The 71,369-nt window shown below is 43.1% G+C and overlaps 4 protein-coding genes across 6 annotated transcripts; 2 read left to right on the top strand and 2 right to left on the bottom strand.

Annotated features, from left to right (window-relative positions):
* Window positions 1-22,465: 22,465 nt before the first annotated feature.
* On the top strand, window positions 22,466-26,978 carry nefma (neurofilament medium chain a). Of its 2 annotated transcripts, XM_079289838.1 has the most exons (4): window positions 22,466-23,690; window positions 24,622-24,746; window positions 24,876-25,243; window positions 25,340-26,978. In XM_079289838.1, the coding sequence occupies exons 1-4, from the start codon at window positions 22,632-22,634 to the stop codon at window positions 26,695-26,697; spliced, it is 2,910 nt and encodes a 969-aa protein (XP_079145964.1). In that variant the 5' UTR covers window positions 22,466-22,631; the 3' UTR covers window positions 26,698-26,978. The 2 variants fall into 2 exon arrangements, with proteins under 2 accessions (XP_079145964.1, XP_079145963.1); XM_079289837.1 differs by having other exon boundaries at window positions 24,876-26,978.
* A 3,648-nt stretch (window positions 26,979-30,626) lies between these two features.
* Window positions 30,627-33,497, bottom strand: nefla (neurofilament light chain a). The gene is made up of 4 exons (XM_079289449.1): window positions 32,351-33,497; window positions 32,076-32,200; window positions 31,348-31,790; window positions 30,627-31,247 (listed from the first exon to the last, which is right to left on the bottom strand). Exons 1-4 carry the CDS (start codon window positions 33,401-33,403, stop codon window positions 30,871-30,873), a joined length of 1,998 nt encoding a protein of 665 aa, XP_079145575.1. The 5' UTR covers window positions 33,404-33,497; the 3' UTR covers window positions 30,627-30,870.
* Window positions 33,498-37,842: 4,345 nt separating this feature from the next.
* On the top strand, window positions 37,843-39,836 carry pgam2 (phosphoglycerate mutase 2 (muscle)). The gene is made up of 3 exons (XM_079289574.1): window positions 37,843-38,368; window positions 38,530-38,710; window positions 39,336-39,836. The coding sequence occupies exons 1-3, from the start codon at window positions 37,952-37,954 to the stop codon at window positions 39,503-39,505; spliced, it is 768 nt and encodes a 255-aa protein (XP_079145700.1). The 5' UTR covers window positions 37,843-37,951; the 3' UTR covers window positions 39,506-39,836.
* Window positions 39,445-44,127, bottom strand: LOC306792448 (syntaxin-2-like). Of its 2 annotated transcripts, none has more exons than XM_079289572.1 (9): window positions 43,987-44,127; window positions 43,539-43,609; window positions 43,369-43,468; window positions 42,864-42,938; window positions 42,387-42,460; window positions 42,096-42,204; window positions 41,499-41,572; window positions 41,190-41,327; window positions 39,445-41,090 (listed from the first exon to the last, which is right to left on the bottom strand). In XM_079289572.1, exons 2-9 carry the CDS (start codon window positions 43,590-43,592, stop codon window positions 40,932-40,934), a joined length of 783 nt encoding a protein of 260 aa, XP_079145698.1. In that variant the 5' UTR covers window positions 43,593-43,609; window positions 43,987-44,127; the 3' UTR covers window positions 39,445-40,931. The 2 variants fall into 2 exon arrangements, with proteins under 2 accessions (XP_079145698.1, XP_079145699.1); XM_079289573.1 differs by having other exon boundaries at window positions 43,539-43,606; window positions 43,987-44,115.
* Between the last annotated feature and the right edge of the window lie 27,242 nt (window positions 44,128-71,369).

Raw genomic sequence — 71,369 nt, 5'->3', positions numbered from 1 at the left:
AGAAGTTATCGGCTTTTCTCTATTTTAGACACAATAAAAGCAAACTCTTTGTCTACTTTCAAATTTTTTGGCCAATTTTTCATCATATTCTGAATGAAATCTCTTCTCTAGAAGCATATTACTTTGTAGTGTGTGTAAATTATGTTATCTGTTTGTTTACCATATTTTATTGTACATTTTGATATTTTTCTATTTTGAAATGATGTCTCGATTATCGCACTGTGTTCACTGTTTATTGTTATGCACCAAGTCAAATTCCTTGTATGTGTAACTTGGTAATAAACGGTTCTGATTCAGATTCTGATGCTGCTTGCCTGTGTCCGCTTGGTGGTGCACAGCAGAACTGGCCCTACTGTACTTGTAGCTCAGGATCGACAAACCATATGCATGTATGCACGCGTTCAACCTGAACGTTCAGATTGTGAGTTGGGCCTGATATCCAGGGCCCCGACGAGCATCCCATTGGTTGATTTCAATGGTGCAAGGGTGTACACGTCTTACTAGCTAGCTAAAGAGGGAACGATATTGTATTTATGTCACCATTACAACAGTGGTGATGACTTGTGTGGATTATTTAACGACAGTACGATTTAGCACTTTACCCCTGGAGCAAAATAATTGAAACAAAACGTTTGGGACCACATCGACCAGATGACTTACTGATATCTGAAGAAGGAACGTACGTTGCCTCTCAGCTTGAAGGTGCGTACACACGAGGCATTCAACAATACAACCGTCAGACTGAAGAAAGCAGCTATGTTCTTGGCAGAATTATAACCTGTATAAAACTTTGTGGAAAGTGCGAAATTGATGGTGATTTGGTGTTGAGAGATCTTCAACATTGTCCTTTGGTTGTCCTGTATGATGGTATGATAAGATATATCGTCAGATCTTCATTGTGTGATTTTTAGATGTCATTTTTTCAGCTGGAATTTTGTCATCACTGCTGTTGGCTTTGTATGTACATCACAGCAATCGCAGTGTCTCCCCTCTCTAACTCGCACCATGGTGGTGAGAGTATGGTTCAATGTGATGTATGGTGTGTTTGAATTGCATCAGATTATCTTGTATGAATATTGTGTGGCCCCAAGAAATTCAAAGATTTGCACTATACTGAGGGCACCTTTCTAGTTTAACTAACTTGATATCCTTTTTGCATGGTTATGACTCTTCTAAAGACTGTATCATGGTGTCCTGATAGTTTCAGTTTCAGCGTGAGCAAAACCGTATCTGAAAATTGAATCACACCCATCAGGCGGAAAGTGCATGACTCATCTATTTGTTGTCATCTCAACAGTTACATTTTTATTCCGGTCATATGATGTATTTACTCTCTGTAGCCCACTTTTCCGCATCAGAGAGAAGATGCACTGACATCTCTCTCTCTCTCCATCTCATTTATTCCCCGCTCTCGCCCCTGCAATATCATCTTTCTGCAGAATGATGTTGTAATGTAACGTGCAGCAAAGCCTTCAAAGCATTTCTTAGGACTTGTTTTTTTTTTTTGCCAAACAGTATAATAGTGTTCGTGGGCCTCTGTACAATTGTGTGTTTGTGTGTGGGTTTAATAATGCATTTGAGTGACAGCTTTGTATTTTCTAGTGCCTGATGTTAATGGATCTATTAAGATGGAGGTATGCGTAACAAAAACGATGCCATAGCCTCGGCTACTCTCCAGATTTCCCTCAGCTGAAAAGGTCTGATGGAAGAGCTGTGAATGTACCCAGACTGATTCTCAGAATTCCACATAGAAATGATCCTCATGGTGACGCATGTGCACATTCATGGTTAAGTGCACATCATAAAGATGGCAAAAGGGTTCCCATCCACAAGACTTACTCTCCCATAATGGTTTATTCAGTAACATGTCAGCTGGTCTTTGGCGGGCCACGTTTTTCTATATGGCCAGTCACTCAGACACTTGAATGAATAAACCACAATGAAAGGATCGGTTCAGCGAGTCATTGACTGACTGGTATCCCTGGTGTTTGCTTCATGCTGTGTACTTATTTTGAAAATATGTATTGGTAGCCTAGTATGGAAGCATTTTCATGAGTAAGCTCTGCATGTATTTAAAAACATAAATAAATATATATATGTATATGAATACACGATGACTTGGAGCAGATGGTGCTGGGATCTATCATTGATGAAAACGTGACACTGGTTCTGGGTCGGGGATTGATTCCACCAGTCAAACTGTGACCTGATTAATACGGAAAATGATGAAGCAAATAAGTTCATTTTCTGTTACCTGAAGCAGAACCATGGGCTGAGTAGTGAAATAAGAAATTCCATGTGTTGTTTTCATTTTGTGGGTTTCTGTTTTTTTTTTTTTAATCTGTAGGACTTCAGCTTGAGTAGACTCACATTGGAAATGGAATATATATATTATCAATATAACCACATCAGTACTTTACTCCATAACAATCACCCAAAAATAAGGAAATACAGAGCAATACATTGACTGCTGGGAACTGGAAGATTTGTCAGAAGGATATATTTTTTAGTTTTAAAAGAAATTTCTGCTGTGTCATTCACTCTAATATCTTTGGGCAGGGTTTTACATATTTTATAAGAAAGACAGATACAGCCACTTCCAATTTGCTTCTGGGATTATTCCGCTTGCTGTAGTGGATGGCCAAGGATGTTGCATGGCCATGACTAAACAATTTTAGCACTAGTACAAAATACAATCGAAACGCAACTGGGAAGTAATGCAGTGGCTGCTGGAGTGAAGTAAATGTCGTGTCTTTTGTTGTTTGTTGTTGCCGCAGTCAAGTCTTGGTTCATTCCCGATATATGGTGTAGCATGAGAGTGTAATATGTATTGCCAGCATGTCACGCTCTACATTCCTGAGTAGATTAAACTCTCGGATGGTGATTCATGACTCTACAGAGTGCTCAGATTTACAAGTACCCCACTGCTATTTAAAGCCTCAAACTGCACTGCAACACCTTTGACTCATGTGCGCTGTGTTATACTGCCATCAGGTGGTAGCTGGGAGTTAGTACTACTGGTGGACTTTTTTTTTCTGTATCTCCTTTATTGCAACTTTAAGTCTTTACAAATGTGGGAGACAAATAGACTGCTGTGTGGGTTCTTACATGCAGTTTTCAGTCCCGCTATTGAGTCATGGAAATCTGGCCTTTTTTGTTTTCATAAAAAAAACAAAAAAAAATGAAACTTTTGATGTCACAGTAAATTCATTCACATGCTTTTTATGAGATGATAAAGATGGCATATATGATAGTGTTCATGGCATTTTTATGATGATGATGATTTGTTTTACAATATTATTTCTCAATTGAAATGTTCTGCATCAACAAATGTTTTTGGTGTGATTGTATCTGATGAAGTGCTGATTTCATTCTGTACTCGCTGTTCTTCTAAATTAGATCTACTCTGCGTATCATCATAAACGATGACAAAGCCAAAAATGTTTTGCTTTTTTAATAATGATCTCTCATATTGTTAGATTTTGCTCATTGTATTTGCACACATATTAATATTAAGTCAGGCATATGTTCTCTAAATGTCCCTGAAATGCCCTATAGCGTGTTGCAGTGTCTTTCCAGTTGTGTTACCTGCCATCTGGCCCAACTCCAAAGCAGACTTGGTATCCACTGGTCTGTGCCCTTGATGATGACTTGCACTTCCCTCAGCAAAAAAAAATAAATAATGAAAATATTCTGGGACTCAGCCAGTATACTGCTGTGTCCAACATAACGCCTATATAGCCATCTCTGCAATAAGAAGAGAGGTTGTGAGCGCCGTAAACAAAGGACAGGTCTTTCTTTTCACCTTGATGCGATGTTTATCCTGCATGTCGTCCTTGAATGGGCTGCATCAGCTGTTCCAGCTCATTGATTTACTCATTAATCAGGTGTTCTTCTGTGTGTGGTGTAAGTGTAGAGTGGTGGATATATTTGATTGAACTTTTGGGACCTAGATAAAAAAAAATACAAGATTACAATTGCAACTCGAACATATCGTCATTATATTAACCTTCATGATATGTAAATGTCAGCTTTTCATTGTTTTCTGTGGTGATATTCCATGAGAGGGAGTTTCTTTCCTTTCTGTTTCTTTACCAAAGCAACTAATGCCTCTACTACTGTCACCATCACTGCTGTAGTACCAGAACCGATACACAACTTAATGCACTTACACTCTTGAAACTCTGGGTGTCAGCAAAGTTTCAACATATGAATCTAGCACACTGGCCATTGTGGAGAAAGCTTTAAGTTGATGTAGGAGCACAGACTTTGAAGTATCTCCTAAAAAATTGCTGCCGGGACCAAAAATGCAAGGAAGAATACCTCTGCTTTTGTTTTCCACATTTTCTTCTGATTTCTGTTCCTTGTTTTATGTGCTCCGGGGTGTGTTAAAACGGCAATGTACGTAGCTACGCAGAAATATTGTGACGTTTGTGTCGCATAACATCTAATTAAGCAACCTCAGCATAACAATGAGCCACTGTATGAACCTTTTAAAGAACTGTACCATCAGCTCTGCAGGGTAGAAGTAATATCTTGTTGTGTAAGGACACCAATGCAGATAAACCATGACACAAAAAAAGGCAATGAGTTTGCTCAGCACTCCAGCTCCTGCACCAGTGGACAATGGGAAGGTGGGAGGTTCTTCTACATAATTACTACCGCGGTTAATCGAGGCAAAGGGAAAGAACGGACAAAAGAATAAAAAGGTTCTTAAAGGAGTTTGTGCCGTGATGCTGAAATGAAGGGTTGATGTATGTGAACCAATTCTGTTAATGCTATCAGCAGTCTTCTTGAAACGTCTGCGGCATTTCAAGTACTTGTACAATAGCAGTGACCAATTCCTTTTTGTACATGAATGGAAAGTACTTTTGAAGATGAGTTCAGTGTGCTTGTATGTGCTTCTCTTCTTTATGATAAGCTAAAAAATCTCCTGGCTATACAGCTTCATGTTAAAAGTGAGAGGGACATTCTCATAAGGTCATTTCCAAAATATCAAAAGATTCCTTTAAAGACAAACGTACTTGCTAAACCTAAAAAAACCAACATTTTAACGTATTCTTGGGATGACTGCACGTTTCTATGGATTATAACAATTAGACTGAGGCAATGGATTTATGCTGCCACAGAGCAAAAGGCTCAGAATCTCTGTATCCGTTTTTTGAATCTCATGCTGTGCGTGACCACTCCTCCATTAGCAACCATTGATCCTTGGAGCTGGGCATGCTGGACCCACTCTCTGTGAGACTCAAAGTGCTTGGGGGTGAAAAGCTCTTGGCATGTGTCCAGAAATTATCTCAGAGTCACCCCTGTGGAAGCCAAGACGTCACAATACTGCAGACCGGCTTCCTGTCAAGGAGAAGAGTAATGCAAACTTTCTCTGTTTCCATCTGAAATGCTGATGAGGAGACTAGCGCGCACAGGAATTCTGCATTGCTTAGAATACGGTCTCCTTTTTCATCGTCGAAGCCCCCCAGCTGATGATGCTGCAGCTTGCATATTTACCTTTTTTTAAACACAGTTACTGGATTTCTCTTAACATCTCCCAATGCAGCATCCACGTTTCAACGGAGCGCATTGAAAGGTGTTGATTAACTCTTTTAAACATCACTGTTGAATCCAGCGCCAGGTGTCTCTTTCCACTCTGGAGCTGCAGCCTGGCCTCCCTCATCCTGCCGGGAAACTCTGCAACCTCTGAGGATTGGATTACCTGGCAGGGCCTGAGTGAGCAGCTCAAGAGCACTCGAGGACGAGACCCGCGCTGCTCCAGATCAATACTCATCGACTGCGGCCTTTCTACAAGAGTTACATTACAGTAAATCTGTTTGCTTTGCAGTGGTTCTGCAAACTGCAATGGCAAACACCTTGTTCCATAGATTAGGAGGTGCAGCTGAGATGTAGAGGCCTGATCCTTCTTAATAAATTGGCTGCCCGGACTATGACAAAGCAAGTGCCTTTTGTTGATTGCAGCTGTAATCAGCGGTTCACGTCATGCTGCGGCGTGATGCGACGGGCCACAATGCGATGGGGACGGGACAGGGCGTGATGGAATGTGATGGGACATGATGGTATGAGATGGATATGATGAGGAGACAGGACACGCGGTATGTCATGATCTAACAAGAGGTCACATGACACGACCCCTTCACCATACCCACTAAACTGCAGAAGCAATGGGGCCCCTAACTCGAGCAGAGCTGGTGAAGCATATTCAGTGCGGTTTAGTTGACAGCAAAGCAAAACCCCTGACATGGGACAGTGTTGCCAACTCTTTTCAAGGAAAGTAGCTAGCAGAACTAGCTCCTAAAGTCGCTAAATCTAGCGAGAAAGTCAGCAAGTTGGCCTCCCTCCATAGCCACGCCCCTAAATGATCACTATATGAACATAAACAAGGAACATGGCTGTTACTCACAGCTGTCAAGAGGCCTGTGGAAGACTCGTATGACGGGCAGGCAGGTAGGTGGGCAGGCAGCACCAACAGTGACTCGTTCCACCGTTTTTACCTGACTCGGAAGTCACAGGTCCTCAACACCGATAACTTGATCGCTGACTCGCCCCTTCTACCTGCTACTACTGCTGCTGCTGTGAGAAAAAAGCAATCACGTTGGAGCTTATTTTCACTCAGCCGACTCGCTCGCCCTGCTCGGGCAGCAGGAATCACTCACCCACCCACAGGTTTCTTGCCACAGTCATTAAAAGTCCAGGAATGTCCTCGGCCACTAATTCTCGATTGACTGATTTAATTGGGGTTATTTACTTTATCTCAGAGTTGGTTTAAGTTGTTTAATGCTGCAGTGTGTGTTCTGCTGACTGACTTGGTGACTCAAGTGACTCGTACAATAGGACGTATGAAAGAATCAAAACTTCCATCTCTAGTAGCCACATTAAATGTTTGGCTTATGGCCGATCACAGTCCTGCGACAGCCACAGATTAAAATTTGCAAATTAAGCAGATACAAGTTTCTAAATATACACTAACCCCCTAGCTTAAAACCAAAACTTAAATCAAAAGATAAAACAAAAAATAAATCTAATGGCCTTCAATCAGTGGATTATGTCTAATTGTGCAAAGCAAACAGTTATGGAGTCTGGGGTATCCTCTACGAGTCCTATAGATTAAGGCCTCCTGTATTTTGAAGGAATATCTCTTCATTTATTAAATCCAGTTACATCTGCTCAACTCTTTGAGATGGCCGAATCCATCTCAGAAGATGCAATCTAAACCTTGTGTCTCCTCACTTTTCAATTGGTCCCAAAGGCCCAGCACTGCCTTGCACAACACTGTTTTTACCACATCGACACTTCTTCAGGAATAACAGCACTCAATGCCTGCACTTTAATTGTGTGTCATTAAAGTTATTAAAGTTATTAAAGTCTCACAGAAAAACTAATTAAACTCATTTCGATGATCTGCATGAGTCTGTTTTTGGGGCCATTAGGTTTTCCTGACAGCGGAGTGGGAGGGAGGCAGTGGTAATATAGATGCGTGTCTGCTGCAGTGTTTCTTTTTCATCTAGTGTTTCATATGAATTTTACAAACTAATAAATACCAGTTACAGCGGAGGGTGAGTCAGCAGGAGTCCTACGACATATTAACGACTGAACATTTGCTACAAACTGAAGGTATACACTGGTTTTCTTCTGTTTTCAGGGCACTTATGACCTGGTGGAGGGGGGGGCGCGTCACCGTCCCGTTCCCCTCTCTGTCTCACTGCAGAGAGACAGAGGCAAACGGGGTAGCGAGACACAGAGAGGCAAGGGTGTTGGGAACGGCAGAGGGAGGGGGCAGAGTCGTTTGGAAACGGGGCAGTGAGCTGCACTGCAGTAACTGGGCGTTGGCTCAGCCCAAGAAAGGAGGCAGAGAGAAGGCAGAGGAGAGAGGGAAACACAATGAGAGGTCCAGGGGAAGTCTACTAAATGTGCTGTGAGGAGAATTAAACACACGTCTTTTTATCGAGAAAATGTACTCCAACAAGTTGACAGAATGATTGGAGTGAATTGCGGGTGAGGGCTGGCACTGTGCTATAGAGTTAAGGTTACATGTGGGGTTATGAGTCCAATGGAAAGTAATGAAGTATATTGAAACTGTAGATTGACAGACAGATTTGAGAGCTAAAATGATTAGTTAATCTGCTGATTCAGATTTTCCATGCCAAACATAGGATCAGCTAACAAAAAATATGATACACATATGATCAATAAAACCACGCAAAGGTATACAAATATCAGTGATAACATAACACTGTGAAAGCAAGGGGCTATTTCGTACTTTACTCCTTTTTATGTTCACTTAGCTGATCATTTCCATGTATGTGTTACTTAGTTTGGGTTCTACATCCATACAATTAGTAAGTGCACGGTCAAACGTCGAAAACATCCTTTTATACTTTGGTGTGAAAATTGAAATAGTAAATTACTTGAATTCATGCACCGCTGTGTCATTGTTTCCCATTTTCACCTGTTGCAGCATCTCACACTGTATGTGCTCTATTTCTGTGTTCAATCAATAACATCACTGGACTTCAGATGTTCTACAACACGCTGTGCATAAGAGTGTATTTGCTCAGTCAAATGACACATTCCGATAGCACACACACACGGCGGGCCATCTCAGTTTGGCTGTCCCGTTGTAATAACGTCTATAGAGCTACAATGTGCAGGCAGCTATAATATTTATTGCCGTAACCCCCTCATATAGCATGCCTTCTATAGGCTCTCAATCTTTCTTGATCCATTCCTCCTCTTTCCTTTCTTCCTCCCTCTCTTCCTCTCTATAGGCCAGGGAAATGTGCTGTGTCTGCAGAGAGGTGGTTTGGTGCAGGAGACGGCGAGTTATTGATAACGGCGCGGCCTGTTTGCTATCAGGAGAGCTGTGTTTGCTTTTCAAAGAAACCAGGAAGAGACAGAAACACAGGGGATTGCTATTCAATAGTAGTTGCCAGGTATACAGGCAACTACTATTGAATAGCACATCAGGTATACTGCACTGTAGATGCATAAGCACACACACGTAGTGCACAAACATATACATTATGTTGACTAGCATTGTATTTCCTGGAGGCTCAAATATACTTAGTCATGACTGGAAACGTTCATATTTCTACATTTAACTATTTATTGCCGTGTTTCATTGTAGTTCAAACTTCTCTTTGACTTTGAAGCACTCACTCTGCAAAAAACAACATAATGTTGCGGGGACAAAGATAACAAAGCTGCAGCAAAGAAGAAAGAGTTTTGAGACTCCACGCCCGTCCTGCACAGGGGAACATTTGCCGCCACACCCAAAATGCGAAACACGAGCACCCCCTCATCTCCTACTCCCTCTTCAGGAAAACAATTAGAAATGCTGATGAAGCTGGCAGCACTCTCGTGGCTGAAGAAGTATCATTTCTGGCGCTTCTGAGGCATCAGAGTGAGTCAGACAACCCGAGGGGGGGAAGCCTGTGATATTCCATCGCTGTCAGTCTTTGGTGTTTGAACTGTGCTTGCCTCGCTCCTTCTCATAGAGTATATTCTCAAAAAACGTGTGCTGTGTCTCTGTTAGGTTCGTCCAACTCTTGTGCCTCCGATACTGCATCCCACTGTTTGTTGAGCCAATGTTGAGTTATTTGTGTGCTTGTCAGAACTTCTTGGAATGCTGTTTTTAATTGAATAAGTATAGGCGTAATGAGCAAACCTTCTGAATTCTTTGCAAACAATCTGCTGTCTGAGTGCTTTCAGGCTTTACTTTTACTTAAACTCTCTCTATACGGCAGACATGACTGCTATCGGCTGCACTGCTGAGAGACAAAACATGTTAAATAATAAAAAAGAAGGCAATAAATGGATGGCGGGGAAATAAATATCTAAATGAATCACAAGTAGATGAAACAACTTGTAAGTATGATGTAAAATAAAAATCTTCCTGGACTGAATTATCTTTCTGCATTCAATATTTGATTTATTTGGTCAGTCATGAAGTTTCTAACAAGCACTATTTCATGCAAGTTTTCCTGAAAGTTTGAATGTTTTTATTCTGTTAAAACATTTGTTCTTCCCCAGTTCCAGTTGTCTCGTAAACAGGATGGAGGACCGTACAAGTGTACACTCTTGCCTTACACCATATCCCCCCCCCCCCCCCCCCGGTGTGCAGTTCTTCCAGTTTCATGAAATATGCAGAGTCAAGCTCAGTCATTGCCATTCACCAGTCGGGGCTTGCGCGGTTTTGAGCTTCGTGACCCAAACCAAAGAGACGGCTTACTCAACCGTGACACTACTCTACCTCTGTTCAGCCTGACTGCCTTGCAGCACAGTTTGTAGAATGAAGAGGGAGGTTAGTGGATTAGAGAGAGAGAGAACAAAAACAGTCATGCTTTGAATTTCTTTGAGTGACACCAATAGGAGCTTGTGTGAATGCAGACATTTCTGCATGGGTCCCTACTGTTATATGCCAGACGATGCCCATTAACCTACTGCACATGAACTTGTGTTTAGGGTTTCATTATGTACCGTACCTTGATCTGCCATGGATTTAATGTATTGAATGTAACAAGACATTAAAGTACAAACTCTAAAAGTCTTACTTTGGAAAAACAAGTGACAACAAGGTGAGTGGAAACAAACTTCTTTCCATTGTCTCTCTCATTAAAAATGATTCTTATCGGCCCTGTTTCAAATTGACAGTTATTATTAATTCGGGTGCAGTGTCTATAATTATATTTTAGACTTTGTTGTCCCTGAAGGGAAATCTTGCTAACAGCAAAGCGGAGAGCAGTTGGAATTATCATAAAACATGTAGTTTGTATCAGCCATTTCAAGGTACGAATCACAATGGAGAGAGGACTGCTTGTGTGATTGGGCAAAGGCGGGGGGCGACTGCAGGAGTTTGCTTAAATTGTTAACACAAAATGGGAAGTTCTAACTTCAAGGATTTCAATGTTAGAGCAGAGCTGAGGCAACAAAGCTGATGGAAGGGTCCAACAACCATGACCCATCTCCATTAGGGCAGCACCCTTCCTCCCTTCTTCTATCCATCCACCATTCCTCCTCTCCTTCAATGTGTCTCCACACCGTATCTCATGATAGCTTTTCTTAGACTGAGAGTAGCTACAGTTAGTTCTGCTTTACCGAGCGAAGAAGTATTCATCTGTAATGCAGTGTCACATATAGCTTCAAGAGCAGACCTCGGGAAGTTGCTCGGTAGGGCTGCGGGTATATGAAGAATAAGAAGAAGAAAAATGTGTTTGCCATAAAAGGCTGTTAAAAAAGATTGTATTTGATGAGCATTCCTTTGAAGCAGCATAGCTTATTGATTTGCCAAACCCTGAATATTTAATACAAAATATTTAACAGCCAAAGTGTGAGTTTGTAATTTCCTGAGCCGCTATTAGTAGTACAAATACAGAAAGAAAGACTGGATTAACCTACCTGCAAATATCAAAGAAATATGAATGAATGAATGAATGAATGAATGAATTTTATTTATATAGCGCTTTTCACAGACAGTACTATCACAAAGTGCTTAACAGAGCAGACATTTAAAAGCATAAAAAACACAATGTGACCCTAGGGTCAATAAATTACATACACAGAGTGAATAAAAAATGTTAAAGAATAAAATTAAAATAAAATAAAAATGTAAAACAAATATTAAGAGCAGGTCTAGGACATGGAAATATGACGATATTAAAATGACAAGGACAGCAGGGAAAAGTAAAACAGAGATAAAGAGCACAGAAAGTACAGCATTGCACCTTCATCTCCTGCTTTTAGCGCAGTCACCATGCTGTCAGTCACTGGCATTAAATAAAATAAAAAACACCCACACAGACCTTTGTGCATGCTTGTCAGGATGCTCAGTGCTTTAACACGTTCCATTTCCTCAACCTTAACCATTAACCACAACCCTAAAGCCAAATCGTATCGCTCCAACACTTATTTGAAGAGGTCGAAAAGTGTCCTAAATGTCCTGAACGTAAAAAAATATTTAAAAGCAGAGAAAGGTATGATGTTATGGCACTAGTGGTATTGTCCAATATGGTATTTGACAATATGTCACAGTATTTGTCTCATATGTAACAGCAGAGCCGACACACAAGTGCACACACGCATATCTTTCTGGAGGCAGACACACTGACTTGAGGGATTACATCCTGTCTCAGAATACAAAATAGTACTTAGCAGGATTGGCTACAGGCTCCCCACAATGATGCCGTGTTAGTGAACCCATTACTGTCTGTAAATACATGTACCCTCATTCGCCTCTGGCCATTCTCTCAATCACAATTTAATGACAACTTTAATCCCACAGTCCGAAAACTGTCAATGAAATTCTTTTGATGATTTCGAGGTGCAGAGAAGCACTGACAACTTAGAGGGTCTCTCAAACATTTAGAAGGACCTTCATACACAAAGTGCACACTCAATGTAAGACAAGTAATCTATGAATGAAATAGTATGCCTCAAGCTATTTAGCTCTTCATTGTACAGAAATTCCAGTTCTTTCTTTTCAGGATTTGCACGAGAAATAGAAGATGTATTCTCCCATGTTGATTTAACTCCTTCATGCGACTCTACCGAGCTCTTAAGCGTCTTTGTGCTATTTGGGTTTTTGTGGCCAGCAAACTTACTGGTTCACTCTCAAGTCTCTCATTCGTGTTGTTTTCAGACACACAAAAAAAAGCTCTAAAAACCCACTGCTCTCTACCGGCCCAGCATCAACGACAGACTGACAAAGTTAGCAGCTAGCTGGTGAACACGGCGGAGCATTTAGCAGCTAAAGAATCTGATATGTTTTGGTTGGTGGAGACCAAAACAGAGCTTGAAGGATCGTGAGTACTGGACTTAGAGTCATCAGGTCGTCACAGACACGACCCATAATGAATGCTAATGTTGCTCTGTGTGTAAGCCTCCATCGCTAACACTCTAATGCTGATGTTTGCCATCAACTTCATGACGTAAGCAACATTTTTTTGTCTTCAAGTAATTTAAATAGTAACAATATAATATGTTGTAGAAGCTTTTACTTTCGAACCACAGTTCCAACCAGTTTTAATCGAGACAGCCTGACATTTTCTCACCTGCAAAAATCACCAACACCATTTATACTGTCCCTCATTGAATGTTTTGGGTGCACAAAGATACTTTGAGAGACTTTGACACCAGATACAGCAGTTTTTCAGGTTGTAGGCGATACCTGACCAAATAGTTTTAGTTGCTTAACCAGACAATTATCAATTATCAGAACATACAGTGTGCATTGGTAGCCCAATGGTTACAGTAAATACCAAGTAAGCACAACACCTAGGGTTTGATTCAAGCCGTGAGCTCTTTGTTTATGTCATAGCCCTCTCTCTTTTTGTCGTTTAGATATGAGGACTTGTCGAGGGCAACAGTTTGACAGTATAATCAGAGACCATCCCCTTCACTGCAACGAGGTTTTATTCCTAATGCAGCAACAGATACGTGATGAGTTTCAAATGAATAGTTAGCATCCCCACAGCACACACACACACACACACACACACACACACCAACCAACACCCACCTTTCTTAACCTCAGAGCCTCTGTTCTCACTCCCTTTCTCCATCTCTCTCTCTCACCCCCATCGTTGTCTCCCCTCCCCTCGCCTCTCTCCCTCCCTCATTCAGCTGTATCATGGTTCTGCAGCTCAACCTCTGCAGCATGACTCCACTTTCCTCTCTGCGCCTCAGTCTGCCTCTCGAGCAGCTCGCTGACAGGTCCAAGAGAAATACTGGACCGGCTTAAAATAACTGGAGGCAGACCTACACCATGGTGTGTTTTACCTCACACAAAAGACACACCGCACTTTTACATTAAGTGGTATTTCTAGTAGCACAGACAGTTTAATTGTTCCTTGCTGCAGCCATTAGAGCTTTGAGATGCCCTTGGATAAATCAGACAGATATGGATAAATCAGACAGATATAGCATACACCACATATATCTGTTGAGACCAGTTAATGTCCCACAGCACCATATAAACAACATTTTTACGCAGTCTCCATAAAATTGTTACCTCCCTCTGTTTCTGTGCTTCGTATCGGAGCAGCCTGTCACGACTCAAAGGAAAAGGGAGGAAGTAAAAACAAACTCCACTGATATGGAGCAAGCAAGCACAAAAGAGCTCATGAAAGGCAAGTTTTTTTTAAATAAAAGACACCAGGGCAATCATTTCACTGACTACCAACGACCACAACCCTGAGATTTTTCTTGAACATCTTGAATGGAATCGTCTACGCTTCACTGATGGTTTTGAACACTGTCCAGATACAGCATCCCCCTCATAAGTAACAAATCAAGTCCATTCTTTATTCCTCGAGCCAGATGTCTTCAAGGACACTTGCCATCACACTTCTCATCTTGGGGTTCAGATGTTGTATTCTGCCTGTAGCCCACTCTTCATTTCAAAGGTTTAAAAGAAGCTACACCTTTACTGTAATGTCAGCATTACATTGGGCCCTTTTAGAAGAAAACAAGCCTATAGAGTCAACAGCCATGAATATCAGCTTTAAACTAGATGCTAATGTCAGAATGCTAACATGCTCACCTTGAGAATCTGAACACGTCGATGATTAGCAGGCATACGTTTAACCATATCCACTGTCTTGGTTTAGCTTGTTAGCATGCTAACATTTGCTACTTAGCACTAAACACGAAGAACTGCTGAGGCTGATGTGAATGCCATTCGCTCTGCAGGTGGAAAAACTGAAGGGGTGATAAAGAGATGATGAGGAGTCAGGGGACAACTGACGTCGTCCTGGGGAGAACACGAATGTCCGAACAAAATTTCATGGCAATCCATCTAATAGTTGTGAGGAAATATACCCGGAAAACCGCAAATGTCAACCTCATGGCGGAGCTGGACGAAATGTCGGGGTGACGCAGCGTCATGAGCTTTAATGGTCTGGGAATGATACATGTTTGCAACAAAGTCCGTGCCATCTAGTAGATTGATGACTCATACAAATGTGACCTGCTGGCGGTGCTAGATGAAAAGCCAGGAGTCAACTCACTCAACAACTCACTCATCATGGGGACCAACAAAATTTCATGGCGTTCAATTTATTCGGGATTTCAGTCCGGAGTCCAAAGTGGTCCAAAACGACCAAAGTGATGGACTGACCAGTTGACATTGAGCTGTGCCGCTAGCATCTAGTCTGAGTTCATAGCACCACATCGAGTCACAAACAATCTCCTTCTTACAAGAGATGCTGATGAATCTTTGATATTTTACCTTTATTGCTATTAATCATAGCATCACCTAAAACACTACAGATACTACAGGTTTTTTGTGTGTGTTTTGCACATAGAGGAACAAACACAGGTATTGTACAACTGCTGACTCATATCAGTAGGATTCAGATGAGTCATCCACCTGAGCAGTTTGAACAGTTTCTTTCTACCTCGCAATGATATCAACCCAAAAACATTGTGTTTACCCGCAAACGGATTAATTGAACTAGTTGCTGACAGTATTCTACAAAACAATACAATTAGTTTACTACAATAAGTGATGTCAAATGTGATTCAACAAGCACTTTAAAAAGCATGATTCAGCATATGACAAGTGTTGAATGCAGCAGATTATTTGATGTAATGTGCCCCTCTGTCTTGTATTCTTCCAAGTCATTTGGATTCTCACACAGTCAGACAGACGATGACGACAAATGTCATTTCAGTTTATTTTAATTATTTTTCTGGTTCCTATACGCATAAAAAATACGCATTGAGGTAATTTCACGAAAAGACGCTTCACGGAGCGTTAAAATGTCAAAAAAATGATTGAGGATGGAGACACAAAGAGAGAGACGGTGAATGTGCGTCTGTGTAGGTGGGGACAGCAGAGGAGGGGAGGAGGGTTGCAGAGAAGGAGGATGATGAGACACACTGCAGATTAAAAACATGGTGTCAGACCACTGACGACGGTCCAGGATATTGAAGATAGATTGATAAAAAAAATCTGGAAATAAACCGTTACATTGGTAACTAAAATGCACAATATGATTATGAAATTAAACTTTTGAAAATAATTTTGCCGCTCGCGCAGGCGCGCTACTTGTACCTGCGTACAAGAAGTCGTTAAATAGCAAGGTTTTAGAGAAGATGCATGTGTTTGGGAAGTACTGAGGATGTGATTGGATAAATGAGACTTGGATTAAACTGCTTGAGTTGTGTGAGACTTTGTAAACGGATATTTTGATATCGATTTTCTGTTGTTAATTAAACACTTCTCGGTTTTTCGATTCTTTGTTTGCCGTGGAGGCATGCCAGAAAAACAATAGCTATTTAAGAATTCAAGGTAAGATGGAGTTTGGCTTCCGCTGATCGTTCACTTCCTCCCCCAGACCAGAACAGCTGCTGACTTCAGCATTAAATATGTTAAGGCCCAACGTGAAGCAAGACCTTGTCAGCATGTGTGTGTGTGTGTGTGTGTGTGTGTGTGTGTGCGCGTGTGTGAGTGTGTGAGTGTGAGAGAGAGAGAGCGATTAAAACATATTGATTTGATAAGTACTATGTGTGTTTATGACAGCGTTTGCATGTTCAACACGCAAGATCTTTCCTTTTGTTCTGAGTGACCCTGAATAACTGCATCCACAACAGCTTCCTGCAGCACAATGCAGGTAGACGGTGCTTTGCAAACACAGTACACAGTTAACATATGGTCTGAATATAGCAAAGCATTGTTGCTTATACGTAAAAGTAAACATTTAAACCGAATAATTGGTACACGCATGGAATTTGACCTCTGCTGCTGCAAAGCGCCCAGGGAGCAACTTGGTGTTCAGTGTCTTGCTCAGGAACACTTATACAGTACATGCTGTCCACATGTAGGAGCCAAGGATGTAACCGGCAACCTCGCCATTAAGGAACGACCCGCTCCACCCACTCCGCAATTGATTAGACAGCTTAAAGGTGTGTGTGTGTGTCTGTGTGTGTGTGGCGGGGGGGGGGGGGGGGGGGGGTGTCTGTGCTGTTGCTCGCTCTAGTTGCAGATTGACGACGGGTGGATACCATGATGTTATTCGTTGAAACTGGTAGTGCTAGTTTACCGAAGCACATTCCACTTTCCGTTTTACATGGAGAAAACACATGACCGGGAATGTGATCTTAAGAGGGTAACACAATTGATTTTGTGATTTCATCTATAAAGACAGACAATGAGACCCTCATGCAGTGCAATGATACTGGCAAAAATATTCGAGCGACATGTACAGTATTAGGAAACAATAAGTCAATAAGTAATCAGGTATACGTACTAAGAGTGTGTTTTAGGGCTCACGGATTAAATTCAAGGCCATGATAACCGTACTGCCAGCTGCTGTAGAGAACAGGAACACAGTAGAAAGCTCTCAGGGTAACTGATGGCCATGTGGCAAGGTGAGAACAAATATTAGCACAATACACAGCATGAATAAGCAGTCTGATTACCAGGCTGGACTCCAGTGTGTGTGCGTTTGTGTGTGCTATACATTGGTTCTGCATTCACTCAGGGAGCTGAACAGATTTGGTCTCCACTTGTTTTTGTCATATATTTTGTTGCGTAGGCTCATTAAAAGGTGAGATTGAAGCTAATATTGATATTTTAATGAGCATTCGATGTCTGTCCAGCTGAGGAAGTGCCTACTGAAAGTCAAAACGTATATATTTTTGCCTTTCAAAACTTAACAGAGGAGCAAATGATTTCTATATAGTTTACCCAGGTATTCCCATTACTCATTTGCGCACATGAATTATACAGGAGTGTTCAAATGACTAACTCTGCCGGGCTCCACAGAAGTCTAATCTGACAGCTTCTTTGTGTGTGTGTGTGTGTGTGTGTGTGTGTGTCCTAACTATTTCTTGTCTTTTTTTTGCCAGCCATACTCCCTGTGCGAGGAGAAGGTGGAACAGTATCGTTTCTGTGGCTACTTAGCCGTCCACAGAGAATCACCTACGAGAGAAGACACTGCATCTGAACCCGATCTACACATGCAGAGAGAAAGCTACTGATGCATTGCAGATAAACTGCAGATCCTAGTGTAACCCCTCCCTTTCTCCCCCCCCCTCCCCCTCCCTCCTCCATTCTTATTGCTCTTATTTGGCCTGCCACTACTCATGACATCATCACAGCCTTCCACCCCACCGGCTAACATCACCCCACACAGCTGTCTACAGCCCGTCACACCCTGCTCACTGTACCTCCCCATCTGCTCCTCTTCTCCTTACACCTCTCAGGAGCAAAATTATCTTTATCTTTGGAAATGTTTGGAAGTCGAACAATGTTTGGCGACACATACGTTTGTAATGACTCACGAGCAGATCAGTGAGGTTTAAACTGCACGGAGTCAATCCCGATTTACATACTCATGGGCAACATTTATACACACACACACACACACACACACACACACACACACACACACACACACACAATATAATCTTTAGTTTCTGCAGATTCAGTGTTATGGGTTTCACTAAATATATTCCTCGACACAAAGACAACCCGCACATAGATTTTCGCCGCCAACATCATCAGCAGAGCTGTGAAGACCTCTAGGGAAACAAATGTGAATCAATTTACAACGGACCTCCAGTGGAAGCTGAACACGCAATCATCAAAATCCTGAGGTGCACACACACACGTGCGAAATGACGCTACGGGGAAATAAAAGTATGTGATGAAGTAAAACCTTCCAAACGCATCTTAATGCAAAGTTATGTTAAATGCAATGTCAGCTTTATGCTGTTATTCTACAGCATTGTATGAGGAACCAGTAGCACATACTGCCTGAGGTGTATTGCTGCATCAGGACACAGTAACGGCCTTGGTGCCCAACATGTTTTATGTACCGTTTCCTGTGAAGGACGTCTCCATGGCAACTGCTTGTAATTAACTGAAGGTATGTGATGTCAGGTGCAGCAGATGGAGGCTAGCGTTGTGGAGGGCGGAAAAGCGATAATGTTATTACAGCCAACAAGAAAGGACAACCGTTATGTTGACTGGGAGCCAGACAGAGATGTATGGAGAGACACAGAGGCAGGAAGGAGACAGAGGGAGGGAGGAAGGAGACAGAGGGAGGGAAGAAGGAGACAGAGGGAGGGAAGAAGGAGACAGAGGGAGGGAGGAAGGAGACAGCGGGACGGACAATGGAGACAGAGGGAGGGAGGAAGGAGACAGAGGGAGGCAGGAAGTCAGAGGAGAGCTGGGAACCGATAGAAATAGGACACGATGGCAAAAAAAGATAAGGACTTAGCAGAAAGAAAGAAATTAAATGTATAAATGAAATGAGTGAACAACCCAGAACAACCCATGGCAAAGCCTTCACAGTCCTTAGACTCAGTATTCAGTGTGTGGTCGTTCAAGTTCATACATTCACAGCTCACTTCAATGAACTGTACAAATAAAAACACACACACAAAGAAAAGCTGCTGTCATTTCATCAGGGGAAGTTTTTCAGCCGATGAAACAACTGACAGATGTTTTGCTGGTCGCTGTCCGTGGTTCTGAAATGACGGGCCCAATTCAGCGAGGATTGTTTTATAAGATCAGTCATGTCACGTCTATTTAAATCAGACTCCCACGTAGCGCCTGCAGCAAACATGGTGACAAAGCCACCGGTGCACAAAGTAAAGTTCATTAAGAAATGGTTTTCTCTCGTCTCCATCCAATCATTTTGAGATGGACTGGAACAAAACGGGTGTATTCAGATCCTGAAGTCAGATAAGTTACAATACAGTTTACTCAAAATGCAAATAAAAGTTCTGCGTTCAAAACTTGACTTGATTAAATGCAAGAACAAAATGTGCTTCTTGTGTAAGAAGAAACATCAAACATGAGTCAGTCTGACTTCATTTAGCGTTTCTACGTGTGCTACTATATTTAGCATCACATAGTTACCACTTGTGGTCACTGGGGCTGCTGCTGAGCAAACGTTACAAAGTCTCGCTTTAAATAGGAGGAAATGCTATTTAGGTCCAAAGCTATTGAGGACACTGAGGTCATGGATTCCTTACTTTTTTTCTGGGAACTAAGAATGTCAGTATTTCTCAACCAGAATTTGCTTAAAAATGATATATCTAAAAGATTTTAAAAACGTGTTGTAGGTACTCATGACCTTAGTATTTCTGAAATCCAGGCTACGGCTCTGACCCTACTGACTGTTGTTAATATGTGCCTCATCTGTCATATGCTTTATTATACTGCTATTAACAAACATTGCAATGCTGCCACTTCTATGTGCCACTCAGCTGAACAAAAGGTCACGCTGTCCATGTATTCTCTGTATCAGCATATATAACAACACATCCCTGCACCATGTCACCTAAAGACGCTCCCTGACCTCATTCCAAGGGGAGTGCACTCCCGGCTGGACTGGTCTCTGAAGGTTAGAAGCTGGGACCGACTGGGATGGGCTCGTCTGCTTTCTGCTGCAGTGCCATTTGAAAACACTCCAAACCCTTCTGCAGTGCGCTGGAGCCCAGCACTGATGTTGAATGACTCCCCTGTTTTTGCCCAACCCACACATCCCTCACGCCACTGTGTACATCAAACCACCGCCTCGGCCCCTCGTAGGGCACCCAAAAGCACGTCTAAATTACTGAGCGAATTAAATATACGCGTCCAAAAACCCTGCAACCAGCAGGAGGGCCTGCGCAGAGAAACTCATGGAGCGGTGATCAAGGACACTGTAACGTGCAGCATGCCAGGAAACTGTGGGTGGGGCTGCTGGAGTATAAGCATTTACAATTCATATCAGGAGGAGCAAGTCATTGTGATCGTCTCTTCCTCCCTCTCTGTCTAGCTCCCTATAGTTTCCCCTCTCTCTCTCTCTCTCTCTCTCTCTCTCTCTCTCTCTCTCTCTCTCTCTCTCTCTGCCTTTCTGTCTCAGGAGCAATCTAAAATGGGCCATGCTTGATGCATTAGCTCTGCTTGACTAAAGCTAGCAGTGGAAAGCCAATGAGGGGGATAAGATAATGTAGCGAGGTCGTTGACGGCCAATGTCGAATTCAGTGTGAAAAAGCAGAATAAGTTCTCTACTCACATGCTACATCCATAACAAGCAGCCCTGTAAAGGTACACTTTATTTATTTTTGTCAGGTGTTAAATGTAAGATGTGGAAGAATTGCCACTTAATGAACAATCACCATTTGCATGACTCATAGTGCGGCCGCACCTGTGGAGGATGGATCATTTTGACAGGATTAAACATGTCATGAACCCGCGGATCCTGAAAAAGCACGAATGCAGCCGTTTTTGCTGCAAGCCTTCCAACAATTGGTAATCGTTTTCGCATTGACCGGAGTGACCCGAGATTAGCGCGAAGCATCAAGATTGACGGGAGATCAATAGCCTGCCGCTGAGGCTGAGCCACCAGTTGGGCAGCCCCTCAGAGGGGAGATGTCTCAGCAAATGGATGGAAAAGCCACGAATCCCACGTGGCGTTGCACCTCCGATAGTGAGGATCCCACAGAGAGCTGGAGGAAAAGTGTGTGCATGTGTGCCTGTATGGTATACAAATGTACAAACACTATGCAGTAAAGCTATATGCGGGAATGTAAGATAAGTACATCCCCCATACAAGAGAATAGTAAATGTCCCACGCCCTGCAGGTAAATGAAAATCCACATGTAGGCTGTACAAATGATTCTGTTAAAAGTTTTGATGAACATTTGTTGTTTTTTGTTTCACCGAGGTTCATCCAAAATGAATAAATGACTAAATTCGATTTAGTTTCAAGACATTAACGATGCAATCCATGAATCAATGAATGGATCTGAGTTCTATGAAAGAGAAATACATTCAACATTGAAGTTTTAAATGATCTCTATACGAAATTGGAATAATATTCTCCTTGCCAGCGTTACTCTTTTGTCACTTTAAATGTTAAAGCACAAATGAGTAACTATATTAATAGGTGTATCTATTAATATAACATGCTAACTCCTGCCACCACTTTCTCTGGATCACTTGGTGTAACCTCCTGGTTGTGAGAAATTACAGTGACAAGGCAAAGTCTTCACAGTCCTTAGACTTGATACAAGAAACAAACAAACAGGCATCTTGAGTTGAAGTTCATTCATTCATAGTTCACTGCATTAAGCTGTAAGAAAATACTGCTGTCATTTCGAGGGAAACAACTGGCCGATGTGCTGCTGGTCGCTGTCCGTGGTGCTGAAACGACGAGACCAATTCAGCAAATATTGTTTTCATGAGAACAGTCGTCATTTAAAATTGTCATTAGAAACGTAATGATGTTAACTAACTATCTCGCTATCTTGTCCTATATCTATCTCAATCGGACACCCACGTAGCGCCTGCAGCCCACGTGGTTCAGACGGAGCGGGACCCCGGACCATTAGCAGGCAGCCTGGAGGGCGGGGGGGGGGGGGGGGGGGGGGGGGGGGGCACTCCCCTCCCTTCCACCAGTGAACGAAATAAAACTGCTTGGACTTGCCTTGTTGGCGACAGAGCCTCAGATATATAAGGTGCAGGCAGAGGAGGTCTCATTCGCACCCCTCACCTGCACACACACACACACACACACATAACACACACACTCACCCACATACAAAACTCGCTCCACGCCTTCGTCCCCTGCACCGTCATCCCCCCCTCCTTCATTCCGGCGCACATCATATAGTCTGACCGGATGAGTTACCCGGTGGACACGGTAGGGAGCCCCTTCAGGAGAATTATGGATACCAGAACGACCGGCTACGGCTACAGCCGCTCCGGCGGCACCCCGTCCAGCGGCTTTCGCTCCCAGTCTTGGTCCCGGGCAAGCCCCGGCTCCACCATGACCTCGTCTTACAAGAGGAACGTGAACATGCCGGTGTCCCGAGTTTACAGCTCGGCGGTGCACGGCTCCGCCGACAGCGTTGATTACAGTCAAAGCTCCATGCTGGACGGAGACTACAAGCGCTCCAATGAGAAAGAGCAACTCCAGGGGCTCAACGACCGGTTTGTGGTTTACATCGACAAGGTGCACTACCTGGAGCAGCAGAACAAGCAGATCGAGGATGAGATCCAGGCACTGCGGCAGAAGCAGGTGTCGCGCTCCCAGCTGGGCGATCACTACGACCAGGAGCTGCAGGAGCTGCGCTCCATGCTGGAGCAGATCCACCACGACAAGACGCAGATCCAGCTCGACACCGACCACACGGAGGAGGACATCCAGCGGCTCAGGGACCGCTTCGACGAGGAGGCTCGCATCCGGGAGGAGACGGAGGCCATAATCCGCCTCCTGAAGAAGGACACGAGCGACTCCGAGTTGGCGAAGTCCGAGCTGGATAAGAAAGTTCAGTCGCTGCAGGACGAGATCGCATTCATCCGCAACAACCACGAGGAAGAGGTGAGCGACCTCTTCGCCCAGATCCAGGAGTCTCAGGTGACCGTGGAGAGGAGAGACCTCCAGAAGACGGACATCACCGAGGCTCTGCGGGAGATCCGCTCCGAGCTGGAGGGCCACTCCAACCAGAACCTGCAGCAGGTGGAGAGCTGGTTCATGTGCCGCTTCTCCAAGCTCACCGATGCGGCGGAGCAGAACAAGGACGCCATCAAGTCCGCCCGTGATGAGATATCCGACTACCGCCGCAAGCTGCAGTCCAAGACGGTGGAATTGGAGTCCATCCGCGGGACAAGAGAATCGCTGGAGAGGCAGCTGAATGACATCGAGGACCGCCACAACAGCGACCTGTCCAGCCTGCAGGTAGGAAACAGCCACAGAGCCGTGCGCAAAGAGCCGAAAACATCCTTTAAATACACTTTTAAATTGTTGCTGTGAGACTTCTTTGATGTTTCAGTTAATATTTTTGTGTGTTTAAAAATTATTAATCGGGGTTTGAGTTGCTGTGATGGCGATGGATAGATTGTTAATGCACTGGATATTTCATTTTTCGTAGCTTAGTTTGACGCAGTTTTTATCGGAGGGACATAAAAACAGCAAACTGATTTAATAAAAGCAAAAGTAATCATATTTTCTGTCCTAAATCACAGTTAACCTCCTGTGTTGAAACAGTTTCTGCTGCGTAATGACCGCTATGGGCGCATCATTGCGGTCCCAAAGTTACGAGCGCTGACTTCCTTTACAAATCACTCTCCCAAGTGTCAGGAAATGGTTAAAGGGAGACACTGCAGCAGCAGCAGACTCCCCCCTCCCTCCTCCACCCCCTTCCCGTATTGCTGAGTCAGAGGCACAGGTCGATGCTGATACCTTACATCACACCACTGAGATTTTAGGGTGGGTGTGGGGGTGCATTGACAAGAGTGGAGGCTGTCCTTGAGAGAGAGAGAGAGAGAGAGAGAGAGAGAGAGGCCTTCGACATGAATGCATACGTTGCATCATATTACATTAAAGCAACAGGGTTTGGTGCACATAGTCGACAGAGTTTATACAAAATATACACGGCAAATAAAAGAGCGACAAATTGACACAGGTTCAGTTTAATTTAAAAGGTAAATTCGTAAAAAAAAATGTTTTAGAATTCTTTCTAAAGCTGTTCCCACAAGTATTGGTAATCCATGAAGGTGATATTCAAAGCTGCATAAATTAATCTGCAAAAGAGGACGTGGCTTTTCTCTTTATGTCATCTTGTTGTACTTAATCAACCTTGTATCGCACTGCTCTGTTTTCTTCTCAGGAGACAATTCACCAGCTGGATAATGAGCTCAAGAGCACCAAATGGGAGATGGCTCGTCACCTGCGCGAGTACCAGGACCTGCTCAATGTCAAGATGGCTTTGGACATTGAGATCGCTGCATACAGGTAGCCTATCTGACATGCAATTGACATCTTATTAAGTAGCAGAAATAACATTTGCAGTCATTTCATAAAAACGGTAACCTTCTCTGTACCTAAAGGGATTACTAAATACATTACATTTGTTGCCCTCAGGAAACTCCTGGAGGGTGAGGAGACCCACTTCAACACTTTCCCTTATCGTCAGGCCACCCCCATCAAAATCTCTAAGCCTAAATCAGACCCTCCCAAGCTCAAGGTGCACCACAAGTTTGTGGAGGAGCTCACCGAAGAGACAACGATTGAGGATGAGAAGTTAGACATCGACGAGGCCCTGGCGGAAATAGCACAAGAGCTGTCTGCCACACTCGGAGGAGGGGGAGATGAGGGTGAGGAAGAGGAGGAAGCAGAGGCTGAGGGGGAAGAGGGCGAGGGAGAGGGCAAGGAGGAGGAACTTGTAGCCGCCACTGTAGCTAAGGTTAGCTCTAGCGAACCTGCTAAGGCGGAAGAAGAGGATGGAAAAGGTGACGATGAGGAAGAAGAGGGGGAAGGAGAAGGGGGTGACGAAGGAGAGAAGGAAGAAGAGGATGAGGGAGAAAAGGGGGAGGATGCAGAGGGAGGCGACGAAGGAGATGGAGAAGAGGGAGAGGAGGAAGTTGAGGAGACAGTCCTGTGCTCCAAAGCTCCAGAGTCTAAAGCCTCTCCTGACAAAGAGAAGGCCGGATACAAAGAAGGCAGCGGAGGTGAAGAGGAAGCTGGTGCTGAAGAGGAGGAAGGCGATCAGGATGAAGATGCAGCTAGTGACAAAGCATCCAAAAGCGGGGATGAGAAAGAGGAAAAAGAGGACGGGGACAAAGACAAAAAAAGCGAAAAAGACGAGAAGAAGTTAAAAGATGAAAAAGCAGAAGAAGCTGTAGCCAAGACAGAAGCTCCAAAGACAGAAGCTGCAAAGCCAGAGGTCAAGAAAGAAGAAGCTGCCAAAACCGAGGCTTCAAAACCAGATTCTCCAAAGGCTGAATCCCCAAAACCTGAATCCCCCAAGTCTGAATCCCCCAGACCTGGATCACCCAAGTCTGAATCACCAAAACCTGAGTCCCCTAAGTCTGAATCCCCTAAACCTGAGTCCCCTAAATCTGAATCCCCTAAACCTGAGTCCCCTAAATCTGAATCCCCTAAACCTGAGTCCCCTAAATCTGAATCCCCTAAACCTGTGTCCCCTAAATCTGAATTACCTAAACCTGAGTCCCCTAAATCTGAATCCCCTAAACCTGTGTCCCCTAAATCTGAATTACCTAAACCTGAGTCCCCTAAATCTGAATCCCCTAAACCTGTGTCCCCTAAATCTGAATTACCTAGACCTGAGACCCTTAAGCCTGCATCCCCTAAGTCTGAGTCCCCTAAATCTGAATTACCTAGACCTGAGACCCTTAAGCCTGCATCCCCTAAGTCTGAGACCCCCAAAGAAAGCTCACCAAAGGCTGGATCCCCAAAACCCAGCTCCCCAAAAACTGAGTCCCCGAAGTCAGACTCCCCAAAACCCGAATCACCAAAAGCTGAATCCCCAAAGACCGCCAAACCCGAGGCCCCTAAAGCTGCTGAAGAGAAATCAGAGAAAAAGAGCGACCCAACAAGCGACAAGAGCGCAGAAAAGAAAGACGTTGCCATGAATGGCGACGTAGACAAGAGCAGCCCCGAAGAGAAGGAGAAGAAGGACGAGGGAAAGGAAGACGACGTGATCTCTAACGGCGTGGACGAAAGTCCCGTCAAGGAAGACGGAAGCCAGAAAGTGGTGATCACCAAAACTGTGGAGACGATCACCACCGGAGAAGACGGCTCCAAGCGCGTCACCAAATCGGTCACCGTGACCGAGACGATGAAGGAAGAGGTGGAGGAGGAGAAGCTGGAGAAGCTGGTCTCCACCAAGAAGACGGAGAAGCACTCCACCCAGTCCATCAAGCAGGTGACAGAGGCCGAATGAGCGGACTCCAGGCGGGCTGATCCAACGGAGGTGGACCGGAGGATAAGCAATCAACCCAGAACTAACATTTAAAAAAAGAAAATCATACAGCTAGAGCGATGTAATAAAGACAGCCACTCACAAATCATAGAGAGAAGCCAAAACTTAAATGCTACAAATTTCAAAAATGCATGTTGAGTGACAACTTTAAGCGGGCTTTGCTGCAGACGCGAGGAGGAGCTTGCGACTGAGACATTTTATCCTCTTTTTCTTTCTTTCCGCAGTTCACGGGTGAGCTCACTGGAGGGAGGGAGGGAGGGATGGGGGGTCTCTGCATGCTAGCTCAGGAGAGGGGAGAACTTTCCTCTCATCTCTATGTGTGGTAGAAATACACTGTAAAAAGAGTACATATGTAAAAGGAATGCATATATATATATTGGGGATGGGAGAGTGAGAGAAATATTAAAGTTGAGAGGTTGTTCAGAGTTTAAGTAAAGTGGGTGAGGGAAGTCTACGAAGACACGTGCTCTACTGACGAAGCCTTACTTGACATGTGAAGATATCAACTGAGCCAAAAAGAAACTAACAGCAAATGCACCACATACAGAGAAGAAAGAGACGGGCAGCGATACGACACACACACACACACACACACACACACACACACGACCATGTACATCCAGTTAAAGCTTAACAAACCTGAAGAAACTCTTAGCCTTAAACATGCTTTTCATCAGTGTCTGTTATGTTCACCTGAGTGCAACTGAAAAATAAACCAACTGTAAATGCGCAGATTCACACATTCTTGTATGCATAGGATGGACTTGAATTTAAATACAGAAATAAATGAGGTGCTACTGTTTGCAATCCCATGACTTTACCCATCATGAACAATTTCCCAGCAGCATTTGCTCAATAAATGTCATAACGAAGTAAAAGAAAAACAGATTGTTTCTTGTCATTTATATTAATGTATTCACATGTTTGCTTTGTGTATACATACATCAAACATTTCTCATTACATTAGAGTAGTTACAATAAGTGGTTGAAAGTATTACGACTTGTCAGAAAAGAGCTTTTCGTAAGAGTTTCGTCATGAAATGAATAACTTTGAGGTCAAAAAAGTTATGATATCAAGATTCAAACTTCATTCACTGTCATTCTACAACACACACACACACACACACATTTATATATATCAACCAACAATATACATCAACCAAGAATGTAATTGATCAATTCTACCATAAAAAAGTCAGAGTGCGATAAGGTTCGTCTGACCATGTTGAAAGGGCAAGATTTATTTCTTGGCTTATGGTTATTTCTTCAGAATTAAATTGAGTTGATGTGCTGCTGAACTACTTTGCCGAAACGGTTTTAAATATGCGGCTTAGTTTTATTTATTTTTTTGTCAACAGCAAAATATACGACCGATGCCAAGTACTAAGAAATACCACTGCATCAGTTGTTTAAACCCACAACCGGGGCTGTTTGCACCGTACCTGATGCAGAGAGCTTGCTGTCTAAACTTAATATCTACCCAAGGGAGTAAAATAAACAGAGCAGCTGCTGCGTGGTGTCAGGTGTCAGAGGATAATGTGCATCAGTGGGTGTTTGTTTTCATCACACTCGAGAAGATTATAGATGTGCTTGTGAAAACAGATTGCAAGCTTTTACTACCAGTCTTTTGTCAAAGTAGCAATGTCAGGTAATTGCAAAAACAAGCTTATGGGTCATCTTGTATCCAGACATGATCAGTTTCAATGAGTGCCTATTTCGTATTTCCCATGTAAATGGAGATAATAAAATAGAGCAAGACTTTCACATCAGAGGCATCATTGTCATCATCATTTCTCTTGGTTGGTGTGCAAAAAGCATCCAATTACCGTAAATAATGGCATGCTTTTAGCTACTGTGTGCGTATGCGTGCCTTCAACTGGCAATCAGTCACTTTGTCTCAGCGTAAACACATTAAAACTGGGACTACCGGTATATGTAACTTTTGAAAGAAAACAACATTATTTGTCTTATATGTATGAAAAGTTAAAATAGAGACATGCTCAATTCAGCACTACTCAATGGGATTTAGCCTCTGCTGCTAGCCTTAATGACAGCTAATAGCTCAATTTAGCAATCGAAAGTTGAAGTCATTTCATTTCACTCTTCTGTGAACTGTCGCGCCATGTTTCAGCATTTACCATCGTCCTGTAATCACCACTTGTGGCCACAGTGGCCGCTGTTCACGCTCAGGTAACCAATCAAGTAACTGTGCAGCGGTCGCTAAACAGCGACCCCCTGTGGTCATTTGTGAAAATAACAGGATAATAAAGCGAATCATTTGCATCCACTTTCTCTTACCGAATGGACCGTATCGTTTCTGTAAAGACATCATCGCCGTAACTGGACATGTCGGTTCACGAGCATAAGTCACGAGCAGGAAGAACAAACTCACACAGAGGTATGGCGTCGCCTACTGTGTTTACTTCCTGTTTTGTTGCATTTGTGATAAAACCATTAACATGCTGGAATGCAATGGAACAGGAACACAAGTATATAAGAGTTGTAAAGGCAGTTGCGCAGCAGTTAAGTCAAACCCCCCTGGGTGTAATAATGGAGGGTTTAATTGTAGTTTGGCTGACTTACCAAGTTGCAGCAGCAGCTCACCTCATGGAAGCGATTGAGCAGTGGCGGCTGGCCAATAGAGGGCGCTAGGGCGCCACCCCTTGAGCCACAAGAAATAAAAATAAAAATTACACAAATTGTCAGTATTTGTGTTTTTGAAAAATGGAATGCACCCAGTAATATTTGTAAAATATGATAAATGCACAAAATATATGTTTTTCCTGCACGTCTCAGCTGGCTGGGTGTCTGGATGTCTGTGTGTTTTATATTATAGTGAATATTATTATATTATACTGAATTACTTGTGAGGGTGACAAAAATAAGATGTCCTGACGTGTTTGTTTAAGTGTTATTTACTGCTTTTTTCATGTTGGAATAACTGCTAAATATTTAACTGCAAAGTAGTAATGCATGTATGACATACCTTAACTTTATTTTGCATTAAATCATTCTAGGATGTTTGCTGAAATTGATTGGATGTGGCTCAGCCCCACCTGGAACATTTTCCAGGTGGGGCCGCCACTGCGATTGAGGTACGTCGAAACCCCCTTAACGCTGATTCCAGCAATTTAAGGAAAAAAAATGGCACTCTTTTCTCGGAGCCATGACTCAATCTATTAACACAAGAGTTAATATATTGATTTTCCATTACCAATAAACGTCCCCAAATGCCCTTATGTGACTGCAGAGCTCACCTGACAATCAAGTTATGGAGTGTTCTATTTCTGTGCATCCACGGGTAACGTTACATTGCAAACAGAAACTGGTAATAGTTAAACATAGTTAAACATAGTTAAAGTTAAACAAATAATGTTTTTAAAAACGGGGGCTCAAGTAACAGCCTATAGACTGTACAACTTCCTGTTTACATCCACCAAAGCCTTATGGGAGCTGCAATTCCAGTATTAAGGAAGACCAAGATTAAAAGTGGTGTGACAAAATGTATATTATATTTCTTCATGCACATATATATGTTTATCTATATTACAATAAAAACATTTTTTTGCATTATTAAGTGTCTGAATGCCACATCAAAATAGTTTAGGAAGGGTTGTGTAGGGATCCGCTTTGCTCTTGAATTTTGTTTAGAATCCGTCACTGACAGTGTTTCCAATGGCCTGTGAGTGACTGTGAGTCGAGGAATTCGTGAACGACACATTTCTCACATTTCTCACCAATCACATGGCGGTGAGCAAGGTGACTACAAAACAGCTGCGTTTTCAGAGGCTTGTGATGTCAAAAGTTCTACTTTAGGACTTGTTTTATGGTTCACCAGGCACAAAATCAATGACACGCATGGCTTTAAGAGGTGTTTATTAAACCACCAACATCTCACACACTCATTTTTGCACTCAGCAATTACACATATTACGCTCATCGGGAAGTGTGCAACCAGACCCTTTATGGATTCATATTGGCAAGCAGTTTACCTTGATTTGCTGCTGTGAATGGCTATTGCATGGTTTTATTGATCACCATGTTAACAAGCAGATTTGAGAGGATAGCATAGATGCCTCTACTGGTTATCGAGCTAATGGACAGTCATGATTGAAGTTTTCTGACGCTACTGGCTTACTTTTTACCCTTTGTGCTCGTTTCCTCTGCAGCTTCCGGTTTGGCTGCTTTTCCTTCCTCTTTCTCCTTTTTGGCTTCAGCTTTGACATCTGTTTTCGAAGGAACTTTGTCATCTTTGTCGTCTTTCTTGGCATCCGCTTTATCTTCTTTCTCTTCACTTGTTTTCGCCTCATCCTTCTTCGCCTTTTCTGTTTCTTTTGCATCCTCATCTTTGTCATCGCCTCCTGCTTTTACCTCCTCTTGGGCTTCCTCTTTAACCTCTCTCTCCTCTCCTTCTCCTTTGTCCCGTTTCTCCCCGTCATCTTCGGCAGCCTCTGTCACCTCTTTCTTTTGCTCCTTCTCGGTCACCTCTTCCTTTTGCTCCTCCTCACCACCTGCATCAATAGATGAGAATTGTATTATTTTTTTGTCATCCAGATTTTAACAATTAAAGTTGAATTGAGAAATTACAGAATGTAAAAACAATGCACTAACCCTTTTCTCCATCCTTGGCTTCCTCATCTCCTCCCTCAGCATCTTCATCTCCCTTAGCCGCTTCTTCATCTTCTTGCTCTTTATCTCCCTCTTTATCGTCCTTCTCCTCTTCCTCCTTTGTCTCCTCTGTCTCTGCTCCTGCCTCTTCTGCCTTCTCCTCCTCCTCTTCCTCCTTTACCTCCTCCTCCGCCTCCTCTTCCTCCTCCTCCTCCCCAGGTGGGCTGGCCTCTGCTCGCTGGGCGTGGCTGGCAGAGAAGAGCCCCTCGGTGGTGCTGAAGCTGGAGCTGAGGAGGTGTGATGTCATCAGGTAGGAGGTGCCAGAGCTCATGCTGGAGAGGAAGGGCCGGGCGATGGAGGGCGCTGCGAAACTGTGGCTGTACATAGAGGACACACTCCCAGGCACTCCTACACTGAAACGAGACTCCTCCCCTTCTAGAAGCTTCCTGTAGAGGTCGGTGAAAAGAAAGGTGATGAGTGCAGCAACACTCATTTATTAACCCTCAACACCACCGTGTTGCTTTATCCCAGAATGTGTTGACCAAAATATAAAGTTTCCTGCTCTTTTTGACTTTTCTATCCTACGCTAAACTCGTAAACACGTTTTACATAAATTATACATTCAGTAAGGCCATACACTTTGCATACTACATACAAATAAACATTAGAAATGCTCCAGCTTAGTTTCAACATTATATTTTCACCTCAGTCGCACCGTTGCTGCTTCTCACCTGTATGCAGCAATCTCAATGTCCAGAGCCATCTTGACATTCAGAAGGTCCTGGTAATCTTTCAGGTAGTGTGCCATTTCGTGTTTGGTGCCCCTCAGCTCACTCTCCAACTCTGCAATGGTGTCCTAAACGCAAGACAATGTCAAGTCAGGATAAAAGGACAAACAACGTGAAATCAAATCAAACCCTTAAGTCATACTTTTAAAGAGTAATAAGCCCCGAAATCTAAAGAGCTGGATAATAATGAAGGCATCACGATAGAACACACTACTGACATGTATAGCATCTATCTCAGCGTTCTGCTTGTCCTCCATCTCATGCAGCTGTTTCTCCAGGGATTCATTGAGGCCTCTGCATGCATCGATATCCAGCAGGCGGGCCTGGAGCTGGCGTCGGTACTCTCCCGCTTCGTCCTTGTTGCTTCTCACGGCGTTACTGTGCTGGGCCACAGTTTCGGTCATGGAGCCGACCTTCCCTCTGAACCACTCCTCTGCTGCCTGCATGTTTCTTGCCGCCAGCCTTTCATACTGGGACCGTATGTCCCGGAGAGCCCCGGAGAGGTCCGATGCTGTGGCCTCAGACTCCACTGCCACCTGGACACCCATCTGGACCTGGGCCTGGAGCTCAACCACCTCGCCTTCGTGAATCCTTTTGAGGAAGGCCAGCTCCTCCAGCAGAGTTTCGACACTCTTCTCCAGCTCAGCCTTGCCTAAGGCAGCCTCGTCGGCCTCGCGGCGGGTGTCCATCAGCCTGCCCTCGGCCGCTTCACGCGCCAGCACTTCCTGCTCATATCGACCCTGCAAGGCGCTCAGGGTTTGCTCCAGCCGCTCTCTCTGTCCCAGGACAGCCTGTTGCTCTGCCCTGGCCTCATCCACAGCAGCTCTCAGGGACCGGGCCTCCTGCTCGTACAGCGCTCTCAGGCGGGACGGCTCCGTGCCCCTCTGCCTCAGCAGCAGCAGCTCTGCCTCCAAAGCGCGGTTCTGCTGCTCCAGCTCGCGCACCCTCTCGATGAAGCCAGCGAAGCGGTCGTTGAGGTCCTGCAGCTGGCCGCGCTCTTGGGTGCGCACGGTGCGGAAATCGGAGCTGATCTGGGCGGCCTGGCTCAGCTCCAGCTCCAGAGAAGCGGCTTGTGAGGAGGAGGAGGAGGAGGAGAGCAGCACCCGGCCAGGGGAGGAGTACTGCAGACGGGAGGAGGACAGAGGGGACGCATGAGAGGAGTAGACGGAGTGGGTCCTCCCTCTGGTCACCGCGACACGAGGGGGGGCCTCGGCATACCAGCGTCTGTGTGACGAGGCGGAGTAGAAGGGGTCATAGCCGATGCTACTCATGGCTGAGTGGTAGGAGGACAGGCTGCTCTCCCTCTCCTCTGTGTGTATATGTATGTGTGTGTGTGTGTGTGTGTGTGTGTATGTGTGGAGGTGTACAACGGGCTCAGGTTCAAGCCTCGAATGCTTGCTGCTGCAGCAGCCTGTGCTTTTATAGCAGGAGAGTGAGCTCTGACGCAAGCGCTTTCCCGAAACTCTGACAATGCAGGTTCGATGGGCTTACACTGCAGCGGCAAGAAAGAGGATCCGTGGGGATGAGCGTGGGAGGGGAAATGAGTTAAAGACAGACAGAAGAAAAGACAGGAGGGAAGAGGTCGCAAAAATACACTTTACATGGATTCATACTTCCGTTTGTCTGTTTGTGGGGGGGGGGGGGGGGGGTCCTTCATTACAACCGTGACACAGCATCTCTCCTTCTGGTGTAGAGCAGAACTACAGCCACAACCTCAAAAGACCTGCAATGAGACAATCCCACCCAAACGGAAGGTAACATGTGAAAAGAAATGCTTTCAAACGTCTTGGTCCGTCAATAAGCTTGGCGGTTTGCTAGGAGGTTGGTTAATTAGCAGTACGCATATGCTGCGTCAGTCTTTTCCTTAATGTTAATACGATTTACTTTATATTCTCAGCTTTTCTTTTGTCCTTTCCTGACTCTGTAAAAGCCATTTTGGTAAACTAACAACATACTTAAATGTAATGATTGGATGTGCCAGTGTCACAAGGTATGCTTCAGTGTATATTGAATAAGTTACACAACGTTATAGAGATAGTCTTAATAGTTTGTTAGTTGTAAAGCAATGTTTTTAATCAGTGAAAGAAAAGTCTTCTTTGCCTTTTGTCAGGTTGTTGTTTCAATTCTATAAAAGACAAACAGTCATCTGCAGCACAGATACCCTGGCAGGTCAATTACACCCAGCTGCTGACATGCATTTTCTTTTCGAGTGTGTGTGTGTGTGTGTGTGAGTGTGTGCGTGAGTGTGTATGTGTGCAGGGGCTCAGTGAAAGAGTATATGTTGGGAAATTCATCTTGCTTTCTAGCTCCATGCATAAATGAAGTGTATTGCAGTGCTTTTTCAGCAATAACTGTGTATGTGTGTTTTTGTGCCTGTGCGTGTGCATGTGTGCATGTTCCGTAGTGTGAATGCTCCAGTAATTTGCCTACGAAGCAAAGCCCCCCAGCACCGATATAGTGCTGTGCCTCACAGGCAGTGAGAGGTTTGGGACTTCAGTGGGAGCTGCATGGACTCTGCTGCAGGCTGAGTCATCGTAACAGTTGTGATCACACAAACTCCCCTGTGAACACTCTCTCCTACCCAAACAGCAGCCTGACAATCTGCACCAGGGCCACTTTTTTTTGGCAGACAAGACACTTCCAGGACCTGGGTAAATGAAAGAGAGAAAGTAGACCATTCACTTCTCTTCCCAAACAAAGTAACTCACCTCGAGTGTGTGTTCACTAACTAAGACCGCACTGGTAAGGAGTTTCAAATGGTGTATTGCATGTCGAAGGCAGAGCGATGGACTTCGCGAGCGGAAAGTGGTTGAGGGAGGAAGGGATGAGAGTTGTGGGATGAAGGGATGTAGAGTAGGGGGAGGAAGTCAATGGGTCAGTTGTGATGAAATCATTTGTGCGGAGGAACTTAGATATGTTCGGGGCGTGGTCCTTGTTCCCGAACTAAGTTTCAAAAACGTAATATTTCTAGATTGTTCTGCCGGTGAAGCTGATTCACATAAAAGCCCAGCCTTAGTCTAAGTATCAAATTATTAGATTTAAAATTCCCAGTAACTCCAGGCATCTACACATGGTGACAGCATCACATCATTCAGCAACCTGTGTTACTGTTATTCACTTACATGGTGGCAGTTACAGGCACTGCAGTTGTTGAGGGTCACTGATTCACTGGGTTTGTCACATGCTTGGTGGCAATAGTGGTGAAGTTGAATAGCTTTATATTTATTTATAAATAGTATTCATCGACACTTCTTAGGCACATTATTTATCCCCTTATGACCACTAGGGGTGCTTTGTATAACAAGCTGACATACACAGGCACCATCATTAACGACACTGTCTGTTAGCCAAATTTGCTTTAATTCAATTTATTTAGCATCTGCAGTGGCAAGGCACGTTTATTTGTATTGCGTATTTCAACACGAGGCAATTCAAAGTGCTTCACATTAAAACCATTAAAAGCATCAAAACATAAGGCAAAAGAAAAGGAGATTTAAAAACAATTCATTGAAACATTAAAAAGCAGTGTAAGAAATAAAATACAGTAGTAAAATACAGAAATGCAGGAAATTGATTAATATCCTTGTGGTTCAATTAAAGGCAGCAGCAAACAGAAAAGTCTTCAATCTTCAAGCTTTCTGGGACTTTGTTCCAGATATGTGGAGCAGAAAAACTGAACGCTGCTTCTCCATGTTTAGTTCTGACTCTGGGAACAGAAAGTAGACCGGTCCCAGACGACCTGAGGGGTCGGGATGGTTCATAAGGTCGCAGCATTCAGTGCAATCCCTTTCATCGCTTGCCTTCAGTGCTTAGCCTGCGTACATGTCGTAAAGGGGGAAGTTCCTCAGCTTGATACATTTCACCAGCATCCAGTGTAACGTGATAGGCCTGGCCTACTGAGAACCCAAACTCTGCCTCAACAGTTTGACAGAGTGAGCTCATATTATGATGTATTCCTGCAAATACAAGTCAAATGTCAACTCTCCTTCTCTGTACTCCACCTATCTGGTCTCCAACGACTCTTAAAGAAAATACATGAACATCATACTGCTCGATGTTTGACCGCAGTCTGTTCAACAGCCACTCTGTATCTTCATCTGTCAGCGGGTTGCTTTGCTGGTAGCCTACGACTAGGTTCATCAGCTCTTTGTTGCTGAATGTGGTTGCCGCAGGGGTTGAACAGTAAATGTGCCATAGAACCAAAACCTACAGCAGCAGAGCTTGATATTAATTATCTGTCATTCTAGCATTGAAAACTCTGTTTTCATATTCATTTTATAAACGTCAATTCACCAGAGAACCAGAGTGACCCAGCTGCAAAGAGGCACATCCAGTGTTTTTCCTGCAGCATCATCCTTGTTAGTTCCTTCTTGGTGCAATACAACAACCTCCCTCCTTATCAGGCTCACACCAGGCAGTCTGGCGTCACGCCTGGAACTCCATTAATATCATATTTTTGGACGATTGTATTTCTCTCTCTTTTTTTTCGATATATATGGAACATAATTTGATTGGCCGTGTCAGGAGACGTTGACTTTGCCTGACAGCGTTGGCTCTGTGGCTTATAGTTTCCAAGCTTCATCAGCACTGCGTATCCTAACCCCGTACGTCTGAGTGCTTCCCGACATTCAATTTCATGAAGGATACTGCAGAATATTTGGCTTCGATTATATGTCTCAGTGGTGTATAATGTTTCCAGTAGGGTGGAACACTCGACGTTTCTCAACTCCAGACTCAGAAAAAAACTTGAAACATTGAGTGTACTTAAAATATGTTGTGGTGATGCTGAGACAGGGGAGCCCTTGCACAGCATATGTACCACTGTATACGTTGTAGCAGCTGTATATGTACATCTAACAGTGCCTTACTAAAATGGAACTCCTTTGAGAAGAACAAAAGAAAGCCAGGCTTCCTCATTGTTACACCACACAGTGTGACATGTTGCATGTAAAACTGATACGAGAGCAACGCCTAGAGGTCATGGACAGTAATACCACTTTATCTGTTTTAGATTTAAGAGACTTGACGATCATTTGCTAAGATATGATTCCTCAGGTTGGACCAGGTCGAACCCTTAAAGATCAAGATGTAGTTCAAGTTCTTTGAGGAGCCTTTTCCCTTTTTTAAACACGAATTGTTTTGCTGTTTCTTGCGTCTTTCACCTGTTCTTAATTTGTACCTCAATTGTATTAACTATTAACAATGATTATTATCCGTTTAGAGCAGGCAAAGAACGTTGTGGTAGCCAGTAAGTTGTGGGGCATTGGCAGCCACATTTAAAGTAAAGCACACGAGTGCACGCTGTATGCAGCTTCTAATTCAGCTGTGTTTTGGCAACATGTTGCTCATGGATCTCCCCCTGTGAACAAATCTAATATTTACTAAACATATGAAATCTTCAAAGTGCAATGAGCTACAGTTTCTCTCTCAGTGAATACAACTGTTTCAGAATGCAGCCAACTCCGATCTTTTACACTTTTGTGCCAAAGATCTCAGTTTAAAAGTCATGTTGCTATTTTGGCTAAATATCTGAACTCTGGCCTTCCCACCCGCCGCATGTCCCACCAGCCCGGCAGAGGTCTGGTTCTATTGGCTGGACGTGTATGTCAGTCAGAGCGTGAAGGCCTCGCACAGGTGGAAAGTGAAGGAGGCCTGTCTGCTCTGCACTGCCACCATCCAGGCTGCTATAAAAAGGAGTGTGGTATGCAGGCTTGGGCTCACTGTTGGTCAGACGTTGTGTGTGTGTGTGTGTCCACAAGTTAGAAGGGCTGAGGGAACTGTGTGTGGTTTAAGTCAAACTCAGGAGACATACTGTAGACATGGCTGCTGCCCACCGTTTGGTTATCGTCCGCCACGGCGAGAGCACATGGAACCAAGAGAACCGCTTCTGCGGCTGGTTCGACGCTGACCTCAGTGAGAAGGGGATGGAGGAGGCCAAGCGTGGAGCCCTGGCTATCAAGGATGCGGGCCTCAAGTTTGATGTGTGCTACACCTCCGTGCTGAAACGCGCCGTCAAGACCCTGTGGACCGTCATGGAGGGCACAGACCAGATGTGGCTGCCCGTGATTCGTACCTGGCGCCTGAACGAGCGTCACTACGGAGGCCTCACTGGCCTCAACAAGGCCGAGACGGCAGAAAAGCACGGGGAGGAGCAGGTGAAGATCTGGCGCCGCTCCTTTGACACCCCACCTCCGCCCATGGAAAAGGATCACGCTTACAACAAAGTCATCAGTGAGGTGAGACAACTGGAACTTAGGGTGTGGGCTAATTATTTTTTTTCCTCACTAATCAGAAGAACGTCACAAAGCACCACCATGTTTGTCTTATCAGTAAGTTCTGTAACCTTTGTCAACTGTCGTGGAAGTAAACTACCTTTCACTGTTCTTACTAACTCCAGTCCCGGCGCTACAAGAATCTGAAGCCCGGTGAGCTCCCCACGTGTGAGTCACTGAAGGACACTATCGCCCGCGCCCTGCCTTTCTGGAATGACGTCATCGCGCCAGAAATCAAGTTGGGGAAGAACGTTATTATCGCTGCACACGGCAACAGCCTCCGTGGCATCGTCAAGCACCTGGAGGGTGAGTACTGCGGCTTGTAGGCTTACAAAAGGTTCTGCAGTGAAAGGTAGAGGTGAATGTTGACATTATGAAATCCAACATCACGAAATGGCAAATTGCAAATTCACCGAATGTTTTGGTTTGAAAATAGCTTTCAGCTTTCATTGCAAAGGCCAAGGCCTAAATGATCACAGACACTTGTCTTTGCACACACACACACACACAGTTGTGGATTACAGAGCATAAAAATAGCATGCAGGGACTCAGCTGAGGGACAGGGCAGAGGGTCATGAGTTTGGTTCCCATTACAGTCATGACCTTTATGTATAAAGGTTGCACTTTTTCAAGGAGTGGCCAGACATGGATAAGGGAGTTATACAGCCAGAGGGCCTAAATGTCAGATAGGAATGGTGCTGTAGGTGTCAAGGATGAGAGCGACAAGTAGATCACGTTTCTTAGATTCGACGTTACAGATTGCTGTGATCAAGATGAATTAAAATGCAATCAGATGTAAAGAAAACCTGCAGTGCTGATTCCTTTTGTTATGCCAGACTATTGTCCTTCCTGTCTGGGCAGCCTTTTGCTGGATCCATTACATTCCCTCTGTGTTCTGTCTGCTGATCTGCATGTCTGCCCGTCTTTCCAGGTATGTCCGACGCGGCCATCATGGAGCTGAACCTGCCAACAGGAATCCCAATTGTGTACGAGCTGGACGCAAACCTGAAGCCTATAAAGCCCATGGCTTTCCTTGGTGATGAGGAAACCGTAAAGAAGGCCATGGAGGCCGTGGCCGCCCAGGGCAAAGCCAAGAAGTGAGCCTGCGCTGGAGGCTCTGTGAGGAGGCAGAAAAAGAGACTGTTCCCCCTTCGTGCTTCAGCCCTTTGCGACCGTGCATTTGTCTATTGTTGTAGTCCATTCCAACTGGGGAAACGTTTGAAGGTTCTTTTAGAGACGGGCCATTTTCAGCACATTAGCCCCGTTTGTTGAAATGACGGACAGAAAGATGACCCGTCAATCAAAGCAGACAGCCCCGGCCCCACATTTTATGCAGCCACACATCACTCGGCCCTTTTAAATTGTGGTCAAGGCCTATGTTAAGACCTCACCACTCTGGCACAACCAATAAAGAAGCCATGTTTTTACGGAGGCCTGGGTCTGTTTGATTTCACTCCTTATCTTATCACGGTCTCCCCTTTCTTTCTTCAAATTGCATTGTCATCCTTATTATTCCCTTTTGTTTCCCATTTGGAAATCAGTGGTTTCAGCAAGGAGCTGTGAAACCTTATCCAGGAGGTAGAGAGGAGGGGGGGGGAGGGGGGAGAGAGAGACACACTGAGACAAGTCATTGGGTTCATTCCCATGATGCAGCTTGTCTGAGTTTTTGCCTGTCCTCCCCCCCTACAGTCAGATCACACAGACCCACGCAGGCAAATGATAATTGTAAGCAATTATCCATCATACATAAACTGCAGGTGACAAATTACAATATAAAAACCACTAAACGAGTGGAGAATCATAAGGAATACATATGCTTCAATAACCTCTTTCCTGATGATAATGCCTCCGTCTGCAGGACACAAAGGATCACCGAATGGGGAATGGAAATGATGTAAATCAAATGCTCAAACCCCAATTGGATTCTTGTATGTGTAGTCACAGCATTACGTTTCCCTCTTTTACATGTTACAATAAAGCACCAGGAACACATTATGTACTGTAGCATTCACCACATAGGTTTATTTCAGGATTGGCAGGCATAGTCCCACAGCAAGGGATTAGACATTTCTTTCAGAATATTAAACAACACTACATTGGTAAAACACAGTATCAGACAAAAACACAGGAGTTCAGCAGGACTGCAGAGAGGAGTGATCCTGGTTCAGAGTTCTATCTGATGTTGTCGTGCCACCTGCTGGCCACTAAGGGCAACACTGGCTAACTGTGAGTGAGTGTTTTTGTAAGGTTTTATGCTGCATTTGTCCTTTTGACAGTCCACAGGTAGCATCAGAAACTGGCTCAGAATCTTGTCGCATCATTATCATAGCAGTGCAAATTTTAATTAAAGACGACCTCATTATCCTTCGAGTTGGCAGACGGCACTGTACTGAAAAATCTGATGAAAAGCGTGTTCCATTAAGCGCAAGCTTTGATGTAGATCAGGATGTTTGGTGCAGTCAATGTTCAGACAGGTTCGGGAGCTCAGTCGTGGTTTGAATCGGAGGCGTTTTGATGAGCAGCAGTTTTAGGTTTTCCTCTTGAACGACTTGAAGAAGCTCGGGACAGACGCTAACTTGTACGGGTTTTTCTTGTATGAGACTGCATCGCAGGTTTGTGCTTTGGACACGTCTACATACTCCGCTGCACTCGTCACGTTCTTTTCTATATTGTTGATCAAGTCTCCCTGATGGAAGAAAAGCACAATCAACACCAGTCAGGTTGTGACATCGGTACATTCCTTTATATTAGTCATGAATGTTTCAACACAAAGCAGCCATCTTACCTGACTCTCCAACAGCATGGCGGTGTCGGCAAATATCTCGTGCAGCTCTTTGATGCTGGACTCGAGGCAGATGATGTCCTGATGACGAGACTCTATCTCACTCAGAGCCTGGCTGGAAATCAGAGCGTCAGAGTTGATCTGTAACAGGAAAGGTACACCTGCTGTTTATATAATCATCATCAGAGTAGCTTCACATTACATTCTAACTGCATATCTAAGTGACCCACAGCAGAAATAAAGCTACGGTAGATATTAGTAACTATTGCGTCGCCATTTTTGTCGGCCAGAATCGAAGGAAATTCCACTAACATCAGATATGAAGATGGTAAGATGGTCACGGTGCAGCATCTCCTCCAACTCTTCATCCGTTGTCACTTTATCCACTGAAATCAACAAAGCTGATGAGTTCAGGTTAGTTTAACCATCATAATAATACTAAAACAAAAGTGCATGCTGAAATCTTAAATGAATCACAATCACTCTACACTTCTTTTTTGTGAGCAATCAAGAAGTGTATTTTTAGGTGTTCACCACAGGATGGCGATATTACACCTCTACTCCGACACCACTTTCTCCTAACTCAAATCAAATAAGTCTACTGTAGATGTAAACCGCAACCTGTGTGTAAACTGAAGGGAAAAATGTAGTTTGAAAGATAATTAAAATTGAATGCTGAGCTTCTTACTCATAGTAATGATTTAATTGGGAAGAAGAAATAACATCACCGTCCTACATCATAACAGCTGACTATCTGAGGAGCTATTAGTATAGAAACCGTCACATCAACAGTACAGGCATGATCCTGGTGTATGAAACGAAGACCATTTACACACTGAGCAGAGCGGTGGTTGGGGGGGGGGGGGGGGGGCATGGGCTCATGTTCTAGTGTCATTTTTGGCAGCTCACCAATCTCCAGCTGTCTCTGGATCTGTGCTTTGCATTTCTCTCTGAAGGAGATCTGCGCCTTATGGTAGCTCCTCATGGCTTCAGCAAAGCACAGAGTCAGGTGAGAGTGCTGGTGAAAGGCAGTCCAGAGAAAAAAAATAACGGGATTATTGATTCATGAAAATGAAAACTGACTGTTATCACAGGTGGGCTTTTTTGACAGGTGCCTAAAGATCGAGGCTTCTTTGTAATGAATGAGTTGGCCGTCTTTATGCACCTGGCTTGTTACAGGAGATAAAAGTGCTGCCAGACCTGGTTCTTCTGAATACGCTGAATTGCTGAGGCTCTTTCACCGTGCTCATCCACAGGAAAGTTCTCCTGCATTGCTGAAAGTACACAGATCAAATACGCAAACAAGCACAGTACAGATTTAAAGGTGAAATTCAAAAACTCTACCACACTGTTCCACCACTCTGCGCATGCAGTCGTAGAAAACATGTTGGTTAACTCACAGATTAGAGTGGACTATAGCAGCCTTCCTTTTCTAACCATTTGCAAGTCAAATGCCATGTTGTGACCAATGCAGTTCCAGAATTTGAGGAAGTGGGTTGTGCTACACAGCTCTTCCTCATTGTCTCAAACACCAACGGCAGCCTACACAACCACGTAGCCATAATAACCTTGCTCTAGTTGTGTTACGTGTTACTACAGCATGAGACGAACCAATATCTACTGTACAATCGCACATTTTGCAAAGACAAAAAAAAAAAAAAACACAGCACCCCTTACATATTAACTTGGCTCGGACCAAGTTGGCGTTCTTCTTGGTCTCATCGTTGAGCAGCTCCAGGTTGTCTTGTTTTCCTAAGAACAGAATACGTTCACTTCATTAAAAGGCATCATTTCAATGTGGCTCATTTTAATGCAGCAGCTTTGGCGATCCCTCAACTTTAAGACGTACATTGTCAAAGAGCATTATCATTCAAGAATGGTTGGCGTTTTGTATGCAATCGTTAATTATTAACATGCAATATAGAGACTAGAGCACCTGCAGCCACATGTTGGATATGTTTTTACTTTCATTCATACAGTCTGGCCTGTTGTTAATGTAACATTATTATCATGGTGTAGCTATATATATCTATGTCTTGACCAAAACATATGATGCATTTATCTTTTGCTACAACATTTCGTGTGTGTGTGTTGCTCTGTTGGTCTGTTCAGTGCTGTGTGCCCTGGAGGAAGGGTAGGTCTCCGAGAGCGCATCAGCGCCATGACGGTGCTCTCTACTTACTCTTGTCTTGGCTTGCAGTGGAAACAATAGCGCCGTGTCGTCCCGCCACCTCTTCTGCTTGGCAGGAGATTTTTTCAATGAGGCTCGTCACCTCCCCCACCTACAAATACACACATTAGGCTACTGGATATGACGAGACGGCCAACCGACAAAACATGTGTGAAGTTTACCGTTTTGAAAAAGTCCTCCATGTTGATTGTGCTCTCTGCTGTAGCATCTGCCATATATCATCCTACTGCTGCTGTTCAAAGAGAGGAAACAATTAAGCTCACCTTACTTTAAAAACGAACAAAGAAACCGCCACCTGTTGCTCCCGATAACGTTGGACAGATAGCAGTGTGGACTTCTGCAGGCACCGTCTACATTTATATGGAGTAATTAAATAAGAATCCGCTTTAACGCTGCTTTCACAAACACAGCTTGGATGTATTGGCCATTTTTTTCCGCACAGACGAAGTCTTTAATAAACTCCCCAAAAACTGTTGTTAGATACTTTGCTGCAAATACTCAAAGCTGCCCGGCATTCATTTAGCGACAAATAGCAAGACATTCTCAACATTTGTTCTACTTTCGGTAACGTCATTCACGATAAGGCGGAGGCTCGACCTCTAACGTTACCTGCAGTGTGTCCTCCCGAGCTGCTGAGCGCACCTGGGAAATAATGAAAGAGCGCGAGCACGCAGGCGCGTAACCGTCCAGGCTAGCAAACAAACCTCTCCACCATCGTGTGCACGAAGACAGTACAACAACTGAGACCTCTCTTCGTTGGATGAGATATGAAGCGGCGGAGGCGTTGCTGTGTTTGAAAGTCATCGCACATGTAAATGTGGGTCGAGCGTGTCATGAGAATAGTGCAGCTCACCAGAGCGCGACGGTTCGCGTGCCTCAGTGGCGGACTCAGGCTGCCTGAGGGCCAGGGGCGAAAAATATAAAGGGCACCAGCTGCACGTGGTGGGACACTGGCATGCATGGAGTTTTTTAGCATGTACAATCCACTGCATCATACTTTCTCCATTTAAGGGTTTCCATTAGTGAACTGCATCACAATTTCTCCATTTGAAGGTTTCCGTTAGTGCAGTGCATTACATTTTCACCACTGGAACGGTACTCTAGAAGGCACTTTATCATGTTTTATCCACCGTAGTGGCATCAAATATAGTACTTGGTCTGCTCATGGTCTCCGTCAAATTGTAATGCAACAACATTACGTACCGCATATGTTTTCAGGGTACTACTGTTACGCATGCCGGCTTACGATCATGGCGAGGAAGAATGCAACGGTGTTCGTATGAGCTTTTTCTTCATACGAAAAGACAAAATGCAGTGTCCGTGGGTTCATTTATCAATACAACACCAGCTTTGGGATGAGCATTACTGGGTGACTTTAAAAACATCTGCCTAACAGATGTAATGTGTCCTCCAGCCTTTAACTCTGGGCTGAATGTCCCCGACAAAGAAATATATATATACTTAATTAAACTAAATAGAAATCTCAAAGGGCTGTGTGTTTGTTAGTGTGCTATTTTTTGTCAACTTTACTCAACACATTGTATTACGTTTATGTCCTCAGTGTCTTAGTCTACAAACAACAATGGCCTCTCCCTTAAGTAGGCTACATGACAGCATGCACCGGTGCCAAACCAAGCTGCAGGAGCTCTGCCAGCCCTATAGGCCTATTTCTACTGTTTACACAATGGGAAGCCTACAAGTCAACGGCCCTTACAAACCTGCTGTTGCACAGTTTGCACAGGTGCAGCTTCATAGCACCATGGATGTCTGCGTCTTTTGACAAATGATGTGGGCTATACTGTCATGCATGGGAGGTAGTGCTTGTTATAGCTGAATAATGAAGGGAAGGTGAAGCATATGGAGAGGCTGTCACACACTGCAGTCTCATGCGGATCCCAACTTCAGTTAAGAGATTGGTTGCTTTGTCCAGGTCCAATTCAAAATCTTTACAGTTCACTAAAAGCTCACCTGCATTTAGAAAGAAATCCATCACGACTGTAAAAATGAAAGCAAGCAGCTTTGTTGACTATATGCTTACTTACCGGTACTAATACACCAACACTTCTACATCGGGCAGACCCTTTATCACAGCAAGGTGGACACAGCTGTGGCCAATGAAATTAATTTGATTCTGGTGTGCAAATTAGCAAGCATTGGTAATAATAATTGACTATTGTAACTGCTTTATCTATCAATCAATGGCTATCCAAATCAAATATCATAGCCTTTAATAAAGGTTAATACATCATAATGTTACATTATATATAAATAACAAGACAAAATACAAGACATTTAAATCTGATGATCACAATTTAGTTTTGAAATGCTCAGCTATGAATGGGTGTATTTCTATGATCAAAGGGTTTAAAACTGGCACTGTGAACCGCCCGAGTCTTCCTCTGTCTCCTCGCTGAGGTGAAAATGTGCTCGGAGGCGTAAAAGGATAACAGCATCTGCCAAGTCAGATGACGGTTCTGTAGAGAAATGAATAACCGATCCTTCAGGGAACCACAGTCTGGCCTTTTCACATGAGTGGCACGCACAGCGAGGAGCTTTCGACTCCAAACCAAAGTGCTAGTTTTCATCAATAATGCACTGAGTGCTTGCGGGTACCAAACAGCTTCTTGGTTTCTTGGTGTGCGGTACAGTACTATCTTCCATCATTTTACCAGGGGCCATGAGCAAAGTGGGCCTTGGCTATAGACACATTTTACACACATACATGTTGGGGTTTTTGTGAAGCTTCTTTTTTAAAGCAAAAGCCACAATCTTGTTTTTAACTCAGTGAATGCTATACTGTGCAAATGTTGAAAGATGTGTCTCCTGAAGGCCGACGGTTACAGTTATCAAGGTGTGGCAGTGTGTTTGCTCACAAACTGACATTAGATCATCTGGCTTTAGAACACCTGTCCACAGCCAGTCCTTTAGTCCTAAACATACCTGGAAACAAACTCTTATGTTGTTATATTAGTTTGATGGACTCATGTTTTTGAAAGCATTTTAAAGTATTACAATTTTAGGATGTAGAACCCAAGTTAGTATTTCAACACAAATCAGGCCGTAGCTAAATGCATCTACTGGAAAAGATATGGAAATTCTGAACTTTCATTTTCATATACCAGTGAGGGGAGGTGTCTTTTGGACACTTTAGAAGGGGCTTGAACAGAACACAGGAATTCATCAAACAACCTTGCACTTTTATACTACAGTTTTATAAATGTAGTATTTATTAACGACAGACCCGGAAACATGTATTTTTGGACACAGTATAACCACCCTGCATCTCTTAGATTTAATTTGACATGAATCTAATTTCATTGTTTGTTGCATGTCTTCCTTCTCACCACTAGATGTAGCTTCAAGATTATAGTCTGGAGGCAGAGTACTTTTTCTCTTTTCTCTCTGGATTTAAAGTAATATTGTGATAATCGATACCTGAATCAGCACCTCATCTTAATTCAATTCAGTTGGAGTTAGGTTTTCTGAGAGATCCACATGTAATGATAAATAACCAACATTTACTTGGCAACAGGCAGAGGAAGTATATTTTACAGCAGCCACTGGCTGAAAATCAGGGGGTGGTTTACTCCATGAGTCAGCAATGGAAATCATATCGATTTTTTTTGTGATGCGGATGCTGTATAACAACACATATTACAAGGTTCTTTTACTCTTTCTAAAAGTTTTAAGGGGAACATTTGCTAAATAGGGGAGGCTCAAAAGTGAGTTTTACATGGTTGGCCACTATACATACAGTCCCTTGACAGGCTACACTGCACTGCTCCACATAGCTAATTCTGCTGTTTTTTGGCTAGAGTCCTCCAGGCAACAATGAGCCGGTAATTACTAATTAACAGTCTGTCCAGTCCAAAAAACAGATGTACCAGCCAGGTCTCACTGCCAGCATTCTTGTTCCAGCCTCTACATCCAAGACAATATGCCTCTGCTGGATAACGGAGCTTAAGATGTTGTAACATGCCATTGTAATGCAAGGCTTGAAGGGACTCCCTTTGCAGAGACAATCACTCTGGTGTTACTCTGAATTAGCTCAGTCAGCAGAGTGGTTGTCTACCATCTGGGAAAGCAGAGACTGAGAAAAGGCAGATGAAGTTCTCAACAAGCTGGATGAAGCTAAAATAAACAAGCGTATTTACTTTCAGGGAAAATAATGAACTAATCCAAAGCCTTTGCATCTCCCCCAATTTGATGAAATAAGTGATTTAGATTTTTAACAAAAAAAGAGGTCAAAACATAACACCATGATTTTGCATAATGTAAAATAATTGATATTATAAATGGTCATTTGCATGAACAAAAAAAATGTCTGTCATTGTCAAGTACTTTGTAGAGTATAGTGATGAAGGGCACAAGCACAATAAATGAAAACTTTATTTCAACCCCCCTTTAGCATTTGTAAACAGTGCAACATATTATAACACACTATTATGTAGTTATAAGCACATATTCAGTGCTTATCAATGCATTTCTCAATCAATAAAACTCCTGTAATAGTCTACTAATAAGCCTTTATAACTGATTACTTTTACAAACAATTAATAAATGCTTTTTAAGATTTGTTTATGTGTAATTATATATAAAATATAATCACAACTGTCTTATAAAGCGCTATCAAACACATTAAAGGGATATGTTGGGTGTTATGAAGTGGGACTGTGTGAAGTACTATTACCAACGGTGGTCAGCACGCCCCCAGTATGTAGAAACCGACTGAAGTACCAGAACAGATGCTCTGCGATGCACTGCTGTAGGGCAGCAAAACATATTTTAGCCAGCTCGAAGAAAGGCCCACCTAAAAATAAATCAATATCTGTTCATGAAATGTAGGCCCACGCTATTTAATTAATTTTCTTACAGGGAACTGTAAGTGAAACTTATCTATACGCTTCTAAATCACACAGGCACCGCCCTCTACTGGACTTTATGGGTAATACTTTCCTCCAATCACAAGCGTGCATGTTTGTCAATCATTATGCCTACCCGAAAACGTACATACCCCACAGTGTATACGGCAGCACACACCACTTTCCGCCATCCTTCACCAAGCTCTTCCCAAAATTTCGACACCGTCAAGGTCCGCGCCCAAGCTGCCAATGCTCCACCGCAAACCCTCCCACGAGAATATCTCATTGGTGTGAGGGTATCTCCACGACCTCGTTGCCATGGCCAAGTCCAGAGAATAGACCAAGTTCCACATGGCCCAATTTAATTTTACACCTGAGCAAGTTGGGGTTTCGCGATCAACTGGAGGAAGAGAAGCCCCATGCCACACCAACCGGTGGTCCGGGGTTATGCTCGACGCATACAGGATGCAGGAAACTCTGGCAGAACAGAGGCAGTTGGCCCTGTAGCACGCAGTTGACAAACTACGGCGGACTGCAATGGTGTGGGGTCAAACAAACACAGCACTTCAACTAGGACACTGGTGTTATTGTGAGGTTAAGTTGTGATGTTTTTAGTGAACATAGTTATTTTATGTCCATGATGTTGTTCCTAAACCTAAGTGGTTTGGTTTTCTTTATTAAAACCATGTTGGCGACACGTCATTTTAACACATTGATCAATGAACACTTGAATTCAAAATTGTATAAGCACATTCTAGTTTGTTACAATGTACTATTTACCATGTAATCAGTGTTTATATGTGTTTCTGCAAGAGAGAGTTTAAAATGCAATGTTATCAATAAATAATAAAAAACAAAAACATCCAGCAGTAGCCCCGGAGGATATTGAACCTGTGAACCTGACAAATTTGATGCCATGATCTACTGGTGGAACAGGCCCACACTCTTTCTTGTTAACAGTTTTCAATGTAAATCAATAATGCATGCTTGCTGGCAGCCTCAGCAGTGCTTAGCAGTGATTTCGTGGACTGGTACACCCAGGAGTAGGCAGACAGCTGGGGAGCAGTTTTGCTCCATCGCTGATGATGAGTCCCTGGTGAAGCAGCTGGAGGGTGAGAGTCCAGCTGTGACATGATTCAGGCCACCTCTCTGTGTAATCTTTCCAAAGCATAGATGACTAGCAATAAAATACATGCATAAGGTGGGTTATCACCTGACATTAAAATATTGTAAGTGCAAAACTGTATTTATGGGATAATAAAAGTGGAAGTCCTATAGATCTCCTCAGCGCTATACCAGGTCTGGCTCCACACATTATCATTCTGTAATATGGGGATCGAATAGCACAAGCTACACCACTTTACACCAAGACTTTACTGTAATTAGGTCCATAAAATAAATATCATAAATCAGAGATGTCCAGAGTAATCCAGAGGTGCTTGTGATAAGGTGGCGTAATATACACTGTGTTTATGTTTTATCCACCAAATCTGCCTCGACTTTCTATATTTCCCCAAAAGATCTCCAGCAGTTTAAAGCAAACTTGCCCAGACCAAGGAGCGACATTTTCCAGTCGAGATAAAGCATGTCATGCTCCTCAACATGACCTTTTACAGCTGCAATGCATCATGGATGCAGAATTGGATGTATCTGTTTCCTTTGTGATGGATTTCTCTCAGTGTGATCCTTAAAGTCAGAGAAGAAACAAGAAAGGCATGGAACAAGGCTTTTACTGTTGCTTCTTCTCAACAGGGAAAAAAGACGCAAGACAAAGTGCAGGAAAATAAGGCAATTCTTTTTTGTCAATTTTGCCAAAGGATTAATTAATAAATGTAGTATTCCTAAACCAAAATATAACTTATAAAAGGTACAGTTAATTAACATGCTATTCCCTCCTGTTTATTTATCTCCATCAAGACACAATCCTTGAACGAGAACGTGTGAGTGTGTGTGTGTGTGTGCATCTCTCTGTCTGTCCACAGCTAATCTTGCATGCTGGACCCATCACCCTTATCATTTGTGTTCTTATTTATGACTGTGTGCTCAAGGACCTCTCGTGGTTGTGGTGAATCACATTTTTTGGGCACCCGCACAAAGCTAACGCAGACTGCTGCATGGATCAGGATGAGAATGAATTTGTTGCATGAGATTTAGAGGTAAAAAACAGAACAGTGGCTAACATTAGCATGCGATCCAAGAAGACAAAGCCACTTAATTACTGAGTAATGCTGTACAACACTGTCAATTATTTAACTGTCAATACCTTCATACCTTGCAGTCCAGTCATCAAACTGAATATTGCCTGAAAGCGAGGTACTGTATTATAAGTTTGATTGAAACTCCATTCATCACTTTATGCTATATTGGACAATCATAACATCGCTACATTTTACCACACCTCCGTTCACTTGATGGGATATACAAAGAAAAAACCCTCTTTGATTGCCGTTAATGCAGATCTACTCTTGAGTCCTTCAGTGGAGCACAACACTGTTCATTAACTTCGGTCACTCTGTAATTGTGTGTTTTGTGGATTAATTGTGAGCACATAATCACTGACACGTGGGAAATTGAGGCTGTATAGACACACACAAGCAGACACACACATGAGGGCGTGAAGAAATAACAGTAACTCAAGTTGAATATCGCTTTCCTTTAGGCCAGTTCCATCACCTCATACAGACAGACATTGCCTCCAACAACTGTGAGGCTATTCTCTCTCTACCTTTCCCAATTTAATTTTTGTAACGATTCCTCTCACCTTAACTGAAGACCTCTTGGACATGAAACTAAATCATTGCTGCTCTTTCAACCAAGATACATTTAGGATCACTTGTATTCAGAGACAGCAAAGTCTTCTCAGCTTAAAAAAGGAAATCAGAATACAACCCTACTTCTACTTGTTCCAAATGTTGCTGACGTTAGATAACCTCCTGCACCAACGAGCAACCCAAGAAATATGCAGAGCAAAGGCTAAGGTCTCGTCATTACTCATTTCTTGTTAAGGGAGACATACAGTCGAGATTACAAAAGCAAGGCCACCTCACAAGGTCTCAGCATTCGCTCTATCAGAACGTGATGTGAATGTCAAATGAGTCCAGCTACACGTTAAATGATCAAATCTGCCCTCTGATGCTGTGTACGGATAAATAGACGAGTAGAAAGTTACGTCGGCCTGAGTCTCTGCAGCCATGCTGGAGGGCAGATATTAAGAGCCCCGATGTCAGACAAAGATGGAGGCTGTTATTGGCTCTCTGCTTTTCATTTCATTTGCTCGCTCCATCTATTTCACCGGTTGCAATGGCGTTTTCTTAATTGTATGTAATTCTTTGGCCTCTATTGTAGAAGCAGCCCATATTGGTATACAGAAATGCATGTTAGCTTCCATTGGCTTTGTGACTGAAGCGTTTTCTCTCAGGCAATCTGGCTCCCCCACTTCCATTACCTTTCATAACAAGCTGCCACACCGTTTATGTAAACGGCTCATGATTTAATTTTGATTAAAAAAAAATGCTTAGTCATAAAGCATGGCTGATCCTATTTTTTTGGGTTGCTCTAGGTGAAACCAGCAGCTTTGAGCACCATTTTTCCTTTTCAGCTGAGGGAGGCAAATGATTACAGTAAGCCACGAACCCGCTCAAGGCTCCTCTGGTATTCAAGACTGACTGACATTGACAAGGTAGGTTCACAGCAGCTGAACCTCATCGACTCCTGGAAGCATCACTGATCCAGGCCATGTCGGCACTGGGAAGGGAGTAAAAAAGACTGGAAATGGAGGCCTATACAGGGTCACCTTTTCTCAACGTTGTCATTCAATGAACACAAATACAGACTGACATGAGGGGGGAAAAGGGGGAAAGAGGATTTGAACTCTAGATGGCAGTCTTGCATAAAAACTCTCCTCCGATGTCAAACATTTTTCAAGTGTAGCAAAGCTGAGGCTTAACCAACGCTAATTACTGCAATTGCAAGTGTTTACTTACTCGTTATGTGATGCTGATTGAAACTGAGGTGGCCTCCCTCTGAAACCCCATCAGGCTTTAATTGTCTTCAGGCTCTGAATCACTTCCTGAGCTTTCAATGGAATGTTAAACAAGCGGGATCAGTTCAGTCTCAGTGCAGCCTGGTGAGGTGCCTGTGTCACATGTGGTAACCTTGGCACTAAAAGTGCACCCAAAGTCATACTTTAATGACCTGGGAGGGATGAGAAGCTGATTTCGGTTTCCATCAATCTCTCAGCTTTCACCCCTTGGCGAGGATGATGCTGTACTATTGCTTCGTGATTCTAATCCATATCTAGCTCCCCTTCCTTTTCGGCTGGGCAGCTTTTAAACAGAAATAATGTCCAGTCACTGTATAACTCTGTGAGCACTCCAACATAAAAAAGCAAACAATATTGATATTAATTATTAATAGATTATTTGTGAAAAAAAGTCTGATACAAAATAAACTTACTTTTTTTTACATTTTCACATAACATAAAACACATTAATACTTAAATAGGATCTCTTCTCAAGATCCCAAGTGACCCTGTTGATCACATGTATTCCTCTTTGCTGTTGCCTCTTATTCCTGCACCATTATCACTTGCCTGCTAAATCATTTCTGCTCATCCTTTCACCTGTCTCCCATCTTTTATTCATTTCGCCTTTGGCAAAATGACAGAGGCAAAGGCAGAAATAAATAGAAAATGGACAAAGGGAATTAATTTCGTGATTTAGTGGAGGAAGGGCTAGCGAGACAGAAGATGCGGTATTTCACTGCATCTCCTGAACACAACAAAGCTGAGGGCATGCAGAAGGATCTTGCTGGAATGTGTCATTGTTCTCCCACCCACTTGTGGCACACCTCCAAGGTCTTGTGCAGATGCGAGTCCTCCTACATTTGTCATTGTTCACCACACATGTCCTCTTGATAAGTGGTATGAGCAGGAAAGAGGGTTAGTGAAGATCAATCATAATACTCATTTGCATTCCATTCATCCAAAACTGCATTTCCTAGAGAATTTAAAAAACTCTTACTTTTAGTATGTAGCGGAGCATACTGGAGCCGTTGCTTTGAAACTCCAGAGAAATATCGGCAAGTTTGAAAAATAATTCAACTCAAAAAATATCAGCCTTTGAGGCCTTTGGAACAGGACAAAACCAAACACGGGAAAAATATTGGTCACTGTGGATCTCTTCTATTTATGAGAGCTTAAACTTTCATTTTAAACTACTGAATCAATAACTGAGGAATAACTTGAACAGTCTGTCTCACTTAACAGAAAGAGCCATACTACTGTCCATGCCTAATGGCCTGCAGCTGTTACCAGAACAAGAGCAGAGGAAAATGTGTACAAGATGATAATTAAGTAATGTACCTTACTCTAAATGAAAACACTGCGTAAACACAATTTGAAATGGCGACTCCTGGGCTGCTGACCACATTCTAATCCATAACAATGCCATCATCCTATCAACCTCAGTATGCAGTCGAGAGAAGCTTAAACTTAGCTCTGCGTCAACTCATGTTCCAGATGACCATGCCAGTGTTTTTAAAGATTCGTGTATTGAATATGTGCTTTGAGGGATTACAAAATCAAAAAAAGGAAAAATCACACTTAAAAATGAGCAGGCAATTTGTTCGTAAAACATTCGTAGTACACATGCTCTTTTTCTTTGTATTTTATACAGGCGGAAACCTTCGCTTCTGAAAAGTGAAGCCAATGCGGTAGTGCTTTAAACTTTGTTTCTAATGGCCAACAGGGGCGACTCAAAAAGTCATCCAATTGTATGAAAGTCTACGAGAAGGTGACCCTACTTCTCACTTGATTTATTACCTCAGTAAACATTGTAAACATGAGTTTAAGGTCTCAGTTACTGTAGTTTCAAGTCTTCTCCAACACAGCATGATGTTCATTTCGTAAATTATGGTCCCATTTAGTGTGAAATGCACCTCGAAGATGGTCATCTACGGTCACTGGTTGCCAGGGCAAAATCTTGGTATTTTACGTAGTTAAGTATTTGCAGTTGTGACGTTACATTGTTACATTATTATTTAAACACAGACCATGATCTTTCTTCTGACCTTGACCGGTTTTGTTGCCGAACCAATCATTTGACAACGTTAACCAATGTGGCATTGTACGTTTCTGCAAGGGTGAGGCTGATATGAAATGTATTGATGAAACACATTTTTGATTCAGAAACATGGACATTCAGCATATCATGTGGTTTGCAAAACGAATGCCGCCGTTTTTTTTTCCGGTGACTGGGTTGTTTATATCATCATCTACTTTACCCAGAGGAGTCTGTGAGACTGAATGTGAAAAAAAACACCCTGCATATGCAGATTGTCCAGACTGTGACAGAGATTAAAAACAACTCTGTGTGAGCCATAAATTGGCGCACAAAGCATCGGAAAAGCAATTAACTGGTGAGGGAACATCACAGGTGAGTGAAAGCAGTGACACACGCCTAGATTTAAAACTTAAAAACTAATTTTCTTTTTACCTTAGTACCGTGACCTTATTATAATTCATCAGATTTCAAGACGATAGATCAACGGCTTTGATGTGAGGGTCCTGGGACAGACGTTGTAAAGCATATTGTAAAGCCCTCTGAGGCAAATTTGTGATTTGAGATTTTGGGCTGTATAAATGAAGTTTAATTTATTTAATTGAATTGAACTGACACACAACCAAAAGATTTTGATTTGAAACCAAAAACGTTAACATACAGTACTGTGTATCTGCAGCAAGAGGTTGTGGGAGAGGAATTTCAAGAAAGGAGAAGCTGCAAGCTGCAAGAAAAACATGTTACGTAAATGTTTTTGCTTTATAATCAACAACGTTCTCATCTAAGTCCATTTATATTTGACCTCCAAACTTTTTTAGTGTAACTCACAGTTCACACAAGCACAGCACATTGTGGCTTAACATCCAACAGAGAATGTTTATTCTCGTGCTCCGAAGCAAATGCTGCTTTGACTGTGTTCTACTTGCATATTTGGGGCTTTAGGGAGCAGAAACACTGGATTTAAGTTTTAAAACTTTGTATTTGATGGAAAGGCTAAACATCAAACCTGTTATATTGGGAGGTGGGGTAAAGCAGAATTCAAGCCTGCGAGACTCTTCGCTCACTTCAGAGAAAGCGGCACTGTGGAGTGACAAGTCTTTGAACATGTTTACAATCTAATTCGGCTGTAGTCTCTCTTTCTGAGACAGAGAAAGTGTCAGCAGAATTCAAATATAGACGGTAAAGGGAGAGAAGGTTAACTCCGTCTGCGGTGCATTCTCAGCAGGAAATTAGTCATGTGGCATAAGCACACAAATGAATGTAACTGAGTCAGCCTTTACCCCCTAGGTGCCAGAATACAGTATGACATGAATCTGTTACTAATTACTCAACTGTCAAGTATACATATTCATGTAGGATTTGATAAGCAGATTGAAGAATGGATCAGATTTGATAAATCCCACTTGCACATGTGCAGTCAGAGATGATTGTCTGATCCATCTACAAAAATAACATACAAGCCCAACATGATGACACATGATATTTCTGCCCTTGGAGTGCACTGTTTTTTACAATACTGCTTTGTAACCTATACGGATGGTTGCAAAGATTCAGTTCTGCCGATGTGGTTGTGGTTGCCCAGACGTTGTTCTGAATTTCCCTTGAGTAAATCGAAATGGGCACCAACGCTGTTGCCCGTAACCAACGGCCTCTGAACAGAGCGAGACAGAAGAGGGGTCGCACGAGGAGAGAAACAAGCAGAGGCTATTATTGCAGCACCGAGGGGGAGATGTCAGTCAGAAGCACAAAATGTTTATTGAAGGATTATACAGTATGCCTGAGTACACACATGCACATGTACAGTCACAGCCGTCTGCACACACACACACACACACACACCGTATCTCTCAAGAGGATAGATCTTGACAAGCATGTCTTTAGCCTCTTAACGCTCCAGAAATCTGCTAATAGGTGGAAATGAAGACTTGATTGGAAAATAAGTAACCCAAACTTATTTAAATTGCATGACACTCTGGAGATATCAAAAGGGAGAATTAGAAATTTCCTGCAGCTATGGGGTCTTGAGTTTTATTCTGCATTCTTTAACCAGAGAGCTGCAAATACTGTGGCAGCATCAGCCTCTCTGGCTTGCCAGTATCTCTCTGCTGAGTCAAGTGTGAGAAGGGAGGATGGACGGGTCAAACAAACACAGGACGTACAGTATACTCAGGAGACCTGTGGACTCCCAGGAAGATGAGCGACGGCTGAGCCGTCAGGTAATGGGGATCCAGTTAATAAACTAAAACGAATACCTCAATGTAGAGTTATTTTAAGCTACGTTACATAACTTATTTTATTCCAAATGTCAATCTTTTCCTGAACCTAACCAGTTCGACCATAGTGCAGCCTCATAGTTTGATGCGTAGGGCTATCCAGTGCCCTTTAGAAAGAGTCGCCAAGGGGTCCTGGCAGTATGTGATGAGTTGGGAATAAGAACGGGTTGGATTTAATGTCTATCTAACTTAAAAACATCAACATTTCTATTCAGCCCATTAGCTCGATGCTTAGCCCTCGGGAGATGTACTTTGTCGCCGTATGTTGTATTCTACTCCGACTCTGAGGGGACTTTCCCTGCTGTCTGTAGTGTAGCAAAGATGGCGACCGACGTGTGCGCAGTTTGATTGACATGCAACACACCTGAAGTGATGACAGCCTTCCTTGATTTCTTTTCAGCCATCTGAACTGCACACACACATGACATTCTTCATCTTCAATTTGGACACAAAATTGACACACACTTGTGTTCCACGTCTAAATATTTTCTCTCATTTAGGGGAGGCTCGAGGAGGCTTTTGTCTTGTCACGTCTTGAACTTTGTAACACTCTTTACGTGGGAGTCAGTTCTGACATTGCCTGCAGAAATGGAAGAAAAACTACAATCATTAGGATCTCGGCCCGGCACCACAATGAGAGGCCATATGCCCCCAACCTCCTCACTTCAGTAAGAAGTGCAAAGTGAACTCAATCATCTCATGTGGAACAGAGGATGACTAGTCTAACGGGCGGTTGGAAACTGACCTGAACCCTGAAGCACGGCTGACATGTCAGTCAAAGGGTAAGAGATGAGAAAACAATGAAACGTGGGTTGGGACAAAGAGATAGAACAGATATACTGTATATAGAACAAATAAAAAGACAGAAGATGTGACATAGAACAGAAACAAGCAGTGATAGATGCAAAATGAATATTGTGTTTGGAATGTTCCCACTCTTATACAGCACACACCATTTATTCTAATTCAATTATTTTTCATTTCTGATTGAAAGATGAGTCTCTAGATGTGGGTCTCTAACTGTTGAAGAGCAGCTAACCTTATTTAGCAGCTTAATGGGGTGATCCTGTAATGATAATGATAATGTAGCATGTTATTAGGACTGGGCAATAAGGTTGAAATCAATTGGCAAAATCTTTGATTACAATCAGCTCAACAATTGAACAACAGAATTGTAGGAAATCTCGTAAAATAAACACAATATGATCATATCAACACAATATGATTCCAAAGGGTAAAACAAAATAAACACACAGCCCTACTACTATTGTGTGTTTGGATAAAACACAAGTTACTTCAAGAGGTGTCGTTATTGCAAAGTCAAGTTGAAAAAGTTCATAAATGTACTTCACTAACAAGGACCACACCAATAACAGGATACGTTTCGAGAGTTTTTATTGTGTAATGGAATGATAGTTAGGTTTAGGAAGCAGAAGGGGTCGAGTGATGAAGGGATGTAGGGTAGGGGTAGAGGGATGAAGGGATGTAGGGTAAGGGTAGAGGTAGGGGTAGAGAGATGAAGGGATGTAGGGTAGGGGTAGAGGGATGAAGGGATGCAGGGTAAGGGTAGAGGTAGGGGTAGAGAGATGAAGGGATGTAGGGTAAGGGTAGAGGTAGGGGTAGAGAGATGAAGGGATGTAGGGTAGAGGGATGAAGGGATGTAGGGTAGGGGTAGAGGGATGAAGGGATGTAGGGTAAGGGTAGAGGTAGGGGTAGAGAGATGAAGGGATGTAGGGTAGAGGGATGAAGGGATGTAGGGTAGGGGTAGAGGTAGGGGTAGAGAGATGAAGGGATGTAGGGTAGAGGGATGAAGGGATGTAGGGTAGGGATAGAGGTAGAGGGATGAAGGGAAGTGATGGAGGACAGTTGGTGTCCGGCGGCTGGTGGGAATGGAGACTGTTGAGTGGGGCCATCTCTGGGAAGCTCCGGCGGTGCAGAGTCCCCTGTCGTTCCTGTAATACTGCAAGAGAGAAAACTAGGAAAACAAAACATGGGGTTGGGGGGGAGGGATGAGAGAACGGAGTCGAAGAGGAAGCGAACAGGTGCGTTGAGCTTAAATACTTGTGCAGGGGAAATGAGCCGTGTTCTGGGCGTGGTCCCGTTCCTGAACTAAGTTTATTAAACTAAATACAGAAGAGAGGAATAGGGAGAGATAGGCTTGAACAGAAACACCTTGATTTCTTGATGAGTTCTGAGATCGAAACCACACACACACACACTCAGAGTCGGTGCAGCCATTGTTAGCTGTACAGCTGGTAGTTATTTATTTATGTCAATAACTGTAGCACTCTGAGCCACACTCTATCACACACTGCAGACTGTGAATTACGAGACTTCTGTTAGCTGTTGAAGACTGGACAGATTGCTGTGTGTTTCCAGTTATTAACTGGACAGTTCCTCTCATCCCAAATCCAAATCTCCAAAAGCATCCACTAGCCCAGACTAAGCTGTGGTGAAAATGGAGGCTGAAGCATCCAGACAAACAGACACATACACGTTCACAGCTCCGCAGAGATAAGGTTGGGATACTATCTGCGCGTGACCACATTTCACAGGTCAGACCACAATAAGCCTATTCCAATCATGTTGTATGTCAAGTAAGTTTGAAAAGTTCAAGTTCCACACCGGAGCACTGAGAGTGCAACTCTGCTGTTCTCCCGTGAGAAAAACAAAATTGGTTTTCAGTATCACAGCACTGATAAATGGAAATATACTTCATTCTATAATGCCAGTGATGTCACACTCATACATCAACATAGCAGGCATTACATATTTCTTCATAATTTCCTCATGATGGTGACTGATTACTGCATTAATGCAAAACAAGATATGCTCATGTTTTTATGGTGACTCTGCACCTGTTTGCTGACTACTCACTTTCTCATATGTTGGGTTGCCGTTGCTAATGAAGGACTTGTGTTGAAACGCCTGTCACGTTCTGAATGCAGTCTCACACAGTGCCATTCTGAGCACTCCAGTCAACATCAGAATACATAAAGTAGTCCATCGTCCATGAGGGCTCAGTCTGCCAGTCCAGAGTTTGCACATTTGGATTCAGCCGTTGCTGTTTGGGGTTGTGGGAGCTCTGACGGATCCAGCTGATAACGCCATCCCGACCGATGACGTATTAGCCCTCCGGTTCCCCCTCAGGTAAACACTGTAACTCTGTCAGCCCTTTTGCCATAGTTTGCACTGTTAGCACTGTTAACTGCAAGCCACCGACTCAGCTGTTGTCGCGTTGAGAGCCATTGAGAGGAAATAGAAATGCTCCCAATCTCGTATCCTTTAAATACTGTAAGACCTGATATGAGAAGATTTCCTGACATTTGGATTATGTTGTGCTGATGCTGATTAGTTGAGTCGCTGTTTAGTAGTCATGTCATGTGGTAAATGCTATTGTGCAAATTGGAGGTTTTTGTTTCAATTGCCCTGAGATTTTTCCTTGGAAGTGGGAGAGCGAGAGAATGGCTGGAAGATTTGCCGTATTTCTGCTGGTATCTTCATGTCCTTTTTGTTAAATGGAGGTTTCATGGGAGCCAGAGGTGATAGCCAGCTCGCAGTCATGATTTTATGGCGCTGAGTGCACATTTCTAACCAGCTGCTTCCTCTGTTGAGCATTGGAGTTGGCAAACCCCAGCCGTAATTGAAAAGGTAAGTGGCTCTATAGAAATGCACTATCCTTATCAAACCTGCATTTTTTGAGCGGCTGCAGAAAAAAAGCCTTTGAAGGTGAAGCTGTTGTCTTATTTCAGACCTTTCTGGCAGAGAACTGTTCCCTCTCTCCACCCCTTTCCCTATCTCCCATTTGACCGCCGCACATGAGTGCCGATTGAGTCTTTAACAAAAGAGCCCTACTACTGTTGTCTTACCAGCAAACTTCCTACTTCTTTTACAGAATCTGTATTTAATATGCTGTCATGTGTGTGATCAAAACTGTGCAAACTCCACACTCAGCAGGTCACAGTTCTTCCATTGCTGCAGAATGAAATGCTACCTCTGTACCGTCAGCTCTCTTGTCTCTTGCCACCGTGTTATTGAGGACAGAGTCTGAGTTACAGTCCCACCTTTTCAGCAAAGTAAAAACAAGCAGAGGGTCAACACCTCTCTGTCTGGAAGCTGAAAGGAGAAACTTTAGATGCCAGATATTTTTAGATGTGGTTGCGATGTCGATAGCGCACTGGCTCCAGACGGGGCTTATGAAGCATATTTTTGCATCTGTTTGGCGAGTGATGCAAACAGCCATCAATCTTCACCTGTGCTGGCCCTTTTTACGGCAGCTGTTTAAGGCTGGTTCTACCTCCATTCTTCCCATTTTATCGATTCAATTTCATGAAATGGAGCACAGCTCAGGGTGAATTCGCATTTATTGCTCAGTCTGATTAAAAGGGACGCATCTTCGCCTCAGTTCCTGGAGTTAATCTGAGTCTTTTTGTGCGAGTTTCTATGCCGTCATGCCACCTTTGCAATATGTCTTCCATGCAGTCTGAGCGCAGTGGCCAGAAGTGGCCAAAAGGCAATGGCCAAAAGGCAATCTCAGAACCCACCAGCTTTTATCTGATGATGATTTCGCTTTTCATTGGTTTTAAATGATCTTGTAAACTGGATACTAGTGAAACACTCCGGTCTTGCATCTCAAGCTGCTGAGTGCACAGGAACCCCAGAAATATAGCCCCTTTGCCCCCTTTGCTCATCCATTGTCAAAATGGTTATGCGGCGAGCACTTAGTGGCCGTAGTAATTATAATGGGAGCAAAAGAGAAAGTCAACCAGGAGGCTACTATATGTGTCCTGTGTGAAACCAAAAGTCAACACATCGACTTATTTCAACTTAGGTGCGTAACTTAAGTTACACAATGAACTTAACAACTTAACTTACCAAGATGTGTAATGGCAGATCGACACAAAGTAATCCCCTTCCTTCAAATATAGGATTCAAACCAGTGTCTTTTAAGCCTTGCTCACTGAATAATGGCTCTAGGTATCGCAATTTATCTACCACTTTGGTTCAGAGTGAAACATCTTCAGCTGGTGGATGGCTTTACACAAAATCTCCCCCAACATTCTTTGTTCCCAGAAGAAGAATCCTTTTGAATTTGTTGATACACGATTTTCCATTTGTTTCAGTTTTTTAGATCATGATTTTAGAGAAGAAAATATATACAATCTACACTGAACTATTGAAAATATACAATAATACATCACAATTAATGATTGACTGGGCAGCATGTTGTGAACAGATCACTGTTAGAACAAACAAAATACACTGCAGCATTCTTTCAAATCCACATTTGATTTAAATTCCGATAAAAATGGAGTAAATATTTGTGATTATGTGAGAGACAAAGCATTTGGCTGTACAGTATGGTCTCATTGATTTATTTCCTGCCTGACAGAGTTGAACTCGAACAAAAGGCCCTTTGCCGGGATCAATAGAGTGGCTGTTTCAAACAGAGTCGTTGCTTCAATCAATAAGGAACGCTTTAATACCACACATATTATAAACAAATGGAAGTAAAACACCCCTCCCCTCCCATTTCAAGATATTGAATGAAGTGAAACAATTACACTTTAAACAACACCCACAAATAAAAAGCTAAAACGAATTCAACTATATACGATATCTATATCTCTATCCATCCATCCCTCCATGTATGACCATTGGGGTGAAACGGTGTAATCTTTATAGCCCAGCAGTCGATGTGTGAATGTATGATAATACCTTTGGAAAGGCTCCTTATCCCATCGCTGTGTGTAGGAGTGGAGAGAGACTGTTTCTGTACTCTTGGCGTGGATAAGAAATGATTTCCCCAGTTCCCTTGCGACTGGTGAGCAGTGGAGTGAGAATAGGGGATGTATTTGAAAATTGATAGGAATAAATACGATAAATAGACATAGAGACAGAGATAAAGAAAAACATAAGCTGAAAGCTATGAGATGAAGCCGTATATCGTCGGTGCTTTCCAAATCATATCATCATCTTCTTCCTGTGTGTTTGTGTCTGGACGGTTCCAGCTGCCAATCACAAGCAGTTCTAAGTGTGTTGACAGGAATTTCCACACTTGGATATGGAGAGCTGACGCCGACAATGAGAGGCGAACCGCGCCTGATGGCTGTTCCATTATTGGTGAAACAGTGAAAGAGAGCAAAAAAAAGGGTGAGTCAGAGAGTGAAGGTGGGAAAGGGTTGTAAACACTGTGTAAACACTTGCCTTGTGAGAAAAGAGAGCAGCTCCAACTGTTGCATTAGTGACCCCCATGAGAGCATGACTGTTGAGATCAGAGGCCCACACAGGGGAATGTACTTTCAGCAAACAAACACTCCGGCTTCTGCGAGGTCAGCTTTTCATTCTCAGTATTGAGCTTTTTGGGGGGGTTTTCAGGAGAGACACATACTGTGTTGCTCACTGAAACTCAATCGATACGATTTGTCTGCAGAAATGTCATTCACTGCTGACGCTTGTCATGTCAATATGAGGATATGATGGCATTTTCGAGAGCTACATTGATTATTGTTTGTACTGTGTGCGTGCGCGTGTGTGTGTGTGTGTGTGTGCGTGTAGCGGACTTGGAGGCAGCATTACACGTAATACCGAACGCTGAGTAGAGAGGAAGATGAAGGTGACACAGTGTCCGACCCTGGCACAGCATATCTCATTATCTTCTCGTTTTGTGGGTTGGTTGGTTGGGACCCACAGAGAATGCAATACGGTACAACCATTATCATTATCAAGGAGGAAAGGGGAGGGGTGGATGAAGACATATGACCCTACAACCCGGTATTATGCGCAGAGGGAGAGAATGAGGAGGTAAACAACAAACATATAAACGTCGAGTTAAACAGAGAGAGGGGAGAGGATGACTAAAAAGACACATGAAGACAGAGTGCAGCACAGCTCTGTTGCTTAGGGGGAAAACAGTAAAACGGTGTAAATATCGATAATTCTCCTCTCTCTCTCTGTCGTACTCTATACAATGGTTTCCAAAAGCCCAGCGGCATTAAAAGACTGTTTACGCAACCTGTCTCCTAAAATAATGAGTAACAAATATCCTGCAGTTAGCAGCAAGTAGTGCAATGTTCACCTACAGTGAGAGGTTGACGTTTTGGAAGCCGGGACAATCGGATGGGGTAAGAATAACCAAAATGAGCAGGCCACCTTTTGTTGAGACATGCAAAATGATGACAATACAGCATAATACGATCTGCAAAACATATTTTTACAATGCAAAATAGTTATATGGGCATGACATTGCAAATTACTGCAATCCAGGGCTTTTTTTCAGTCCTGGAAAAAGCTTATTTTTATAATTTATCAAAAACAAATTGACATTAACAAACCAAATATTTAAAGAGGCTATCCGGTGATTTAGTATGCTGCTGGACTCACAATAGACAGACAAAAGTGCTCAAAAAAAAAACCGTCCTCCAGATATATGGTGTTGCTTAGACACTTTTTATTGACGCACATATGGTTTTGAACTTAAATCAAACTATACCAGTTGTTTACAATACCCATTATTGTTACGACTGCTTCTGTTGATGGTGATTCATCCAGATTTATAGCAGGCTCCTCTTCAAACCATGTGAAGTTCCTGGTCGACCATCATCAGCTCAGCACAAGCCTGCAGGCAGTGGTGTATAAAGTACTCAAAAGCCATACTTGAGTAAAAGTAAAGATACCTTACTGGAAAACTACTCAAGTAAAAGTAAAAAGTCACCTCTTAGAATACTACTTGAGTAAAAGTCTTAAAGTATCTGATATTTATTGTACTTAAGTACAAAAGTACTTAAGTATCAAAAGTAATTTTCTGACATTAAATGTACCTCATAACCTGAACATTAAATGAACATCATAACCTGTTCATTGAAAGTAAAAGTACAAGTAAATGCTGTTAATAAAAAAGCAAAGGGTCAGAATTGTGAGAATGATGAAGTTTATTCTTTTAAGTGCTGTGGCACCATGACCAAGGACATGAGCTGTGTTGAACATAATTGGGTTGGCTGTGATCCATCCAGGAGCAACAATGTTCAACATAATATATTGTACATAAGTATACTTTTGCATCTACTATGAACTTATCATCATAATTCTCCGTAAAGCAATATGGCACTATGAAGGAGTTGTAACAGTGCGTTTATAAGTCTGCTCATTAGACTAGAGGATGTAGAGGACCAATGCATAATATTATGTTCAGCAAAACATATCCACTTGATGCATCAGGTCAGTGTTTAGAGAAAGGACACCTGCCTTGTAAACTCCTATGGGCCTGATTTAAACACAATAGACAAAGGTTTTGCTCAAGCTGAATCTGCAATTGGGCGACTGCTACCATCATAACTCCATCTGATCATCCACAACATGACTCAAATATCAAAACATGATCAATACTAAAGCAGCAACACAGTCATTACTTGAAACTGAAACATGTCCTGTTCATCTTCAAAAGAGGTTGGTTTTCAAAATTGCGAGAATTCAGTCTCTCTCTTCTTGGGCTGAAGACTCGTCCTGCGATGCTAAATATCCTTTCACAGGCCGCTGAGGCAGGTAGAGGTGTGTTCAGCGTCACAGACAGCTTGCACACAGCTGCGAAGAATTCCCCGAATGCTGCGCTCTCGCGGCTCCTGTCAATCCGTGTATACAGCTATAGCTAACGTTAGCCAACTAGTGCTGCACAACTGTCAACACTTCCTCAGCTCACTAACTCGCTAGCGATCCACGGGTGTTGGTCTTCGTCACCACCGTCGTTTGTTGCGGGAGTAGCAGGTGCTTCCATTTCTGCTTCCATCATGAAATCAGTCATCGTAGAGTGGAATTATACTCATGTAGTCGCTCGCTAGCTTATAGCATGTAGCATCCTGGGCATCACTGGGAATCAACACACAGCGGCTTTGAGAGCACTTGTTTGCAATTGCGCATTAACGTGATTAACCAATGATTTAACTTGCTGCTAGGACCACTGATTCACCAAACCTGCTGGCTTGCAGTCTGTGTTCCACCACAGTCCCCGACGCTGCTCTCATGATTCATTTTGTTTCTGAAGATAGATTTGATTTTGTAGCGAGTAACGAAGGTTTCAGGGGAAATGTATCGGAGTAAAAGTATCAGTTTTCTTTGCAAAATGTAGTGAAGTAAAAGTAAAAAGTAAACAGAAATATAAGTAGTAAAGTAAAGTACAGATACCCAAAAAACTACTTAAGTACAGTAACGAAGTATTTCTACTTCGTTACTATACACCACTGCCTGCAGGCTATAACCATTGCCGACAGTGATCTAAAACACGCTGTTCAAATTCTAGTGGAGATTCACAGTGTGAATCCGCCTCCCTTCCTTTGTGTCTTCCCTCTGCTCGTCAATAACTAAGTTGTTTTTCATGGAGATCAGGATGAAGTACAATTGAAGCACAGAATCACAAAAAAAAAGAGGAAGGTTGCTGTGAGGGAAAGTATTGGTGCCATGATGCAACTTGCAAGAGCATATTGTTAAAGGGGACTGGATAAAACTACAAAATGTTAGGCCTTGGGTTCTGAATAGGCATGCTTTTGTGCATATTTTCAATTTCTGCACAACAAATTATCATCGAAACTTTTTGGTGCTTGGCAGAGTTGGAATAGTTTGTGTTTCACTAAAATAAAAAAAAGCTTGAATGCATCATGAATTACATGAAGCATGCGACCTATACGTCCACTGAAGCTTCCACACCACCGAAGCAATGAAACGTTCGTGTAAAGATGAATGTAACCTCCCTATAATGAAGACATGAAGCAAATAAATAATTTGGAGCTAGACTGGCACTCATTTAATAACCTCACCCTTCTTCCTTAATGGCCTTCATAATGACATGTGACTGGAGAATTAGCGCCACCTACTGTTCCTCTATCTTGTCATTTACTTTTGGAATATTTGGTTCAAATATGCCCGACATTCGGATGGAAACCTGGCTAGTGATTCTGCAACAAATGTAGATATTCTTTCATATTCCCATCAAAAGGTAAATAAAAATACTTTAGCAAAGTAGCCGTAGGGAAGCTTTACCCACATTGACGGTGATATAAGTAATATCAACGCTAAGTTGCTGTGTGTTTCTTTCCGTATTGCTTTGCAAACCTCACCTTTGAACTATAAATACAAGGAAATATACCAGGAGGAACACGTACACCACACGTTGTTAGGCTTTGTTATTTGTAATTCAGTGTATGCACAACAAACAACAATGTCAAGGTTGAAAATATGTGACAAATTGAATCAAAGGATCATGTCCAGGCTCAGCCTTTAACTGCCCTTGTTGAAATCCAGACATTCCTGATTCCTGCACACACAAACACATCCCTCATCATTCGTGAGAATATACGTGAACAAGCAGAATGACTAGCAGGTAGACAAAGACCAAACTGACTGCATCAGTCCTCACGCAGATGGCTGACTGATTTCAATGCACTGATGGAAGACAGGCTGCCATTTCCTCTTTGTTTATCATCATTACGTGAATTGACAGGGCTCTGGCATCACTTGGTTTCTCTGCTCTCTCCCTAACATGGACAGATTTGCTGAATGCTGGCCGACACCTTTTGTTACTTCAGTCTGCTTGTTGTGTGCCGTGGAGTTGCAATGGAGATTCATTCATTTGCTGTGCTCCCTTAAAAAAAGGACTCAATATGGCATCTCTTGAAAAGTATATCTTTAGGTTAAGTACAGAAAAAATGTGTCTCTTTTTTCGTTATTCACCTGTTTGTTCACAGAGAAAGAGAATGAAAAAAAGGAGAAGCAGTGAGTCAAACTATCACAGTTATCAGCATCCCCCACAGTGTGTACATAGTGAGATGGGAAATGCTGTTATATTTCCATTACTATCCTTTGACATCCTTGACAGTGGCAGGATTGTTTTGAATTGCCTTCAAGTGAACCAAACAGCGCTTTGCAGCAAACAAAAGTACCAAGAGGCCAAACATTATTGAGCCTTTACGCATCAGTAGGCTTCCGTGATGATTTTTTTTTTTACTGCTGCCCTCTGACTCTCTCTCCTTTAATACCAGTTTAAAAAAAGTTACCCTTTCACCACACATGCCTCACTCAACGAGCGAACACAGCCATCGGCCACAAGTCATTTGCAATGGAAGCTGGGGACATGACAGGCGCGATGCACTGCTAAACAAAGTTGAGCTGGTCTCAATGACGCGGCGAAGCATCGACCCCAAGCATGTGTTTCCGTTTCAACCGTTTCAACCGTTTCAACACATGCCTTCTCCTGCCAAACGTTAGCAGCGCATACTGAAATGGGCAGGGGGGAAAAATCATACATGTTTGTACAGATTCTATGATTAATGAGAGGACAACTTTCAAAAGATCAGGCTCATCTCTGTCACACAACTTTTTTTAATATCCTCCAAACAACACAAGCCATGTGAATGCCGAGTATGGAAACGTGTGTGGGAACTCAATCACATTCATGAAGCGGCGGCATGCAGCCACAGAAAAGACAATTTTGCACTTGAAACGCTCAAGTTCAAGTGGACACCTTGGGTCTGGACCTCGGATGCAATCTTGCAAACTTTTGTATGCTTGTCGTACTTGACTTTAATCATTGACATGCGCCATAGTATTTAATACATGATAACAAGACTGAGGTAATCTCAGGCGTCAATCTCAGTAACTAATGAGAAGTTCAGGAGGCCGTATACAGGAGTCGGGCGTAAAGCATGCCATAAGCCATCTGTGAGTTTACTTTCAGGATGGATTATTTAATGACCCCATGCACAGCATTCATCACAATTAACGTCAGTTAGTCCTGCAGTACTCTGAGCAGCGCTAATTTGTATGCACTTTCTCCCTCACACTCTCCTGCTCATGGTCTGGAAGAAATATGATGTGTTACAAGCTTTGACAGTTACACAAAACTTTATCATCCACCGACACCATTCGTTTCTTCACGGCAAAATGTCAGATGTCTAACTGGCAAGCTCATTCATCATTGTTTACTGCTCCGCCGAAAGTCAGAGCCTTCGTCTCACTTTTTTGGTGATTGGAGTGTTTCTAGGAAAAGAAAAAGAAGAAAAAACATCAGCAAAGGCTGTTATTTGTCAAAATGATAGATTCACCAGGGAAAGAGATCTAACTGCTATACATTACAACCTGATTTATGGAACTGAAACTGTGCCTGTGACAGAAAGGAAAAGTTCTCTCTGAATGAATTTTAAGTCACAGATCCACATCATGTTTCACATATATATTTATCCTGTTCTCAGTCTCGGAGGTGATGGGAAACGGAGAATCCTTTTAGCTATGTACGATGCGACGACCCTCTCTGCCCTGTCTGCCTGTTACTCTGTTTGTGTGGCTGCTCTCCCCGCAGGTATTGGAGGTGGGCGTGGCAGAGGGTCATCAGCAGAGTGGAAACACCTGAACTCATCAGCAACACTGGCAACACACGGGCCCTGTGTGCCAGTGCACTCTTTTAAAAACCCTCTTTAGTCTCCGATGGTCCCTCTCTCCTTCCCATTTTGTTCGTTTTTTTTCTACACCACACATTGCATTCACACGTTCCACTCATGCACTCGCATACACTGCTGAACTCACTGACTCCACACGGCACTATTACTTTAAGCTTGCCTCTTGCGCTGCCTTTAAGTGAATAAATAAGTTGTTGATTTGCTCGGTTGTGTTCATCTCACTCGTTTGTCATGGTCGTGCGCCCCCGGTTTGTGACAATGAAGGAGAGACTTGTATAAAGTCCTTTATTCTCTTAAAACGTATTTATTTAAACCCTTAAATAAATACCTCTGCAGTAGGACAAGTTAAAGAAGCATTTTAGGCATCTTTGGCAGTGACCCCATCCTCTGATGTGACAGGGGTAGTTGTATCCATGAGATTAACAGGAATATTTCACCTGATGGAGTCTATACACTGGTGTTGGTGGTGAAGGGATAGAGCAATGCTGAAGATCAGGATGGATGTGATATGAAGCGAGGTCTCTGATGATTGGCTCGCTGGAAGGACCTGTTGGTGCCCTTCTGATGACAACTGAGTGACTGGAAAGGAGGGTGTTCACATCAATCTAACACTGTTGTGGCAGCTGTCAGCAGCAGAGAAAGGAACAGTTATTTTTATTTTATTTGACAGCAACGAGATGACTGTCTCACAGAGTTTGTGGCAAAATCGGATTTGCTTGACTGAACGAGTGGACGCCCTCAATCAGCTGATTGAGTTGGAAGCAGGAAGAGAGAGAATGTAGATAAAGAGAGAGTAAGCATGAAAACGCTCTTTCTGATTGAACTTTCACTGAGCTTTATTAGCTGACAGAACAAAAACATTTTGAGTGTGGTATTGCAGGGTTATTGTGTTGCATTCCACCTTGTAGTTTTTTTTTTTTTGGTGACTTATGCAATTTCAGCTCAGTGAGCATCTGTGCACCAGTGAAACACACACACACACACACACAGAAACCTGTTACCTCATTGGCAAAATAAAAAAGGAACTATTTCTAAGATCAATGATGCCTTCAACGCCTTCAACAATTGTCGAAGAGAAATTGGTTAATTTCCTTCGTAAGTCTAAGCACTTTCGTAAGTAGTGGGAGCTAACCCACATGAATGAAAGAGGAACTCTCTACTGAGTGCTATAATGTATCCAACCCCCAGTAAGAGTACATTTTTGTAGTGGCCACACCATCTGGGTCTGAGTTATAATGCCATCGATACAGTAATGATTTTACCACTCGACAGTCGAGCCATTGGAGCCCACCTCTAGTTCTGTTCATACATCTGTAGATACCGCCCACAAGAAATTGCGACAAACGGTTCATGATTTTTGTCCATAATATGTCAATCCGTTCGCTTTAAAGTTAACGTACCTTGTCGTTAAAGGCCCCCCTCACTACCAAACCCTTTTTTTTTTTGCCAATTGGAATAAAGTCAAACACACACCTTCACACTAACACACTTGACCTCCATTCCAAATTTCTGCCTCCTAGAGTGAAAACCGTGGCCGCCAAAGTGTGGGGAAACCTCTGTGGGCCAAGTGACCAACCAGCTGATGGATTGAGCTATTGAGCTGCTGGTCCCATAAAAAAAATCTAAGGTGATAAACCTCCAAATTTTATAGTTCTACCACCATCAGATGTCCATTAATACACCCTGGTTCTCTTTGTATCCTTCCTTTGAGGCATTAGGGAAACAGCCATTTCCTTCTTACCTGCCAACATATGAAACATGTGTTACATATAAAGAGGGGAATGTGTGTGTGTGTGTGTGACTTGAATTATTTTCGACATTTCAGATGGCAGGTAATTGTGTCTTGAGGAAAATGTGTGGTAGTGCCCTTTTATTTATTGCTTTACTGGCCTAGGGCAACAACCTGAAGATATACAGCTAAAATCATGACCAGGTGTTTTTCACTATTTTCTGTCGCTGGGGTAACATTTGATATAAGTTAAAACATTTTTAATTAATCAACAACTGCTGCCTATGGGGAAAGTCTGAGTAAAAATATCTCCCACAATATTAAGATATTCAGTTCTGTTGCAGAGTTTTTATCAAAGTGTAAAGTAACAACTTGCTGAACAAATCCTTTACTCTCAAGCTTCATATATGAAATCACACTCATTTATTTTACTTTAAGATAAAAAACAACAACTTCCAATTGTGCATGCAGAGCTTATTGTGTTTGCATATTTGTCAGAGGAGCAGTAGGCAGACAGGATAAGGAGCTTAACAGCCAGGTAGAAAATGCTCACTCCAAAACTGGGCTGCTGTGATGGTTTGCCATTAGGAATCTCACGTGTACCGCTGCTGGCACGTACAGGCACTGTG

This window comes from Melanostigma gelatinosum (genome assembly GCF_949748355.1).
Source record: "Melanostigma gelatinosum genome assembly, chromosome: 18".
Classification (NCBI taxonomy): domain Eukaryota; kingdom Metazoa; phylum Chordata; class Actinopteri; order Perciformes; family Zoarcidae; genus Melanostigma; species Melanostigma gelatinosum.
The sequence above is the reverse complement of the archived record's forward strand: the minus strand, read 5'-3'. Positions and strand labels throughout refer to the sequence as shown.

Excerpts from the sequence above, each read along its gene's own strand:
- nefla (XM_079289449.1), bottom strand. The coding sequence starts at position 33,403 with ATGAGTAGCATCGGCTATGACCCCTTCTACTCCGCCTCGTCACACAGA. Across the intron at positions 31,791-32,075 it reads ATTGAGATTGCTGCATACAG|GAAGCTTCTAGAAGGGGAGG; the intron begins GTGAGAAGCAGC and ends CGACCTCTACAG. Across the intron at positions 31,248-31,347 it reads AGCCAAGGATGGAGAAAAGG|GTGGTGAGGAGGAGCAAAAG; the intron begins GTTAGTGCATTG and ends CTATTGATGCAG.
- nefma (XM_079289837.1), top strand. The coding sequence starts at position 22,632 with ATGAGTTACCCGGTGGACACGGTAGGGAGCCCCTTCAGGAGAATTATG. Across the intron at positions 23,691-24,621 it reads GCGACCTGTCCAGCCTGCAG|GAGACAATTCACCAGCTGGA; the intron begins GTAGGAAACAGC and ends TTTTCTTCTCAG. Across the intron at positions 24,747-24,875 it reads ATTGAGATCGCTGCATACAG|GAAACTCCTGGAGGGTGAGG; the intron begins GTAGCCTATCTG and ends TGTTGCCCTCAG.
- LOC306792448 (XM_079289572.1), bottom strand. The coding sequence starts at position 43,592 with ATGGCAGATGCTACAGCAGAGAGCACAATCAACATGGAGGACTTTTTC. Across the intron at positions 43,469-43,538 it reads TGGAGGACTTTTTCAAAACG|GTGGGGGAGGTGACGAGCCT; the intron begins GTAAACTTCACA and ends GTGTATTTGTAG. Across the intron at positions 41,091-41,189 it reads CCATGCTGTTGGAGAGTCAG|GGAGACTTGATCAACAATAT; the intron begins GTAAGATGGCTG and ends TTCTTCCATCAG.
- pgam2 (XM_079289574.1), top strand. The coding sequence starts at position 37,952 with ATGGCTGCTGCCCACCGTTTGGTTATCGTCCGCCACGGCGAGAGCACA. Across the intron at positions 38,369-38,529 it reads ACAACAAAGTCATCAGTGAG|TCCCGGCGCTACAAGAATCT; the intron begins GTGAGACAACTG and ends TACTAACTCCAG. Across the intron at positions 38,711-39,335 it reads CATCGTCAAGCACCTGGAGG|GTATGTCCGACGCGGCCATC; the intron begins GTGAGTACTGCG and ends CCGTCTTTCCAG.